General features: G+C 39.7%; 2 protein-coding genes across 2 annotated transcripts; both read left to right on the top strand.

Moving 5' to 3' along the window:
* The first annotated feature begins 35,255 nt into the window (after nt 1-35,255).
* Nucleotides 35,256-56,456, top strand: rspo3 (R-spondin 3). Its single transcript, XM_079836606.1, has 6 exons — nt 35,256-35,986; nt 44,449-44,643; nt 44,804-44,947; nt 46,473-46,616; nt 46,713-46,892; nt 55,571-56,456. The coding sequence occupies exons 1-6, from the start codon at nt 35,893-35,895 to the stop codon at nt 55,765-55,767; spliced, it is 954 nt and encodes a 317-aa protein (XP_079692732.1). The 5' UTR covers nt 35,256-35,892; the 3' UTR covers nt 55,768-56,456.
* A 7,129-nt stretch (nt 56,457-63,585) lies between these two features.
* mettl6 (methyltransferase 6, methylcytidine) lies at nt 63,586-71,545 on the top strand. Its single transcript, XM_079836559.1, has 5 exons — nt 63,586-64,188; nt 64,252-64,386; nt 66,200-66,370; nt 70,467-70,608; nt 70,701-71,545. Exons 1-5 carry the CDS (start codon nt 63,922-63,924, stop codon nt 70,844-70,846), a joined length of 861 nt encoding a protein of 286 aa, XP_079692685.1. The 5' UTR covers nt 63,586-63,921; the 3' UTR covers nt 70,847-71,545.
* The last annotated feature ends 544 nt before the right edge of the window (nt 71,546-72,089 follow it).

The raw sequence follows: 72,089 nt of genomic DNA, 5'->3' as shown, positions 1-72,089 counted from the left end.
TAAGAATAAGATTTTTCTTCATGTAAAATAAACAGGTTGTGATTTATCTCACCTGGAAAGCTCTCTGCATCAGATGATGAGGTCTAAACACACACGCCAGAAACAAACATAGATTTCTGAGTTCTTATCAATCACAGCACTTAACATTGAACATGTCTCTGAAGCTTTCTGTGTAAATCTTTGACAGATAAAAACTCTACTTCCCCTGTCAGAACAGATTTTACTGCCCAGATCAGATGAAAGATTTCCTTTCAACACACAGCAGAAAAAAACTGATCCAGAGAGATACACTGACACTGTAATGCAAGTTCTCGTTTCTGTTTTGCTTTTGTCCTTTAGAGGCCCTGTCAGATATCTAAACATTTGAGAGAGCACACATACTTCTCAGCCTGTATAGTTGTATAGTTGTAGCTGTTCTTATCAAACAGCTCTCTAGAAAGTTGATTCTGATTGGTCAAACGTGGAATATGGTTGTCAATATATATATCGTTTTTGTTTTGTTTTTTACAAAGACTGCTAAACTGTATAATTGACAGAGTAAGCAAAGTTTGTGACATTGACTTTGTTCATGCTCAAGTGCTGCTATGATTAAAGCAAAGGTTGAACAAATGTAAAAAAACAATTGTTTAACTATCAACTCAAATGATTGTTTCAATCATTTCTAATACAAAAAAAAAATCTAATTTGAAGCATTTTCACTAATGGTCAAATTTATGTTGATAACTGGTTGACTTTTGATTGCAATAATTCAGTTTAGTGTGGTCAAATCAAATGAGTATCCACATGTAATGTCATAATATGTCACAATATAAGAACAAAGGTAAATTATTTAATTACTGATACCAGATTTGTTGGGTCTGTAGCTTTGATTTTGCTTTCAGGGATTGTGTGAGACAGATCGTATGAGATGGAAAGATAAGAGTAGTAGTGTGAAAACCACGGCCTAGGGCTATCAGCTCAGCCAATCAGAGCCCTCTATTTGGCCCAGTGAAAGTATGGGAAATGAGGGAATATGGGTAGATGGTAGAAGTCCTTATCTGTGACCACAGCAATGCACTGATTCAGGCCAACTACGTTAACTACAACCAATTACATCTGGTCTGTTGAGGACATACAACAGTGGAAGGAATACTTCCTCGATCCATATACGTTTTCATCAGTGGTGATTTATTTAAAATGTATTGTATATAGTAATCAGTGGTGATTATTGATTAATAATGTTTGTTTTCGATTCTGGAAATATCCAGACTCAAACAACATTAGTTTGGTTAACTAGGGGCACAAAAATTTTTTTGGGATCTGTTGCAACTTTGCTGAAGATGTTTAGAGAGGAAAGGCAAAAGAGCGTGGTGGGGTAAAGAAGGTGTAAAGTTTGATGGGGGCGTCATAATCTGCTTTGTACTCATGCGGGTGAAGAAATGGCCCCACAGCAAACACAGACTCACATCAAACCCATATACACAAAGAAATGCCTGCACCACCTCTTGCCTGATAAAGTTCTCTGGGTCAGAGCATTTCAGAGCAAATATGACTAATGCTATCTATCAAAATAGCTTCCATATATATATATATATATATATATACATATATATATATATATATATATATAAAACATAAAAAAGTAACTGTGAAATATTATTAAAATTTAAAATAACTGTGATGGTAAAGCTGAATTTTCAGCATCCTTACTCCAGTCTTCAGTGTCACACAAATACAAACTTCAGTTATGAAACTCTAGATGGCTCAGGCTGATCGGTCCTTAACTCAATCTGCTTGCAATCACATTTTTCTCTATAGTCTATTCACTAGGCCTGTACGATTAATCGCAATCTTAATAAAATCACGATGTGAGAATACGTGATTTCTAAACCGCAGAAAGCACGATTTTTCTATCATTCACCCCACCCTCCTGTCGCGTCTAAAATGCGTAGAAAAAGCCGGCCGTGCCGCTTTCTTCTCCTTTCAAAAAGCAACCGGGAGTGTTCGTTCCTGTCCCGTGGTGTCTGCCGTTGCTAAGCAATCATGAGCCGTTCTCCATGAAGACAAGGAAGTTTCAGCAACGGATAAATGGATTCCCAGCCTGTGCATGCACTCTGCTTCTAGATACAGTGCATCTGGAAAGTATTCACAGCGCTTCACTTTTTCCACATTTTGTTATGTTACCGCCTTATTTGAAAATGGATTCAATTGATTGTTGTCCTCAAAATTCTACAAAAAATACCACATAATGACAACGTGAAAGAAGTTTGAACGAAAAAATCACATGTACATGTATTCACAGCCTTTGCCATGACACTCAAAATTAAGCTCAAGTGCATTCTCTGTTTCCACTGATCATCCTTGAGATGTTTCTACAACTTGATTGGAGTTCGTCTGTGGTAAATTCAGTTGATTGGACATGATTTGGAAAGGCACACACCTGTCTATATAAGGTCCCACAGTTAAGTTCAGAGCACAAACCAAGCCGTGAAGTCCAAGGAATTGTCTGTAGACCTCAGAGACCGGCACAGATCTGAGGAAGGGTACAAAAACATTTCTGCAGCATTGGAGGTCCCAATAAACAGAGTCCTCCATCATTGGTAAATGGAAGAAGTTTGGAACCACCAGGACTCTTCCTAGAGCTGGCCGCCCGGCCAAACTGAGCGATCGAGGGAGAAGAGCCGTAGTCAGGGAGGTGACCAAGAACCCGATGGTCACTCTGATGGAGCTCCAGTGGTTCTCTGTGGAGAGGGGCGAACCTTCCAGAAGAACAACCATCTCTGCAGCACTCCACCAATGAGGCCTTAATGGTAGAGTGGCCAGACGGAAGCCTCTCAGCAAAAGGCACATGACAGCCCGCCTGGAGTTTGCCAAAAGCCACCTGAAGGACTCTCAGACCATGAGAAACAAAATTCTCTGGTCTGATGAAACAAAGATTGAACTCTTTGGCCTGAATGGCAAGCGTCATGCCTTGAGGAAACCAGGAACCGCTCATCACCTGGCCAATACCATCCCTACAGTGAAGCGTGGTGGTGGCAGCATCATGCTGTGGGGATGTTTTTCAGCGGCAGGAACTGACAGACTAGTCAGGATCGAGGGAAAGATGAATGCAGCAATGTACAGAGACATCTTTGATGAAAACCTTCTCCAGAGCGCTCTGGACCTCAGACTGAGGCGAAGGTTCATCTTCCAACAGGACAACGACCCTAAGCACGCAGCCAGGATAACAAAGGAGTGGCTACGGCACAACTCGGTGAATGTCCTTGAGTGGCCCAGCCAGAGCCCAGACTTGAACCCGATCTCTGGAGAGATCTGAAAATGGCAGCCTCCGACGTGCCTTGATAAAAAGCGTGTGCGTCTACATTTAAAATAACGAACTTGAGCGTGCAAAAGACGCAACATGTGAAGTGTAGTGTGCAATCTGAATGCAGCACGGCTTAATCTAGCGCAAGAGCAGAACAGAGTCTGTTTAACATTAACATGGAAGAAAGCACAGAAACAGGGAAAGTAAATTCAGGGCAGGATAAGGACCAAACAAACTAGAGATGATGTATCAGGGCCAGTTCATTTGTGAGACCTCTCAAACTTTCACTGCGGCAAAACAGAGTATTAAGGGCCATTCAAACAGAATTAATTTTTGCGGTTAAAACACGAGGCGCTGGTACAAAAATGTACAGGCATTTGCAAACTGCACAACATACGGGTGGAGTTCAAAAAGGCCTAAAGAAACAATCAACGTCACCATATAATTTATGCAAAGATATTGTTCCCGCAAATATTGGCAATAAAGCCAGCTTCCAGAAAATGTATACACAAGTAGCTTATATGTATGTAAGGAAATTTTGTTTCAAAATCGTGATCGAAATCGCAATATTGTTCGCAAAATCGTGATAGATGTTTTTTGTTCATATCGCACAGCCCTACTCTTCACCTTTCCCAGCTCGACTTGAATAGATTTGCCACTGGTAATTCATTTATGCTATGTTGTACAGCAGCAGCTTGTCTTACTTGCTCACAGCAGTGTGTCGTGTATATTGGCAGTAGCAAGTCCTATACTTGCTCTGCAGCAGCAACTACAAAAATCAACAGCAGCGGCAGTCTGCCAAAATCAAACATATCAACATTGTTATATCCATTACCATGTCAAACACTCCAAGAGTTGTCATGACAAATGTCTTTACTGTCACTTTTGATCAATTTAATTCATCATAAAAGTATTACTTTGTTGTAAAAAAAAATCTCTTTGACCCCAAACTTTTGAATGGTATAGTCTATGTATTTTTGCATGGTAAAATTTTTGCAAATTTTACATTTTAGTTTTACCCTTACTATTTTTGTCCTTTAAAAAAAAACACATTAAAATCACATACTGTGTTGCTCTTGGTTTTCATGGTTGTTAGGTTTTCATCTACAATATTTACTCTCACAGAAGTATTTATTATTGAATAAATAATATGGCTTTATATGAACATGATATCTTTGTTTTGGCAGATAAAAAGTTTCTCCATTTAGCAAAGGGACAAAGGAAGAGTCTTTTCCCCTCTTACCAACATCTCTCTCTCTCTCTCTCTCTCTCTCTCTCTCTCTCTCTCTCTCTCTCTCTCTCTCTCTCTCTCTCTCTCTCTCTCTCTCTCTCTATCTGTATGTAGTTTGACTGACACTTCTCCATTGCCCGAGGAGGTTCTCTATCTGATGTGCCAGTTGGCATGTAATTGCTGTTCATTCAAGGTAAAAGTTTGGAAGTCTCTCCGGAAATTGGTTAAAAGCGGGGTGCTGGTGGCGTCTACGTTCTCATACAGCCCTGTGCTCTTGTCTGAAGTTACCTTGCCACAAGCAAAGGCACATTTGACCTTCAAAAGCATCATCAAATTTCATACATGTATAATTGCATAGTTTATAAGAGTCTGTGCTATACTACAAGTCTTCTGAAGCCATTTGATAGCTTGTTTGAGAAGCGCATGGAAATCTAAGTTGTTATTTAATGATAATCCTGTAGATGACATTTATGATTATTCTATGGTGCTGCTTTTGCATCTGAAGCTTGAAACCTATAGTTCCCATTGTATTGTCATAGAGCAATGACCAGTCCAGTACATTATTCAGAATTTCTCCTTTTGTGTTCTATGTGGAAGAATTTGTCTTATGGGTTTGGAATGATGTTAAGGAGATTAAATATTGTTTTAGTTTTTTCTCTCTTTTTTTCCCCAGTTTTTCATTTATGCAGCTTGTGAAAATTCAAACACTTTTAAACATGTAAGATTTTAATACTAATACAAATAAGAAGACCCCAAACCTCTGAACTGTATATTTATTATTGAAATGATCTCATCAGTTGTAAATGGAGTTGCATTTCCTTAGACTCCCCCTATATGCTATTTTAAAGGCTTCTAATTTTGTTTTGGAGGTTAACATGCATACAAGGTCAAAAAACACTTTAATTTTCTCATAGTATACATTGCACATCACCTCATTTCTCACTGAAAACGGCTTGTTTGAAGATTCAGTCTCTCTAAACCACTGCTTTCCGCAAACCTTCTCTGCTCTGATTGGTCAGATAGCCCAGTCTGTTGTGATTTGGTCTACTGCTTACAGTGCGTGTGCCGTGTGGGGAAGCTAAACGCCTATTACTATAGCCTCGTTTCCACCGAAATTACCCGGAACAATTTGTACCAGGAACTTTTTTTACAGGAACTTTTTTTCCCCCAGACCTGCTACTGTCTGCGTTTCCACTGCAGTCTAAAGTACCGTGAAGATTAGGCAAATTAGTCCAGAGACGTGGGACTGCGCGCGGTTGCTCCTCCCAGTCAGCGACGGACAATAATCATTTTTGTGTGATACTGTCTGCAACAATAACAAGTATAGAGGAGATGCGAGCAGCGCTGCTTTTGCTAGTTATGTATTGGTTTACTAAATATGTAATTAACAAAACGGCAGAAAAGAGACGAGCACTGATACTAAAGCGTATTCTGAAAGCTCGTAAAGCTAGATTTAAAATAAGACAACGTATGTTATTATCAGCTATTACGGACATTGACCTGTGCGACAACGCGCGCCATCGGACCGAAAGAGCAAGACTGATATTTACTGAACGCAGAACGAACCTCGCAAGACTTTTAAAAATGCCGGTTGAAAATGCTGCGTGAACTCAACCAATCAGCATGTTCAGCGCCCAAGTCCCACCCCCGAAAGTTCCGGAACTTTGAAAAAGTACTGCCTCGCGAGCAGGGCTGTTTGGAGGGGGAAATATTTACCCGGAACTTCATTTAGACCCTGGTTCCTGCGGTCGAAACACACCGAGTACCACCCCAAAGCTCCTAGTTCCTGGTGAAAGTTCCTGCGGTGGAAACGCGGCTTTTGTCTAAAGTTCAGCTCCAGAGGCTTTCTCAATAACGCTTGATACACAGTTATACGAATGATGGCGTTGATTTTACCATATCAATTTCAGCACAAGTCTTTTGAGGTGCATGCAAAGTAGATTAGCAGCGCTGAAAACAGCATCCTCTTGAGTCTCGACATGTCGACAACATGAACTGAACACTTCCAGTCCACAGCTACAACTACAGTGTTTGAAGGTCAAAATAAACATTGTTCGTGGGCAGCCAATGAAGACCAGAGGCTGACATTATGCAAATTTGTTGCATTGTTACGTAGGTTTGTAACAGCAAGTAAGGAATTGGTGATGACTCGTTTTGGCAGTTTAGAATAATGTTTTTTTCTTTTATGAGACAATAATTTTAGTTGTCGTGCACTTTGATCTTTAAAACTTTGCAGAGCTTTTACATTCACAAACAGCTACACACTGGATGAAAGGTATATAAAACACTAAGGAACCAGAATCATTCAATTCTTTACTATTCCCGGCAAAAGCTATTAACTATAATGTATTTTTTTTTCTTCTGATACCTCAAAATTCGACTTAAGTTTTTTTCTGTGCCCAAAACAGGCCTTAATGGCTGATGTTGATGAATGCCTGTAAGGGATACGCTGCAGGTAGGATATGGTTACAGGTTGCACTAGTGGAGGGGAGGGCAGGGAAGGGAGCAGATAAAAAGCCACATGGGCCGGGCAGGATGTTTGTGTTCCAATGAGGCATGTCCCTGGGATACTGGGCCAGGGCCTGGCCTTTGAACACAGGTGAGCAGGGAAAAGCAGCTGATCCCTATTTGTCCCCTTTTGATTTCTCCTTGATTATCTGTTTTATCCACTTCTCTCGTTCCCTTGCTTTTCACCCTCACTCTGCATCTTTCACTTTCTCAACCCCTCTCTCTCTCTCTCTCTCTCTCTCTCTCTCTCTCTCTCTCTCTCTCTATCATCTTTCCCTGGGGAACAGTGCGTTTTCTCTCTGCGCAGAGCAAATGTCATCACCAGAGCTTCCGACTGATGACAGTTCTCAATGGGAGCTCTGAGACAGCATTGTGTGGGGTGTTGGTGAGCGGTAGCAAAGAGAATGTGTGTGTTTGTGGTTGTTCAGTAGGGCTGTGGAGTTTGTTGATTTGTTTTCACTCTAAAGTTCTTCAAACAGTGTGTGAAATACAAGCTGCCACAAGGGCAAACTGCAGCTTGCCACAGACACAACTTATAAGTAACCTTTGCATACTGCCACCCAAAGCAAGCATCTTCCCTCAGAATATCATGCATGTTCTCAGTATGTCATGTTCTACTACCATTAGGGATGCAACGGTACGGTGACAAAACTGACGGATCGGTACGTACCTCAGTTTTGAAGTCCCGTTCAGTTCCGTACAGCAGGGGGGAGAAAACTAAACATAAAATTGTGTTGTTGTTAATTAAACATTGGTTTACTGAACAAACTGTGTCTCTGCCTGTAAATTAATTCAATTATAATTAAAGGTTTCTTAAGGATAAAAAAAAAAGATATCTCTGCTAATGCTGTAAACTATACACCCTTAAAAATAAAGATGCCAGGAAGAACCAAAAAGGGTTTTTCACAGCGATTTCATAGAAGAACCATTTTTTTTGGCTCCCTGAACAACCGTTTTGTAAAAAGTCCTTTAAAGAACCATTTTTACTAACTCTTTTATAGCCTAAAGAACCTTTTCTGCGCCTTTTGTGTAATGGAAAGGTTCTTTGGATATTGAAGGTTCTTCATGGACCATACACCCCGCCAAAAAACCTTTCTTTTTAAGAGTGTAGGGAGCCCTTACTTGAACATCACTATAGTATTAAAGGTTAACAACCCAAACTATTAGCCTAAATATTAGCCAAAATTCAGTTGCTAGATATAATTAACACTCAAATAACAAATTTTATGTAAACACATTTATGTTTTTGCATTAACTTCTAAATCGAATTATAAAATTGTTTTTACTCCATTTTGTTGTTGAAATATAATAATTTACACGGTGGCTGTCACTTTTATGACAGATTTATTTAAACTTACATTAAATAATCAAGTCATCACTAACAGGTTAAGTAGCATATTATGAATATATAGGCTAATATAGTACATATATTTAGCGAAAGAGTTCATTTCTCTTGTTAGATTAGATTAGATTAGATTCAACTTTATTGTCATTACACAAGTACAAGTACAAGGCAACGAAATGCAGTTTAGGTCTAACCAGAAGTGCAATAGCAGCAAGTGCAGGATATATACAATGGTTGCATAAGTGCAGGACATAAAAATGTTCTGAATATATATAAATATGTATAAGTAGAGAGATGGTTATTACTATAAGTAGAACTGAATTTACAGATGAATATATACAGTGAATAAATATACAGATGGCTATTACTATAAACAGAATTTACAGGTGAATATGTACTATGAATAAATATACAGATGGCTATTACTATAAACAGAATTTACAGGTGACTATGTACTATGAATAAATATACAGACGGTTATTACTTGAACAGAATTTTACAGTTAGAGGTATACAATAATATGTTAGGCTAATATGAGGAATATAGCAGTGGATTAAGTTAGTACAATAAATTATGGACAGAGCTATCCGAAAGAAAGTGTAAAAGTGCAGTGGAAAGTGGTTGCATATTCCAGTTAGAAGTACGGTGCAAAATGCAAATGTAAACATTGTTACTGTAAATACAGTCGGCAGTGCAGATGAGCATAATCCAGTTACGGTATGGTGGTGCAGAATGCATAAGTAAACAGTTGTTACTGTAATAAACAGTCGGTAGTGCAAATAACAAAGTGAAGGCAGATGTGAGGTAGGAGAGTTATCAGTTTATGAGGGAAGTGGATCAACGGGGGTTTGAGTTCAATAAAGAGACAGCTCTGGGGAAAAAACTGTTCTTAAGTCTGCTGGTCCTGGTCCGGTGGATCCTGAAACGCCTGCCGGAGGGCAGGAGAGAAAACAGTCTGTGAGCTGGGTGAGAGGAGTCCTTGAGGATGCTGCGAGCTCGATGCAGGCAGCGTTTCCTCTGGATGTGTTCGATGGCAGGCAGTGGAGTCCCTGTGATGCGCTGGGCAGTTTTCACCACCCGCTGCAGTGCCTTGCGCTCCGCAACAGAGCAGCTCCCATACCACACTGCCACACAGTTGGTCAGGATGCTTTCTATTGCGCAGCGATAGAAGTTCACCAGGATAGCCGAGGAGAGCTGATTCTTCCTCAGTGTCCTCAGGAAGAAGAGGCGCTGGTGAGCCTTCTTGACCAGGCTGGAGGTGTTGGTCGTCCACGACATGTCCGCCGAGATGTGGGTCCCCAGGAACTTGAAACTGGAGACACGCTCAACAGCCATTCCATTGATGTGGATGGTGTCGTGTGTGCCTCTTGACTCCTTCCTGAAGTCCACAATGAGCTCCTTCGTTTTGGTGGTGTTGAGGAGCAGGTTATTATCAGCGCACCATGTGGCCAGGTGCTGGATCTCTTCCCTGTAGGCAGTCTCATCGTTGTTGCTGATGAGACCAATCACCGTAGTGTCGTCCGCAAACTTGACGATGGAATTAGTTCCATACACAGGCTTGCAGTCGGAGGTGAAGAGGGAGTAGAGAAACGGACTTAGCACACAGCCCTGTGGTACACCAGTGTTAAGAGTGATGGATGTGGAGCAGGTGGATCCTGATCGAACATTCTGGGGTCTGTCAGTTAGGAAGTCCAAAATCCAGTTACACATTGAAGTGTTGATGCCCAGGTCTCCAAGTTTGGCAATTAACTTGGATGGGATGACAGTGTTGAATGCTGAGCTGAAGTCAACAAACAGCATGCGTGCATAAGTGTTTTTACTGTCCAGATGGGTGAGCACAGAGTGCAGTGCCATGGAAACGGCATCCTCTGTGCTCCTATTGCTGCGGTAGGCAAACTGGTGTGAGTCCAATGTGGATGGTATAGAGTCTTTTAGGTGTTCCAGGACCAGCCGCTCAAAGCACTTCATGACGATGGGTGTGAGTGCTACAGGGCGGTAGTCATTAGGGCACCTCGGGCTGGAGTGTTTCGGCACTGGCACAATGGAAGTGCGTTTAAAGCATGATGGTACAGCTGCTTGGGCGAGAGACAGGTTGAAAATGTCTGTAAAAACCCCAGCGAGCTGCTCCGCACATGCCCTGAGCACACGTCCAGGGATGTTGTCTGGTCCAGCAGCCTTGTGCGCGCTGATCCGGCTCAGTGCCTTGCAGACATCTGTGGTGGAGAGTGTGATTGGTGGGTGGTCAGCTGAGGGTTTGAGCTTGGTGGCAGTTTCTCTGTTGTCTCTTTCAAAACGAGCATAAAAGTAATTTAGCTCATTCAGGAAGTTGACATCAGTGGCTGCGGGGGTGGAGTGGGGGGGTTTGTAGTCACTGATGGCCTGGATGCCCTGCCACATGCGTCGAGGGTCAGAGTTGGAAAAGTGACCCTCAATCTTAAGCTTGTAGCAGTGCTTGGCCTTTTTGATGCCCCTCTTCAGGTTTGCCCTGGATGCGCTGTAGGCTTGTGCATCTCCTGATCTGAAGGCAGTATTGCGTGACTTCAGCAGGAGTCGTACTTCCCTGTTCATCCAAGGCTTCTGATTTGGGTATGTGGTGATCTGTTTCTGGGTTGTAACACTGTCAATGGTGGTATTGATATGATCCAATACTGAGGAGGTGTAGGAGTCAATGTCCGTGTGAGCGCCACTGGTGGCTTGAGAAGCAAACATACTCCAGTCTGTGTTTAGAAACCTTTCCTGGAGTGTGGAGTCTGCCCCCGCAGGCCACACCTTGATGGTTTTCATTGATGGCTTCACGCGGTTGATGAGGGGTGAATATTTGGGTCTGAGAAACAAAGAGAGGTGGTCTGACTGTCCCAAGTGGGGGAGGGGTGTCGCAACGTAAGCTCCGGCCATGTTTGTGTAAACATGGTCTAAGGTTTTGTTTCCTCTGGTGTGGCAGGAAACATGCTGGTGAAACTTGGGTAGCACTGACTTTAAGTTTGAGTGATTAAAGTCACCTGCAACAATAAACGCAGCTTCCGGGTGATCAGTCTGTTGTTTACTGATGGCTGCGTGAAGTTCTTTCATAGCAAGCTTGGCATCAGCATCGGGTGGAATATAGGCTGCTGTGATAATAGTGGAGGTGAACTCCCGCGGTAGATAAAACGGTCTACATTTAACCATGAGAAACTCCAGGTTAGCTGAACAATGACTCCCAACAATAGCAGAGTTTGTGCACCAAGCTTTGTTAATATAAATGCACAATCCACCCCCTCTGCTCTTCCCAGAGCCATCTAATGTTCTATCCGCCCGGAGTGTGTGGCGTCCCGCTAGCTCGATAGCGGTGTCCGGTATTCCGCTGTTTAACCAGGTTTCCGTGAATATTAGGACGTTACAGTTCAAAAGTTTCTTACTGTGTGTGATGCTGAGTCGAATCTCCTCCATTTTGTTCACTAGCGACCGTACATTGGCAAGGAAAATGCTGGGTAAAGAGAGCCGATGAGGAGTAAGCGTTAGCTTAGCACGCGTTCCTCCACGTCTCCCTCGCCTTTGTTTACGATCACGCCGCCGTCTGCGTGCACTTCCGCCCGGCCGGGTAGAGTGCAGAGTCACCGGTGTCTTAGCGATCTCAGGAAGGAGTTGTAGATTGTCCATAAAACTGTCGGAAATTCGCAAACCAATATCCAAAAGCTCAGCGCGGGTGTACGATGTAAAGGCACAACTGTTCTGTGCGAACAGACCCGAGAAGAACAGGAAAAATACCGCAAAATTGCAGAATCTGGAGAGACGCTGAGCCTCGCGATCTACTCGCGCCGCCATCTTGGTCTAGAACTAAGCTGTGGACACTGAATGACTTGCCTGAGGTAAATGCTGACATAAGCTGTTTTATTGGTGTCTTTGCGCCATTGAAATACAGACTGAGTGATTACACGAGATAAGAGATGTGTCAGTAAGTTGTACTGTATCTTTCAACATACCCTCCGATGTTTATGTTCTGTAAGCATTAAAGAGGAATAGATGAACACGTTCAATTGCGTGCCTCAAACCTCAAACTGAGACACCTACAGTATACAATGATCTGTCACACCACATGACAGTTTGTTTCTTATCGAAAGTAACAACATGCAGAGCTTTTTGCAATTATTGGTGGTGGTGGTTAGGCTACAACGCTGTATTCATCGTGACACGTACCAAAAATGTACGGGATGAATACATGTACCGTTCTATCCCTAATTACTATTTAATCAAATGTCAAGGAATATTTTAGTTTTGTGACATGAGGTGAAGTGAGGTAAACCTCAACACTGGGGCGGGGGCCGTTCTGTACGCCATGAGAGTACTGCGGTATGTGTCGAGGGTGGTGTATCACATTTTTTCAGTTCGGTTTGAAAACCGTTACACTCCTACCATAGCAGAATACATTGCCATAGTGTGCCACACTTGAGCTCACAAACAACTCTACACAACTTTGATTGTCTGTATTAAGGGTCAGCAAATGTAAGGGAATTCAACATTTATAAAATAACTAACTTTAATCTTGTCATTAAAAAATATATTAATCTCTCTTGCAAGCTTTTATTGCTTGTGTAACAATGATGCAGAAAACAGTAGAAAACAAATAGTACAGGGGTGATGTGCAGCAGTGATGAACAAAAAAGCGTCTTCATATCAAGGGAGTTTTGTGTGCATGTTTTTGCGTTCTGAAACGCAGGGCAGCATGTGGAGAGATGGTGTATCAGTATTGTATTCCATTGCTGCATGTAAAAGCTCCCGTGTTGTTAGTTGTAACCGTTGACAGTATATTTATAGCCCTACCTTTTACAACTCAAAACGCGCGACCATGACAGGAAGAGGACATCTGGGAAGAGCGAATCATGGATGGATAGACTAATATTCCAGTTGGGGCTTTGGGTGCACAGTAAAATTGAAGAGAGAGAGGACTTTAGTCAAGGGTTTGGACGCTCGGCGTGCCAGGTCGCTGTTAAGGCTGTGTTTTTCCGTTCTCACGAAACACCTCGCAGCACTCATAAATCTCTTTCTCCTAGCAGTCGGCATTAAAATCTAGTAGATTAAATAGTTGGAGGATGATTACTTTATTGGTGCTGAAAAGTATAAATAAGTCTTTATGGCCGGTCAGGCTTTTATCTGCAGTGACCTGAGTTCCAAGCAATTGTCAGGATAAGGGATGGAAAAAGAGATTGTCTAACCAAATAAGGAACAGCTTTCATATTAAGGCTATAGGTGATGTATGAACTGTATTGTTGGTAAAGTTGAAATGAGTAAACCAGAAACACAAGAAGTCTGGAAAGAATTGTTAATTTGTGTCTTTGTCCAAAATAACACAGTAAGAAACTGCATGTTTTTGTTTTCCTAGCTCTTATTTGTCTCTTTTGTCAACCGATATGACACTGGTCTGGACTTTATATGTGTATATATACACTTACACTTATATAGCTGCTGGTATTGGTGCGCTACTTCACTATGAAAAGTAATTTAATGCTTTGGCGTATAGGAGAATATTACAAAAGGGCTTGCTTCCCAGTTCCCACAAATGAAACTTTATCTAAAGAGGGATGATCTGATGTCATTTTTCAACTAGACAATGCTCCTGTCCAAAGACAACCAAGAAGTGGCTTGAGAACAAGTCCATCAGTCTCATGTTTTGGCCTGGTCAGAGTCCAGGTGACAATGGGAGACTGGGAGACATTTTCAAACTCATGAACTGTTTGAAGCCATTAACATTGAGTGAAACAACACTGACTTTTCTTGTAGGATGATCTTTCTTATCTCAGTGTAATTTGGAGGATAGGTCTTCCCCACAGAGAGATGTATTTCTCTCTCCCTTTTCCTCTCATTCTCTCTTTGCCACCTGTTGGCTATTACACAATTCCAGTAAGTTTAAATATAAGACAAACATGAGTCATCTATAATGGAAATTGCTCATCTCCGGGGTCGTGCTTAATGTGTGCCCCCTTCTTCCAGCTTATGCTGTTAGATCATCAGAGCTGTTTCCTCTCCAGCAGAATCTGCAGAGAAAATGAAAATGACTTTAGGCATACCTTAATATGTTCTGCTGTGTTTTACAGAAGAAATCCATACAGATTTGGAACGCATTTATGCTGAGTAAGTGATGACAGATTTTTCATTTTGAGGTGAACTATCCTATTAAGATATTCAAATCCACCCTTTAGGAATAGATACTGTAAAAAAAGGGTGTACCTTTCTGTTTACTGCTCCAGTGACAGGCTAAAATGTTTTTTTAAATTTTTCATCAGACATAACCTTATGACAGGTGAAGTGAATAACACTGATTATCTCTTCATCACGGCACCTGTTAGTGGGTGGGATATATTAGGCAGCAAGTAAACATTTTGTCTCAAAGTTGATGTGTTAGAAGCAGAACAAAATGGGCAAGCGTAAGGATTTGAGCGAGTTTGACAAGGTCCAAATTGTGAAGGCTAGACGACTTGGTCAGAGCATCTCCAAAACTGCAGCTCTTGTGGGTTGTTCCCAGTCTGCAGTGGTCAGTATCTATCAAAAGTGGTCCAAGGAAGGAACAGTGGTGAACCGACGACAGGGTCATAGACGGCCATGGTTCATTGATGCACGTGGGGAGCCAAGGCTGGCCCGTGTGGTCCGATCAAACAGACGAGCTACTGTAGCTCAAATTGCTCAAGAAGTTAATGCTGGTTCTGATGGAAAGGTGTCAGAATACACAGTGCATCACAGTTTTTTTTTTTGCTTATGGAGCTGCATAGCCGAAGACCAGTCTGGGTGCCCATGCTGACCCCTGTCCACTGCCGAAAGCGCCAACAGTAGTGGGCACATGAGCATCAGAACTGGACCAAGATGGCCTGGTCTGATGAATCATGTTTTTTTTTTTTATATCATGTGGCTGGCCGGGTGTTTTGGCAGCAAAAGGGGGACCAACACAATATTAAGAAGATGGTCATAATGTTATACCTGATCGTTGTATATAGGCCTATAAATAATTTCTTTCATATCAAGTCTCAATATGCTGATATAAAACAACATGTGCCACATAAAATGAACGTGTTTGGATAATGTATTTGTATGTTTTTATTCTTTGCTACAATTCGTAATATGTCCAATAGGATCCATATCTACTGGATTTACATAGTGTATTTAGAGCTTCTGCTGAAGTGCTGTTGAGCGACCACCAGCATAATTAGCACAGGGTTTGTTTTATAGAGGGGCTATTATCACTCGCCATAAACAGCCAAAAGTCGCCATTCTCCACCCCAGCAGTCAGGCAGGGGCTTTTTTTACGGGCCTCTTGTACCCGACACACGGCACGCATGTGTTTCCTTTTGCCATCACAATCGATCAGCATCCCGTCACATCAGTCAGTCCTAGCGAGGCCAGTCTTGTGGCCATTAGTTTCCACCAATTTTGGTCTTAATTATTCGGTAGGTTTTGATAATAAAAACGCATTCCTTGAATCACACTGTTTTATAGGTCTTTGGTATAGTTTTATATGATGGGCTTTTAAGAATGTAATTAGCGCCCCTGAGTTTTAACAAGTTTGAACACTTTTATTTTTCTTTCAAATTATGAAATACAAAGATCTTGTTACTTAATGGCCAAATGTCCTGACTTAATTTAAAACAGGCATCTTTAGGGTCCAGTAATTGTTTGAGGATAACTATTGCTTTGTTTTATTTAGTTTAAAAATGCTAATGATGGTTATATAATCACATTTGAACAACTAAACAAGTTGTATTAAGTGGTAAAAATAATAAGCAGTTATTCGGTATTTAATAGACATAGTATAACATTTATTGTGTTTGTTCAATGTTCAATTGATTTTATGTCTACAGCTATTCAGTTAAACTTCTTATATGTAATTCCTTTTATTTATCTTTATGGTCTTTCTAACAAGGTGCTTCAGGCAACAATTAGTTGCATGGTTTTGTGAAATACCTTGACTAATGTGGGTTTATAATGTGGCGATGAAGGGTTTAAGATGTTACTGACCCAAAACTGACCCAGTCAAAAGCATAGCAGCGCAACTTACCCTAATTAGCATGCTTTCACATGGCATCCAGGGCTGATGCTGAAGGAGTGAGTAACTGGGAGAGAAAGCGAAAGGAAAAATAGAAAAAATCCCAATGGCTGAACATACGCAAGTGTGACCAATGCACCTTCCTCTGTAATGGGCAGGGGGCTCATTTTATGGACATTTTTGGACAAATTTTCCATTCCACTCAATCATGTATTATTAAAGGCTGCCAGCCCACAGCACATTCAAAGAGGTCAAATTAGTCTGTTTTTCATTTCACAAGTTTCCATTGCAAACACCAATTGGAAATGGAAGTTTTGTTTTTTCTGAATAAAGTTAATGTTCCATTGTTTTTCAGGCTGATAATGTCTTTAACATTTCAAGGCTGTTCACTGGCTTCTTTAAATGAATATTTCACTCCAAAAACACAAATTACATATAAAATACAAATTCTGCCATAATTTAATCAATCTCATATCATTCCAAACCTGTATCTTTACTGTGGAATAGAAAAAAGTAAACTTTTGAAGAATATCTCTGCACATTCATGAGAGTACTTGAGGAGATGCAATGTTCAATTAATGAATCGTTCTTTTGAGTTGACTCTCAGTCAGTCAGTTGTTCCATTCACAAAACCGGTCTGAATGAGTCATATTCCAAATGTATCCTTTTGAGATTCACACATAAAATAGTCACATGCATCTGGAACAACATAAGGGTGATTTGATGATGACAGAGATTTAATTTCCGGGTGAACTATCCCTTTAATTTTCCAGATCGGAGCAGTCTCCTCAGGGGTAGGGTTTTTTTTGTGTGTGTGTGTGTGTCCTCCATGACCTTTTCTCAAGTTCTCTCCTCTGTAGAGTTCTGTGTTTAAGTATCCTGTCAGTTTTCTTGGTTCTAGAATGATTCCCAGTAAAATAAAGTAAGCTTAATAGCACCAAAGAGAGTCATTCCACAGTTTGAATTTCATGCTGAAAAAGTGGAAAATATAAAACTTATGGCTGAGGAACACCACAACTGTGCATACACACAACATAGGCTCTCTGTCTATGTGCATTTAAGCTGTTATTTTTTATACAGTGTAGCAACATATTCAACATATTCCATCTTAACCATTTTGTTACATAATTAAAATAAAACAGGATTTGCCTTTATTTAATTGCCTGATGCATCCAACAAAGATGTATGTACCATCAACCAGAAAAAAAAAAATTTAAGGAAACTCCCCCTCATGCCATTCCAAACTTGTATGACTTTCTTTGTTTTATGGAACACAAGTGAAAATACTTTGAAGAATGCTGTAGTCTCTGGACATTGAACCCCATTGACTTACATTACCAGTGTGGTTATTGTTATATACTAAAACTATTAACAATGGATTTCATTAATTAAAATTAAACTGAAAAAAATAAAAATTATATATATAGTGGGGAGAACAAGTATTTGATTCACTGTCGATTTTGCAGGTTACAACTTACCACTTACAAAGCATGTAGAGGTCTGTAATCCAGAAAATCACATTGTATGATTTGTATTCATTTGCATTTTATTGACATAAGCAGAACTTAATATTTGGTACAGAAACCTTTTTGTGCAATTACAGAGATCATACATTTCCTGTAGTTCTTGACCAGGTTTGCACACAATGCAGCAGGGATGTTGGCCCACTCCTCCATACAGACCTTCTCCAGATCCTTCAGGTTTCGGGGTTGTCGCTGGGCAATACGGACTTTCAGCTCCCTCCAAAGATTTTCTATTGGGTTCAGGTCTGGAGACTGGCTATGCCACTCCAGGACCATGAGATGCTTCTTACGGAGTCAATCCTTAGTTGCCCTGGCTGTGTGTTTCGGGTCGTTGTCATGCTGGAAGATCCAACCACGACCCATCTTCAATGCTCTTACTGAGGGAAGGAGGTTGTTGGCCAAGATCTCGCGATACATGGCCCCATCCATCCTCCCCTCAATACGGTGCAGTCGTCATGTCCCCTTTGCAGAAAAGCATTCCCAAAGAATGATGTTTCCACCTCCATGCTTCATGGCTGGGATGGTGTTCTTGGGGTTGTACTCCTCTTTCTTCTTCCTCAAAACACGGAGTGGAGTTTAGACCAAAAAGCTTTATTTTTGTCTCATCAGACCACATGACCTTCTCCCATTCCTCCTCTGGATCATCCAGATGGTCATTGGCAAACTTCAGACGGGGCCTGGACATGCGCTGGCTTGAGCAGGGGGACCTTGTGTGCGCTGCATGGATTTGAATCCATGACGGCGTAGTGTGTTACTAATGGTTTTCTTTGAGACTGTGGTCCCAGCTCTTTTCAAGTCATTGACCAGGTCCTGCGGTGTAGTTCTGGGCTGATCCCTCACCTTTCTAAAGATCATTGATGCCCCACAAGGTGAGATCTTGCATGGTGCCCCAGACCAAGGGAGATTGACCGTCATCTTGAACTTCTTCCATTTTCTAAAAATTGCACCAACAGTTGTTGCCTTCTCACCAAGTCGCTTGCCTATTGTCCTGTAGCCCATCCCAGCCTTGTGCAGGTCTACAATTTTATCCCCGATGTCCTTAAACAGCTCTCTGGTCTTGGCCATTGTGGAGAGGTTGGAGTCTGTTTGATTGAGTGTGTGGACAGGTATCTTTTATACAGGTAACGAGTTCAAATAATACTAATGAGTGGAGAACAGAAGGGCTTCTTAAAGGAAAACAAACAGGTCTGTGAGAGCCGGAATTCTTACTGGTTGGTAGGTGATCAAATACTTATGTCATGCAATAAAATGCAAATTAATTATTTAAAAATCATACAATGTGATTTTCTGGATTTTTGTTTTAGATTCCGTCACTCACAGTTGAAGTGTACCTATGATGACCTTTACATGCTTTGTAAGTGGACAAACCTGCAAAATCGGCAGTGTATCAAATACTTGTTCTTCCCACTGTATATATACAGTGAGGAAAATAAGTATTTGAACACCCTGCTATTTTGCAAGTTCTCCCACTTAGAAATCATGGAGAGGTCTGAAATTGTCATCGTAGGTGCATGTCCACTGTGAGAGACATAATCTAAAAAAAAAAAATCAGAAATCACAATGTATGATTTTTTTTACTATTTATTTGTATGATACAGCTGCAAATAAGTATTTGAACACCTATCAGCTAGAATTCTGACCCTCAAAGACCTGTTAGTCTTACTTTAAAATGTCCACCTCCACTCCCTTTATTATCCTAAATTAGATGCACCTGTTTGAGGTCGTTAGCTGCATAAAGACACCTGTCCACCCCATACAATCAGTAAAAATCCAACTACTAACATGGCCAAGACCAACGAGCTGTCCAAAGACACTAGAGACAAAATTGTACACCTCCACAAGGCTGGAAAGGGCTACGGGGAAATTACCAATCAGCTTGGTGAAAAAAGGTCCACTGTTGGAGCAATCATTAGAAAATGGAAGAAGCTAAACATGACTGTCAATCTCCCTCGGACTGGGGCTCCATGCAAGATCTCACCTCGTGGGGTCTCAATGATCCTAAGAAAGGTGAGAAATCAGCCCAGAACTACACGGGAGGAGCTGGTCAATGACCTGAAAAGAGCTGGGACCACCGTTTCCAAGGTTACTGTTGGTAATACACTAAGACGTCATGGTTTGAAATCATGCATGGCACGGAAGGTTCCCCTGCTTAAACCAGCATATGTCCAGGCCCGTCTTAAGTTTGCCAATGACCATTTGGATGATCCAGAGGAGTCATGGGAGAAAGTCATGTGGTCAGATGAGACCAAAATAGAACTTTTTGGTCATAATTCCACTAAACGTGTTTGGAGGAAGAAGAATGATGAGTACCATCCCAAGAACACCATCCCTACTGTGAAGCATGGGGGTGGTAGCATCATGCTTTGGGGGTGTTTTTCTGCACATGGGACAGGGCGACTGCACTGTATTAAGGAGAGGATGACCGGGGCCATGTATTGCGAGATTGTGGGGAACAACCTCCTTCCCTCAGTTAGAGCATTGAAGATGGGTCGAGGCTGGGTCTTTCAACATAACAATGACCCGAAGCACACAGCCAGGATAACCAAGGAGTGGCTCTGTAAGAAGCATATCAAGGTTCTGGCGTGGCCTAGCCAGTCTCCAGACCTAAACCCAATAGAGAATCTTTGGAGGGAGCTCAAACTCTGTGTTTCTCAGCGACAGGCCAGAAACCTGACTGATCTAGAGAAGATCTGTGTGGAGGAGTGGGCCAAAATCCCTCCTGCAGTGTGTGCAAACCTGGTGAAAAACTACAGGAAACGTTTGACCTCTGTAATTGCAAACAAAGGCTGCTGTACCAAATATTAACATTGATTTTCTCAGGTGTTCAAATACTTATTTGCAGCTGTATCATACAAATAAATTGTTAAAAAATCATACATTGTGATTTCTGATTTTTTTTTTGTTTAGATTATGTCTCTCACAGTGGACATGCACATAAGATGACAATTTCAGACCCCTCCATGATTTCTAAGTGGGAGAACTTGCAAAATATCAGGGTGTTCAAATACTTATTTTCCTCACTGTATATATAGTGTTGGCAACTAACTGAAATAAAATTTGAAGTACTAAATTACTAAAACTAAAACTTAAATGAAAATAAATGAAAGTTAGAAATATTTAAGAAAAAAAAAAAAACTTTTGAATATGTCAAAAGCATATAACTTATAAATTAATATTACTATATATAATTAATACAATAATAACACTGCATCATATTGTAAAAAAAACACTGAGACATTTTTTAAAATAACTTTTGTTTTTCACAGAAGAAAGAAAGTCAAGGTAAATGATGAGAGAATTTTCATTTTTGGGTAAACTAACCCTAAGTATATACAGTTGATACTCTTTTTTTTTTAAAGCTTCTGTAGTTTTGTCAGAAGTTAATTGTATCATAGCAAATGGATTTCAAATTTAGCTATTGAGGTTGAATTACTGACGAGCAAGAACGTCTGTGCTGAGCTGGTGGATAAGTTTTGACTTATTGTCTCCCTTCACTTGTCTGCTGTCTAATTCTTTAACTCCTTTTTAAACTCAGTGGATGTCAGCTGTGCCTCCAGGTGTCCCTGCTCTCTCTCACTTCGTCTCATTAAGGGCCTGTAAAAAAAAAAAAAAAAAGTTAGGGGGTGGCATCATAAAATCCACACTATAATGAGTGTTTAAGTGCAAACAAACAAACGCGAGAGAGCTCAAGGGCAGCTGAAACGCAACACCCGTAGTGGCCTGGCAGAAAAACTGCAGACGTTCACACTCCAGGGTGACTGTTCCCCAATCCTCCCTGACATGTCCAGGGCAGAGAGTGATTACTGCGGGACAATAGGGCAGCCTGGGTCAGACAGACCACCTGTCAGGAGGTGGGGAGGAACCTTAATCAAAATGAAAGAATCTAATGGCATCATGCTGATTAATATAAACCACCAGACCCTTTATAGACAGCCGATCCCCTCACTCGGAACGGCCCAGGTTGGCTCACGGGTTGCTCGGCAACAGCGAGACTGAATGAAGTGTTGGAACTGCCGTGATTAAAGCTCTAGAGCGCCGTTGGTTCGACTCCTCTGTACCGAGCAGCTGTCTCGCCACAGGAATTCAGCAGTCTGCAAATCCCGCTCAAGTCTGCGTATGTTGTAGGCTTTGCTCAGTCTGTTGTCTCAGATTAGATCGATTCCGAAGAGCTTTCACACTTTTATTAGGTACATATGTTTCATGTGGCAGGGGACAGGCTTAAAGAAGCAGTGCACCACACCGTTCTATAAGCAAGACTCTTTGTTTATTTAGATTTTAGCCAGTTCTGGCCCAGTTAAAGTGCCTAAAAGCCAAGGTTGTGCAAAATTCAGAATTGCAGAAATGGCTCCTTTTCAATTCGTAAGTGTGAAATTGTATTGGCCACACTTCAAAGAAAGTAAGAGAAAGAATTTTAATTGGCAATATAGATAAAGAAAAATAAAAAAATAGACAATTAAAAGTATAAAAGGGTGTTAAATATAACTTCCTTTGAGGTGTGGTCAATTAAATTTCACTTTATGAATTTAAATTCACTTCAATGGCCACTGGTGTATAAAATCAAGCACCTATGCATGCAGACGCTTCTACAAACATTTGTAGAAAGAATGGGTCGCTCTCAGGAGCTCAGTAAATTCAAACGTGGTACTGTGATAGGTTGCCACCTGTGCAATCCATTAATTCGTGAAATTTCCTCACTACTAAATATTCCACGGTTAACTGTTAGTGGTATTATAATAAAGTGGAAGCAATTGGGAACAACAGCAACTCAGCCACGGAGTGGTGGGCTACGTAAAATCACAGAGCGGGGTCAGTGCATGCTGAGGCGCACAGTGCGCAGAAGTCGCCAACTTTCTGCAGAGTCAATAGCTACAGACCTCCAAACTTTGTGTGGCCTTCAGATTAGCTCAAGAAAAGAGCGTAGAGAGCTTTATGGAATGGGTTTCCATGGCCGACCAGCTACATCCAAGCCTTACATCACCAAGTGCAATGCAAAGCGTTGGATACAGTGATGTAAAGCACGCCGCCACTGGACTCTAGAACAGTGGAGATGTGTTCTCTGGAGTGACGAATCACGCTTCTCTGTCTGGCAATCTGATGGACGAGTCTGGGTTTGGCGGTTACCAGAAGAACGGTACTTGCCTGACTGCATTGTGCCAAGTGTAAAGTTTGGTGGAGGGGAGATTATGGTGTGGGATTGTTTTTCAGGGGTTGGGCTTGGCCCCTTAGTTCCAGTGAAAGGAACTCTTAATGCTTCAGCATACCAAGACATTTTGGACAATTTCATGTTCCCAACTTTGTAGGAACAGTTTGGGGATGACCCCTTCCTGTTCCAACATGACTGCGCACCAGTGCACAAAGCAAGGTCCATAAAGACATGGATGAGCGAGTTTGGTGTGGAGGAGCTTGACTGACCTGCACAGAGTCCTGACCTCAACCCGATAGAACACCTTTGAGATGAATTAGAGCAGAGACTGCGAGCCTGGCCTTATCATCCAACATCAGTGCCTGACCTCAAAAATGCACTTCTAAGAATGGTCAAAAATTCCCATAAACACACTCCTAGATAATTAAATTATTAATATATATATATATATATATATATATATATATATATATATATATATATATATATATATATATATATATATATATATATATATATATATATATATATATATATATATATAATAATTTAATATATGCCTATATATTTTAGTATTATAGATATTGGGTTATTAAACATTGATTTATAATCTATCTAGGCCTTTGCTTTTTTAGTTAAACATTTATTTGAATTTCAATTTATTTCCATTTTGGTTCTTTACATTCGAATTCGATCATTCTTAACATTCAATTCTGCATCCTGTTTGTTACTTCAATTGAAATCAAATTCAGATTTGTAATTTAAAACGCATTCTTCTTAATTCTAAAATATGCACAACTCTGCTGTTTGGACCTTCTGTCAGAAGACCTTAATTCTGCTGAGGATTTCGGGGAGCAGGTGAAAGTGAGTTTGCAGACCACAGCACACGTGTACACGTGAGTTTGCACGTCACTCACCACTTCCCAGTGTTTATGTTTTGCTTGTGCAGCTGACAGACACAAACCCTTGTTTATCTGCCCTTAGCACATGGCAGAATCTTCATCCTCTCCTGTCTCCTTCCTGCTTCAGTACCACTAACTACCTTGTGCACTGCTGTTTTAATCCTCTCGACTCCAAATAAGAGTATTTCATGACGCAATCGCCTACTTATTAGGTCGGCTCTGCACAATACACTGTTAGACTTTACCGCAATTTTACAGTTACTTACCGCAAAAAAGCCCAGTAAAATACCATTTATATTATTTACGGTTAGCTACTGTAATATGCACTGCATTATGGGTATTTTTAATGAAATTTACAGTAACTTACTGTATATGGGAATTTGCAGTATTTTACTGTTTACGTAAAAGCAGTAGTGCTACTGTAAACGAAGAATACACACGCACACACACTGGATGTTTAAAAGTTAAATAAAAACATGTGGATGGAAGGATGTAAAATTAGTTCTTTGTGGGAGACAAAGAAGTAATTTTTATATTTAGTATTTTCTCCTACCCTTTTCACATTTTCGGGTTTCTCAGAGCGGAAGTCGTCATAGTTGGGTTAAATTTTATAGCGGTGAATGAGAGAATACAATAATTATATATTTTTGTGTGCCCATTTGCTCAAATAGCAAAAGAAAAACTCAACAATAGTGATTTCACAACTTTCAAGAGGAAAAAAATGAGTATAGAATAAATAGAGTAAAGTATTAGTGTTATAAATGTATTTCGAATTCGCCTCAATGTATTTCGAATTCGCCTCATAGGAGGAGCTTCTGCCAGCGGCTCGTCTCGTTGAGAAATGACTGACATGGGCTGTGTTTACACGTCTTTTTGTGTTAAAACTGTTAATGTGTGACAAAACGTAGTTTTAAGACTTTTTCAGTCGGTAATGTAGTTGTTTAAAGCTCAAATCTGTGGTTTATTTATAAGAAGAGTGCCTATTTTAAAATTTTATCAGGTGTTTTCGGAGTTGTGAGCTCCAGTGGGTCAGCGGCGGTCAGCGCTTGTTTACCGGCGAGAGTAGACTTTCCTCGGCCAGTCCTTCTGACGTCTGCCGCTGGCTCTGATGTCTCTGTGGCGTCTCCAGCTATAATTAGACTTGTGGAGATTTAACGGCCCATATTTGCTCTCATGGATCTATAATTTGTTCCCTGGCAAATCGTTTAGGCTGAGGGCAAAGTGAAGTTTCATTACTTGTTTATTTTTCGGCTATAACTGTACGTTGCAAAATAAAATGACGGATCATGAGATATAAAATGCTAACGGTAGGCTACACACACACACACACACACACACACACACACACACACACACACACACACCTACTGTTAGCATTTTATATCTCATGATCCGTGATTTTATTTTATTTATTATTATTTTAATGCCAGAGTAATACAAGTACAAGTGTGGTGATATAAATGTAATTTTTAAATGTTTAAAAAATATATTTATAAACTTTGCTTACACCTCACACAATTTAAATTGTTTACTCGCGTGCCAAGCCCGCGCAAATGAGGTTTGTGTCGAGTGCGCGCATAACGGACGTCCCTGCCTGTGGATCGGATCGCCAGACACCAGCTGCGAGCTTTCCTGAGGTAAGAAGTTTTTATTTGACAAATTTGTCACAAATGTCTTTGATACTTTTAAAACGTAAACCAATATCCATTAAATATAGCTACATATATGAAGAAAGTAAATTATAATATCGAATTGCTATTACTATATGACAGTCTCGGGGAACTGTTCGTTTTCCTCAAGAACCGCTTTCATAACCCATTAAATTTGCATACAATTGACTAACTGTTACCTGCATTGTACATTATGTACCAAATGTTGTATTTACGCGAACGGCCAGTTATAGTTACATATTTTCGTTGACAGTTAAATGTGTGTGACGCCATTTGAAGTAACGTTATAGCGCCTGAGCGGTGTCAAAGGCTGTCTCGCTCTCTCTCTCTCTCTCTCTCTCTCTCTCTCTCTCTCTCTCTCTCTCTCTCTCTCTCTCTCTCTCTCGAAAATAGAACATTTACGCCAGTGTATACACCAGAGGATTAATATATATTCAAGTAAAATAATAATTAGTTCAAGTATGTTCATTGTGGCTTCTTATTTATTATATTATTTCATATGAATTCATTTTTACATGCCACTGAAGGCTCTATTATTGTCTTCTCTATTTTTTCAGTGTTGATAGTCATTTGATTGTGTAAGTGGTCAATCTAGCAGTCATCCTATATCTGTGAATTATCATGTGCATAACATTTAGGCACCATTAGTCAATAAACATTAATGAAAATTTCTTCTTTTTCTCTCTTGTGTCAACAGGAGCTAACAACACCCCAGAAAGAGCGACAGCACTGAGCATCTTTGGCTTTGTAAGTATATATTTTGACTAACATTATGTGATTAACGTCTTTTAATGCATAACATTTTATTATTTCAAAAATACTTGTTGCCTACATTTCCTACTTGGCATCTATTTGTTATCTTGTTGTGACTGTTTAGTCTCATGTGGGATATGTCACTGCATAACATGACAAAGTAATTAAAAATGATTCATTGTATGCACTTAAAAATTTGTGTAACACTTTACAATACGGTTCATTAGTTAACTACATTAGTTAACATTAACTAATAATGAACTGCACTTATAAAGCATTTATTTATCTTTGTTAATGTTAATTTCAACATTTACTAATGCATTATTAAAATCTTGCTAACATTAGTTAATGCACTGTGAACTAATATGAACAGCTGGATTTTTATGAACTAACGTTAACAAAGATTAACTAATGCTGAACAGAGGTGTTGTTCATGGTTAGTTCATGTTAACTAATGCATTAAAGGGTTAGTTCACCCAAAAATGAAAATTCTGTCATTAATTACTCACCCTTATGTCGTTCGACACCCGTAAGACCTCCGTTCATATTCGGAACACAAATGAAGATATTTTAGTATAAAGCTGATGGCTGAGAAAGGCTTCAGATAGGCCTCCATTGGCATTCAGTACATTGACACTTCCAAGATCCATGAAAGGCACTTAAAACGTCGTTACAAAGTCCATCTCACCACAGTGACTCTACAATAATTTTACGATGCGACGACAATAGTTTTTGTGCGCAAAAAAAATCAAAATAACACCTTTATCCAACTTGTTCTCGACTTCCGTGTGTGCCTCCACGATGCATGCGCGAGAATATGACGTAGCGCCGGCGTTCGGGAATCCATGAAATACACACTTAAAGGGTAACTAAACCCTAAACCAACTTTTTTTAGTTAATGATCTGTAATACTGAGGCTTTATTAATGCTGTTCATTGATTCGAGTAAATGTTTTGACATTTGAGTATAAAGTGTTTTAATTCTATAAAATATGGTGTAAAACCGCCAAAGTGCTGCCCTCTTAAGGTTGAACGGTGGCTACTGCAGTTGAATTTTCCTATTGGACGTTGTGGTACATCGTGACGTAGGATGGTACCTCCAACGGCTCACTATCCGCGCCCCTAGCACGAGCTCACCACGCCCTCAGAAATGTTTCCCCCAATCACATGATGAGAACGGCTTTACTCCAGTATGAACTGTCATATTACATGAAGTGGAAACATTATGAATGAAACTCACTTGACACTTGCTTTAACATTGTATTGAAGAAAATACGGTTAAATAATGAAGTTGTCAGTACACGTCAGGCTTTTCTTGCGATTTTATTGCCGCCCGTCATGTGTACAGATAATTTTCATACATGAGACGCGCTTTCAAACCCTGACACGCAAGTGGTTGCCACGGACGCAGATAGATTAGGTCGGTTCTCTTGCGCGGCTGCTTCACTGGCATCGTCGGCATCGGGAGTTAACGCAGTTTGAGCAGCGGCTCGCATTGATAAGGCTCCGGGTTTATGTCTACAGACAATCCACCCTCCTCCACTTCAGGTGAAGGTAGGAGAAATGACCGCTCTGTTGCAAAGCTGGCGTCACTCCAGTCATTCTCCATCTTTGCGACTCGCGAGTCTGACAGCTGTCAATCAACCCGTCCCTGCGGGTCTCAGGTGCACGCCCTCCGCTCAGCCCCGCCCCCGGTTCATCCCCTCTGTGTCCGCCGGGCTCTGCCCACTTTTCCAGCATTTTTTGAAAATTGCCAGTGGGTGGAGTTAAGCTCTGAGCAGGGGTTTAGTTACCCTTTAAGCCCCATTTTGAGCACTACGCCGAGACCTAAAGCACGATCAATGTAGAATTCAACAGCTTAGATACACGCGTCTTCTTCTGCTCGTAAACAAATCGCTTCTGGGTCATATGTCCGAACGCCGGATCTACGTCTTATTCTCGCGCATGCGTCGTGGAGGCACACACGGAAGTCGAGAACAAGTTGGATAAAGATGTTATTTAGATTTTTTTTTGCGCACAAAAACTATTGTCGTCGCATCGTAAAATTATTGTAGAGCCACTGTGGTGAGATAGACTTTGTAACGACGTTTTAAGTGCCTTTCATGGATATTGGAAGTGTCAATGTACTGAATGCCAATGGAGGCCTATCTGAAGCCTTTCTCAGCCATCAGCTTTCAACTAAAATATCTTCATTTGTGTTCCGAATATGAACGGAGGTCTTACAGGTGTCCAACGACATGAGGGTGAGTAATTAATGACAGAATTTTCATTTTTGGGTGAACTAACCCTTTAACTAATGTTAACTAATACAACCTTATTGTAAAGTGTTACCAAAATATGTATACATTATTTTATATGCAGATCATATCCAACCAGTGACCAGAAAACAGAGAGACTGAGGAATAGACGGAGAAACGGACAAAGCTGGACTACAACTAAAACCTGAACTAAAAACTAATCATGCAAGTATGTACAGGTGCAAGTATTTAATTATTTGCAATTTCTGAGAGACTTTTATCTTTTAATTTTCAGCCAACCTCGTCTTATGCTGCCTTCATGTGCTAGAAATTTCCTACTTCCCACTTCTGAAGTTGTGATTACGAGCTCATCACATTCAGATTTTGACTTGAGAAGGCGAATGTCCAATTTTTTAACTAGGAAACTAGTTCAGTAATTCCTATAGCACGTGAAGGCAGCATAAGATGTCAGTTGAGCAGGAGGTGACGTTTGCCTACCACACCACAGGTGATATGAAGTATATCATATGAAATTGCTCTTATAGTCAGGGTGTCCGCGGGGTTGTAAAAGGTAGTAAATGAAATTAGCCAAAATTAAGGGCATTAAAAAGTAGTAAAAAGTACTAAACGTCATCTGACGAGGTATTACATTTTCGAGCCCAATTTTTTTTAGATAAATTTTCAATTTGTGTTAAGTACAGGCCTTTTTTTTCTAAAATTCGCGTGGATTTATTTATATGTTTAGAGTAGGACCTGCGCGATATCGTGTGAGGTGGTGTTCGTTCGCGCGCGCTGAAACAAACTGGGTCCGCGGCTGGCTTGCTGACAAACATGTACGCGAGCTCACTTCCATTCAGTAATTAAAGCATGGGGAAATGCAAGTTTTCGGACCTCTGGCTGGAGGACTCACGATTTAAAGACTGGCTTAGGCCAGTAGTTTGCAACAGCCGCCAGGCTTATTGCCACGTCTGCAAGAAGACAATTAATATAACCTGGGTGGGGGTGAATGGCGTCAAATCGCATATGTAATCAAATAGCCACCAAGCTAGGATGCGCGGACGTAGCGAGCAGCTTCCCATACCAATGTTCTGCGCTACAGATGCATTAACGACCTCAACCTCCACTGCTTTGCCCTCAACCCCCACTGCTCTCCCGATTCAAACCACTGCCAGTAGCCTAACGTTAGTCTAGCAGCATCATCAACAGGTGCGTGACAGACATCAGACAGCAGACGCTATGCCCCATCACCACCGCTACATTGCGAGCTGAGGTGCTGTGGTGTTTAGACCTTGCAACTAAACACCACTCTTTCAATTTGAATCTATGGCATTGAAGAGCTGTTTCGAAATATGCAAGTTGCTTAAAGCTTGGCATACACTGTGCGATTTCTGTGCGATTTCAGCAAGGTTATCTACTCACACTGTACGAGTAGATCGCATGCGATGTAAAGCCAAAGTTCACGGTTTATATGCTCACACCATGGCTCGGATCGTCGAGCGCAACTTGTCTGCTCACTTTATGAGTGAAGATTTAGCATTTACTATTTTTAGATTAGATTAGATTCAACTTTATTGTCATTACACAAGTACAAGTACAAGGCAACGAAATGCAGTTTAGGTCTAACCAGAAGTGCAATAGCAGCAAGTGCAGGATATATACAATGGTTGCGTAAGTGCTGGGCATAAAAATGTACTGAATATATATAAATATGTATAAGTAGAGAGATGGTTATTACTATAAACAGAACTGAATTTACAGATGAATATATACAGTGAATAAATATAAATATACAGATGGCTATTACTATAAACAGAATGTAAACAGAATGTACAGGTGAATATGTACTATGAATATAATATACCGATGGCTATTACTATAAACAGAATTTTACAGATAGAGGTATACAATAATATGTTAGGCTAATATGAGGAATATAGCAGTGGATTAAGGTAGTGCAATAAATTATGGACAGAGCTATCCGAAAGAAAGTGTAAAAGTGCAGTGGAAAGTGGTTGCATATTACAGTTAGAAGTACGGTGCAAAATGCAAATGTAAACATGGTTACTATAAATACAGTCGGCAGTGCAAATGAGCATATTCCAGTTAAGATATGGTGGTGCAAAATGCATAAGTAAACAGTTGTTACTGTAATAAACAGTCGGTAGTGCAAATAACAAAGTGAATGTAGGTGTGAGGTAGGAGAGTTTGCAGTTTATGAGGGAAGTGGATCAACGGGGGTTTGAGTTCAGTAAAGAGACAGCTCTGGGGAAAAAACTGTTCTTTAGTCTGCTGGTCCTGGTCCGGAGGATCCTGAAACGCCTGCCGGAGGGCAGGAGAGAAAACAGTCTGTGGGCTGGGTGAGAGGAGTCCTTGAGGATGCTGCGAGCTCGATGCAGACAGCGTTTCCTCTGGATGTGCTCGATGGCAGGCAGTGGAGTCCCTGTGATGCGCTGGGCAGTTTTCACCACCCGCTGCAGTGCCTTGCGCTCCGCAACAGAGCAGCTCCCATACCACACTGCGACACAGTTGGTCAGGATGCTTTCTATTGCGCAGCGGTAGAAGTTCACCAGGATAGCCGAGGAGAGCTGATTCTTCCTCAGTGTCCTCAGGAAGAAGAGGCGCTGGTGAGCCTTCTTGACCAGGCTGGAGGTGTTGGTCGTCCACGACATGTCCGCCGAGATGTGGATCCCCAGGAACTTGAAACTGGAGACACGTTCAACAGCCATTCCATTGATGTGGATGGTGTCGTGTGTGCCTCTTGACTCCTTCCTGAAGTCCACGATGAGCTCCTTCGTTTTGGTGGTGTTGAGGAGCAGGTTATTATCAGCGCACCATGTGGCCAGGTGCTGGATCTCCTCCCTATAGGCAGTCTCATCGTTGTTGCTGATGAGACCAATCACCGTAGTGTCGTCCGCAAACTTGACGATGGAATTAGTTCCATACACAGGCTTGCAGTCGGAGGTGAAGAGGGAGTAGAGAAACGGACTTAGCACACAGCCCTGTGGTACACCAGTGTTAAGAGTGATGGATGTGGAGCAGGTGAGTCCTTATCGAACATTCTGGGGTCTGTCAGTTAGGAAGTCCAAAATCCAGTTACACATTGAAGTGTTGATGCCCAGGTCTCCAAGTTTGGCAATTAACTTGGATGGGATGACAGTGTTGAATGCTGAGCTGAAGTCAACAAACAGCATGCGTGCATAGGTGTTTTTACTGTCCAGATGGGTGATTTATGTATATAAATGATTATTATTATTATTAGGGTAGGCCTACTTTTATTATTAAATTGACAATACATTTAATTTGCCCCCGTGATAATTTCATAATGCATCAATGCACAACCGACATGTTGCATAATAAAAGAATAGATAGATTAGCTTACTCCTCATTATTTAAATACATTTTGCACAATTAAACAAGGAATTATAGGCCTATAATTAAAATGATTATCAGTCTATAATATGTCAGAACACTACAATAATATCAGTATTATCAGAAAGTAAGAGCAGCTTTATTTAAAAAAAAACTTGTTTAACACGAAATGGGCCTATACTTCTCTTCTAATTTGTTTCACAATATGGGCCAAAAGAGAAATATTAAGAATATAAATTCAGACAGTTATAGGCTATACGTTATCAGCATATGTTAAAGCAGATTTATATAAATAAAGGGATATCTCTTGTCTCTGTGAGAATATGCGCCGAAAGCTTGTCAGATTTTACGTTCACTTTCAGTAGTAAATAATTGACCAGGTTTGAGACTTCACCGACTCTCGCACACATTGCGTTTTTGTGTGATATCCACTGACTCGCCTTCATGATTTAAAACGAAAAAGAAAAAAAATCTATATTGCGCCGTGAAAATTGCTCTTGTTTCCCTCTGTACACTGCACGAACTATGAAGAAGATGTCTCCTTCCACTTCTGTCTTTATTTCTATTCTCATCTCTGTGGGCAGTTGATGTTAAGTTAAAATGATCTCGTTACATTGTGATGCAATATGTTATTCCATTTGGAAAGATATTTAATTTACGCTACTATAGTTGCAGCTTGAAGTCGCGCTGGTATTAAAAAATATTTTGAAGGTATTAAAAAAGGTAGTAAAAGGTATTAAATTCAACTTAAGAAGTTCTGTATATACCCTGATAGTGTATGGAATGCTTTTTAAAGAAAATTTGCGGGGGGGAAAAGGAAAATGTTTAGATGAAGTAATGGAGATGGTGTGAACATGGCCTTTACATGTTCCAGCGTGAGCTGGAGGGAGGTGTCTTCCGTCAGCAGCTTGCTTTCTGATTGGGTATTGTTGCGTTTCACATGATAATCTCCAGAGCGCGCACGCTTGTCCTCGGGATAGAGATATATAATATAAGTATAACTATGAATAATAATAATATAACAAGTATAACTATGAATAACTGCTGTTGCACAAGTTGTTACCTCATCTGTCCATGAACAAATTTAGATGAGATAAACCATTTCTCACACATTTTCCCTCTGTTTTGTTTCAGATCAGCCATCAGTAGTTTACCAGTAGGGAGGCCAGCCAAGACCAACTGGGGTATTTTGTTCATACTTTTTGTTGCCATATCGTCATGATCTCTGCTTTGATTTGTTGTAATGAATTCAGTTCTCTATTTTTTTTTTTGTTTTTTGTAATTGATTGTGACGGTGAATAAAAAATATACTGATGTACATGGACTCAAGTCTCTTATTTGGAATTTATTAAATGTATTATTTATTTTCTTGCATTCATGTAAAATATTCAAAATAAAGTAATAACATATTAACATATGCATATTTTGTAAAATAAAAAGTAAAATAAATTACAGTAAAATTACTGTAAAAATTATTATACTGTAAAAAAAATTTGCGGTAAGGGCATCATACTGTAAAATGAAATTGCGGTAAGGGCATCGTACTGTAAAATTAAATTACGGTAAGGGCATCATACTGTAAAATGAAATTACAGTAAGGGCATCATACTGTAAAACACATTTACAGGTAAGCTACTGTAAAGGGGCAATTACAGTAACTTACTGGCAATAGTGCTGCCAGTAAGTTACCGCAAAAATACAATAAAATGTCTAACAGTGTAGCACATCACACCATTCCCTGCACTGGGATCTCTCGCCCGTGCGGTTTATGGGTGGAGAATGTGATGGGATCAGGATGGATGAGAGTGCATGGAGCCATGTGGTCCTCTGTAATGCCTCTTGGAGCAACAAGGTCCTGTAATAAAAATGTACTGTGTCTGGTCTTCTTAAATACTCCAGTGTCAGGATTAGACAAAAGTAGCGCAGTTAGCATCCATGCAGCCATTTACGCTGACTACTTCCATGTGTGATATTGCAGGCCTCACACATTTTCAGTTACCTTTGCTCCTTGTCGGCGTGGTGCACCTGCCCGGCTTCATTTCAGGCTGCTGACGGCTTCTCTCATCGGCCGTCACATAGAGTGACCAAATGACCTCACCTCCTCTTCCCCGCTCCCCGTTAGAGCTTGTCGCTGGGACTAATTTATCAGAGGAGTAGGGGGCACAAAGAGGGGCTTTATTCTGTCCCCCCTTCCCATATGAAGATCAACTCCCTTGGAATGTCCACCCCCCACATCGACAACCACAGACTAAACCATGTTTTATCCCTTACAGCTGAATTTACCAAAGACTACTCATTAATGAATAATCAAGAACAAAAAACGGCCGTTAAATCCCTCTAATCTGAAAAGTGACCTCCCTCTCCAGCGGTACTGGGCACTAGCAACTGCACTTTACTAGGAGTTCTCCAAAAGTTATGGCATTTTTTCCCCTCTGCACCCATTGTGATTGATGGAGCAGCCACAACAGGGGAAACATTGGTCCACCTCATATTCTTATAAACATCAACACGCTGGTTAAGAAAAGCAGGCCTCCCCGTCCCACTGCCAGACGTGTAAATAAGCTTCCCTGCGGGAGAAGAGGGAACCACGATGCTGTGCAGCGCTCTCACGTAGCCTACACCAGTAATCACCACCATTGTTTATGCTCCACGGCGCACACAAAAAAAGCAAGGATTTGTCTTTATGTGGCCATTGCATGCATATCAACTGAAAATGCTTCTCAGACGTGCTAAAACAAAAGACCCGCAGTTGATTTGCCTGTATGCAGTCTGTGCTCAGCAATGTGGCTCTTATAGCACTGACCCCCTCTAGAGGATCACAATGGAAGTTCCTCTATTATCGCAACCATATGTAGTCTATCTATAGCCTGTTAATATTACTGAGATGCATTTGAATTAAGAATTAATGTCTGAACAATATTAAACCTGAGAAAACGATATAGTATAATGTATTCCAAATACAAGTAAATAGACTCAATAAATACAAATTTGTTATTGATAATTTTTTTGGTCAATGTCTTCTTTGATAAATGTGTCTATCTATCTATCTATCTATCTATCTATCTATCTATCTATCTATCTATCTATCTATCTATCTATCTATCTATCTATCTATCAATCAATCATCTATCTAATCTGTCTGTTTGTCTGTCTGCTTTTTCCACTCAAGTTCTCGAGTTTTGGAAAACGTGATATAATGAAAAAAGCGAGTGTTGGTAGCCCGTGGGGTGTCTGACGTGGGGGGCTCGCCCTCTAAATAAACTTTGGAGTTCAGAGGGGGGAAAGAGACGGCAGAGAGCTGAAGTCATCAGTTACCAGACGAGCATACGAGCTGGGAGCAGGCGAGAGAAAGGGAGAGATAGTGAATTGCTCAACCGTGAAACTGTGAGCTATAGGGATTGAACAGAGAAGAGCGAAGTTTCGGCGACTATTTACAAATCAAGCGCCAAAGTTTCAGTTAAAGTTCCTCGGGATGCTGTGATGAGGATGACGCGAGGACCTCCTACATGCCAGGCTCAATAAATAAAGTAACCTTCACACCTGGACGTGTCGTGCTGGATCACAGAGGGGAATACATACAGTCATTAAGGAAGATCATCCAAATTGATCACCATGCCAATTTAATCTGATTCCCTTCTCCCCATTTTGCTTACAGTGCGCTGGATGGAGAACTAACACTTTCATTGTTTCCATGGAATGAGTGGCTCTCTCTTTGGATATCTCACAGTGGCACATATGTGGATTGCCTCCAATATGTTACTGCCGAATCGGCCCAGGTGCATTTGGGCCATTGAAAATCTTGCGCGTGAGCAGAGCTGGGGCTTCTGCCCGATTTAGGAATAACATATTGAGTTTTGCACAGAACAAAGTGCGATAAGGGACTTTGAAATTGACAAGACAAGCATCATTCCCCTGATTACTATGCAATTACAACTGATCTCCATTGTTTTGATCTTGCATTGTATGGAATACACAAACTGTCAGCATCAGGGCTCCAGGCACCGGCTACACAAACGTAAGTTCTGCGCGCTGCTCATCTGATGCTTTGCGCACACCTGCACCATGACATGTACTGGCTGTTTGTGTGAATCGTTTTTCTTTTCTTTTTTTTCTTCTTCTTTTTTTGATGGTCATGATGTTCTAAAACATGTCATACTTTTTCTCATTTTAAGAGACTTCAAAAGTAAAATGATTGGTTATGTCCCTATATAGGGAGAATATTGATATTGCAAAATTATCATGTGATGGCGAAGATAAAGTTTTACTATGAGAATGAAACATTCTATTTTATTTCTTGGCTAGGAAGACGCGCCAAAATTATTGAAAATAAATTAAAATAACATAAAACTCAAAAGCTAAAAAAAAAACTATCGGACTCTGCATCTGTGGTTCGGCATAGCATTGGCAGCTGACAAGTAAGCTAAATCAGTTAAATACTTGCCGGCTGGAAGAACTCTGTGTGAATTTTTGTTATAGCGTTATTTGTTCTTATGACAACAGAATTATATCGCTGTTTTCTCAGTTCATATTTTGTGTCAAACAGCCTGTGTTGCCAAATGCGCTGTTTCCCGCAGAAATAGGCTACTGTGGCAGCGGGTTGATATTTTTTTCTTCTCTGTGGCGTGAGGGTTAAATGGAAATAGTTTTTTAACCAGCCAACAACAGGTTAAATCAATTCTATCTTTGAGGCAGACCATCTGTGCTTAGGAAACAATAGTGAAATGGTGTTTTAGAGTTAAGATATGTAGGCTAAAGGAAGGTCTTTCTCAGGGTTAGATGCCATAATTTATATTATGCTATGTTCAATAGTCTTATATGTCATGTCTAATTGTATGTATTTATTTTGGGAAAGGTATTTTTTCAGTGTTGCACCATTGTACGTATATCCCCCCAGCCTCGTTTTCATTCAGGAAAAATTCAGTAGGCTATGGTCTCTCAGTAGCCTAAAGTCCATATAAAGTAATGACAGAATGGTACTGTGTACATTATCCAAGCAACCTTCTTTCCAGTTAAAATTGTATAGCAAACTTCGAAAATAGTTGAATAAATCATGGTATTTTTCAGTGATTAGCTAGCCTAAACTTAATATTTTTAATAGACTAGCCTACTACTTTATACAATTTGAATAAGGATTGTAAAATGCGTGGAGTTCGGTATCGGTTTGTATTTAATTGGTGATTAGGCTTGTTTTAGGATCGTTTGTTACAAAGACCTGGCAACCCTGCAAACAGCGGCTACTGTTGCTTGAGATGAGCCCGGCTCTCAGTGAAACTGTGCCTGTCACTAAAGAGTGACTGTTCCTCGTGGTTTCATTTTGATGCCTTAATTTGAGGAATATTTCACATAGCCTATGTGTCCCCACAGTAAGTTTTGTAGAAAACAGACAACCTAAACTTCTGATGGGAAATGTTGCGCTGAGGTAAAAGTCGAGTTTGAAGACGAGCAAGTCACGACAGATGTTTTCTTTTTAGACACGTAATTCGGACATACAGCTGGTGTTATGTGATATAATGTACTAGGCAATGAATGTTGCAGTTCTTAAGTTAACCTACCTTCCATCGAAGAGTTGCCTAGATAGCGTTTTACTCGCTTTACTGTCTCGTGCTGTCATTTTAGTAATCAGAGCGAACATGAAAATTATTATTATTATTATACTTTCGTTGTGCACTGTTGTTCGTCTAGTATCTATGGTCAGTCCTATTTCTTGTTTGGATCGCTCTCTAGCGGCCACTGCATTACGTTGAAACCCATTTGTAGTGCGCTTGGTCCGTTTCACGCATTGGCTGTTAACTTACACCTCAGTAAGTTCTGTATTGACAGAAGATCAATGCGCCCGTTTAACTTTTTCTTCCAGTTTGCAACAATGTTGAATATATCCTTGAAAAATAAATGTTTAAATTTAGAGGTTACATTTTCTGACCATTGGGGTATCTTTATAGTTGAGCATATAAAAGACCTGCTGGTACATGTTTTAAATGTATCGCACAAAGTTTATAGTTTTATTTGAAGGTAACATAAGGAATTCCCCATTTCGTTTAAAAGGCCATTTTAATCAGAAACATTAAGTCAAGGTTGTAACCAAATACTCAGGATTGTGGGGGACCAAGTGTAATTTGGAGGTCATGTCCCCCTGACTGTCTATGGTGGTTATGGCTCTGGATGAAGTGTTTATATGAATATTTTTGGTTTACATGGGAGAAAGAAACACAATTTTGGGAAACTCGGCTCTGAAATAAGCAATGCATGCATGACAGGCTCCAGAATTGTGGAACTGAGTATGATTTTTATTTTAATAAGCAAAGTAATCTGCAAATATGACTTGAAAGGCTAGATTCAAATGAATGCATAAACATGTGGTCCAAATTAGTTGTGACAAAGCCAATTAGAGCAAGAGAATAGCTTTTGGTATCAGAGAGCCACAAAAATGCCATCATAGCTATGTGGCACTCACTGGGTTATTTCAAGTCTGATAGAACAAAATGATATTATGGAATTCAAAATACAAAACCCTAAGCCATATTTTCGGTTTAAAACTGAGACGGTGCCATAATTGTGGACTGCGTGTGGTCAGGACATTGTCTTCAGCATACTAAGCATGTTCTCTCATGAGGCATATGAGAAAAATATGTGGCTAATTTGACTTTGACAGCTATTTAGTTGAGCACACAACCATCATTTTGAATTTAAAGCTGAAACAATTTTGGGTTATCCTTAAAGAGCAGAATGATTTCAGCATGAAATCTCAGCATATCAAAATCTGCTCAGGGGTAATAAACAACAGTGATTTTCACAATTATTTACAACAGTATCTGCATTTTTCATGGGTTTAAATAAAATATTTTTGTTAAAAGACACAATAAAAACAACTGCATCAAAACCACTCCTTTCCTGAAAAAAAAAACCAACAACTTGATTTTCAAAAGTCAATGAATTTTCGACAGCTTAATCTAACACTCACGTCTCTGAGTTGCATTCAATTTATTTAAGCCACAAAATTTCATATAATGAACTACTCAAAAAGCATTTAGAACGTCTCCAGCACATTTTATAATTACCCAAAAATCAAACATAGTTTACCCCTTAGGCACGTTATCACATCCTTCAAAAACTTAGAGTGGCTGTGAGTTGAAATATTAGAACTAAAAACATCGACATAATAGACTAATGGGCATCAATCTCTTCACTGAATACTTGATGGCTAAGGAATAATTATTACCATGCGATCCATCTGTTTTCAAATCCACATCATTTGAATATTGCAGCATCGATATCTATCAAAAAAATAACATGCACAATACATACACGGTAGTATTTACAAGAATCAGACGTACAGGGAGTACAGGCATTTCCTGAAAAAAAAAACACTACTGAATGTTTTGAATGCATCATCGCTTCTTGAGAAGAGGGTGAAAATGGCGGTCTGAGCGGCTTCAGCATGCTGTCTGTCAGAGACGATGACGTACATATAACATAACGCACGTGAGTATTGTTCTTCACTCACTAAAATTGAATCGGAATGATCAGCAAATGAAATTCGTCATACCCGTAGAATAAAAAAATATGGATGTAGTGTTCGTGACGTCACCCATAGGTTTCTGAAGAGAGTTTTTGAAGCGTAAAGTCGGCCGTTGCCATCTTGGCAGCGCATCCCTCCTGGATAACTGAAAATGGGCAAAGAGGCAGGACGTGGCGGCAGTTGAGGTGACGTGATGACTAACAGACAGCAGACAAATGGCCATCCACCTGTCACTCAAGTGGCCACGCCCTTAATTGTGCAGAACTTTAAGGCTTTATATAGAGCAAACGAATGAGTTAAAAAACCTCTCCCCCCTCACAGTTGTTATGAAAGGCAAAATTAGCCGAATAGACCAAAACCACAATTTGTACCAAGCTGTAAACATGTTTTTGTCTGCTGTAAAGTTGGGCATTTTACATGGAGCTCAATGAGATTCTGCTCCCTTCTGGAGCCTGTCCCTAGTGGCCAGTCGATGAATTGCAGTTTAATTCACTTCCGTATTGGCTTCAGGAGAAACTGGGGGAGGTTGCCGCTTGGTCACACCTTATGCTAAAAACGCCAATCCAATTGAAAAACGTTGCCGGGTTAGTGAGCATCGTTCAACGTGTTGGCTTTGATGGACATGTTTTATTAATAAACTATGCATTCTGATTATGACATTCCTGATTTGAACATTTTTATTCTTGACATCTTTTTTTTCATAATTTTGGCCATAGAGACAGAGCGTATTTAGGCCACGCCCACACCGGGGGGGGAAACAATCCAACGCTCTCCATTGACTTTGCATTGCGGGAGGCTGCCTTATTGTCATTTCGGACTTATAACAAAGAACAGAACAATGTATAAAAGCTGATATGTGACAAGGTGTACAGCAAACAAGCTAAAAAACACAGAAATAAGTTTTTATAAGCTGTCGACCCAAAAAAACGAGCGTTTAAGAAGATAAAAGTGGATACAGGCAATACGAAGTGACGTTTCAGCAGGATGAATGGGTAAATTTTGGGATCCTGACACTCAGTATGTCTCAGTATGTGTATGTGTGCAGTAAACATTTTGTCACTGTTAAGTCAAATATCCAAATGTCCGTTTTATATATATTTCCTGTCGTTGATTACATTCCCCTCTAGTCGCCGTAGTTATCAGTGTAATATGACCTGTAGCGCTCTGTCTCAATGGCCTGAATCCACTTTTTTGTCCTTAAACGCTCGTTTTTTGGGTCAACAGCTTATAAAAACGTCTGTGTTTTTGCCTCTGGGTTTTGTTTAGCTTGTTTGCAGTTCACTTTGTCACATATCAGCTTTTATACATTGTTCAGTTTTTTGTAATAAGTCCGAAATGACAAGGAGGTAGCCTCCCGCAATGCAAAGTCAATGGAGACCGTTTGATTGTTTTCCCCCCCGGTGGACGTGGTCTGCAGATTATGACGCGTGTCGCTCTGAACTGTTAAATGAGTGAGTCCCTTTAGTCATCAATGTTGATACTCATGCTGATGTAATATTTATTATAAACTTGATAGATTATTTTTTTTAAATAAAATGTATTTTGATCACTATCTTAGTTGTTTAAAAGATTAAGGCAAGGATCAAAGTTAGATCAAATATGGTTTAATTTTTTAATATAAGATAATACATTTTAATAAGGTTTCTTACATTTAATTACCCCTTAGCAGATTTTTGACCTATATCAAAATATTCCAATGTGATGTTATTAATAGATACAGGTGTGCAGGATAATGAATCTTTGTATGCATGGTCAAATCTTTGCTGAATGAACACTTGAATGCACCAGACATCATCAGACGCTGCTAATTAAGAGACTTTGAAAAACCTGGGTGAATGACCATGGCTAATTTATCAGTTGACCAGTTTATCAGCGAGTGACCAAACGGTCGCCTGACCTCAAACACTTCCTGTGTTTTGCGTGTGCATTTCTGTGTCTCCGCGTTGACAAGTAGAAGCCAGAAGGCTTTGATTTGCATGAAAAATAGACACCTTTTTAATGCCAAGTATTTTTAACATCTGATACTTTTAACAGCAGAATGTGCATATTTCTGCTTTGCAAGAGTATTTTATTTTTAATGTAAGTGTGTTTGTGGGACAGGAATACACTTTTTTTTTCTAATATGAATGTACTACGTCACAGAGGACATGAAAGGTGGGATCACCATTTAAGTTTAAAAAGAAGCCTTACAAATAACATCCAACACAGCTTTGTCAATGGCAGTATGCGGTAACTAATTTCCTTGTGAATAAAGTCATGACTGAGAGTAAATTATCTCTGCTTGTGTGTGGCCTTCCCATGTTGTAAATATCCCAGGTAATTAATTGTGTCGGCTTGCCTCACCGACTCAGACCACAAGACTTTGGGCAATACGCAAATGCTTTTGTTTAATGTCGATGTCTGACATGTTGTTATTTAATTAGGTTTTAACTCTGCCGCTTTACCGATAGATTCTGGGAATGCTTGCTTTTGTGGTCGTTGAGTTTTAACCGTGGCGAAGCGATTTTGAACGTTCGGATTTCAGGAGTGCTCGTGTGGTTGTTATGCAAGCTGACCCAGGGGCTGTGGCAGTGCAAGGGCAGGCAGAATTCCTCTGTGTAAAGGGTTCTCTGAATTAGAGAGCTTTGGCAGGAACACATGTGGGCAAATGGACAGCAGTTGTAAAGATTGCTTAGATATGTCAAACAGAATATCCTTGATCTATGGCAATCTGGCGGCCAAGAATGAACTCTGAGAATCAGGGGAGGGAGACAGAAAAAAAAAACAACAACAATGATGTCCGAGCCCGATTTCTGTAGTATGGAATGTAAGAGCAGGTTGAAAATATCTATCTATCCTTCCGTCCGTCCGTCCGTCCGTCCATCCATCATCTGTCTGTCTATCTATCTATCAATAACCTATCTTTGCCATCACAGGAATACATTTCTGTGAAATTATATTTTCAATTAGAAAACAATTATTTTTACTGTATTTTTTAAAAATCAAATAAAAGCAGACTTGGTGAACATAAGATACTTTTAAAAAATCGTATCGACCTCAAATTTTTAAATGGTAGTATGTATGTTTGTGTGCGTGTTTAATGAGCTTGGTCAAATAAGTGTTCATTCAGATTTTTAACTATAAATGTATACGTGTTCATCGACATTGGTCCATATTGTATATTGAATTTTTTACAAGCAAAAAGAGTCTGTGTGTTACAGTGATGTTAGGGATCGTCATTTCCTGTACTTTAACTGCTGCCTTATTGTTTAGATTTACTGATGGTTATAGAAACTATGTAACATCCTTTCAAGCCATATCATTTCAAATTACATAAGTGGAAGTAGAAGCAGAAGCGATTTTTTTGCATCACTTAAGTTGTGCCAGACCAATCTTAGTTTTGCCCCTACCTCACCCTCATCCAGATGCTGAGACCGGGTCAGTCCCTTTAAAATGCAGAGCCTTTAACCATCTCAGACTGACCTTTGAGAGACACCTGGAACCGATTGACTTTAATCAGAGATGCTCTCTGAAGCACCTTCCATTTTTTTTTACCTTGCCGAATTCAGCGAGGTACTGTGCTGTACTTTACAGTATGATGCGATTAGATCAGTGAACGTCTGTTCTTCTCACAGTAACCGTGGACTCGATCACTTTTGACTTCTTCAGTTCCCGAGCCAAAACAACGAGGCCATAGTGCATAGACATTATTCACAATCCCTTGAGCAAAAAGCTGAAGTAAATGTTCTCTTAATCCCCTTGAACACAGTGAGGACTATTTCTCAGAAATATCATCTCTTTTCGTTTCACAGTCGTTCTGTCCAGAAAATTGCCGGGTCATGTAACAGGTCAGCGATCATCTCTATAATTTAAGAGTAGATCTAATCTAAAGGGATTTGTGTGTGAGAGTGTTTTTTAAATATGACACTAGCACATTGAGAAACCTCTTCGTCATGCATTTGCGGTGGGCTTCTTCAGCACGTATTCACAGCTGGAGGTCTCCAGTGGAGACGAGTTGATTCCGTCTGGGGGTTTTGTCACAGTGTGGCCGCTCTGTTTGCCCGCTTATGAACACAAAGGCTACTGTGGTGCCGTTTGCGTGCAAACCCCGGTATGCAACGTGTCTCTGTTGATTAGTTACTCTGCCGGGAGAATCCACAGATGACTGTGCTTCCTGTCGTGTTTATTATTACACTACATTATGGTCACTGTTGTAGCCTTAATTGATGGCTCTGTTCTTTCCTTGGAGAACCTGGAACCATTTAGTTGTACCCACCATTCCTGTTTGCTCTTATAAATGTTGAGAATGTCCAAGTAAATGCCAAGTATGTTTTGTTGTAACTTGGTGCTGGCAGAAGAAGCAAGGTTTTCTAGATTCCCAAAAAGAAATGGGATTCCTACACATTATATATTTTTTTAAATGTTTTTGCATCTTTGAGGAAATTATGAGAAGGGGTTTGGATTGCATTATAAATGTCTTTGCTGTCACTTTTGATCAATTTAACACATCCTTGTTAAATAAAAGTAAAATCTTATTGACCTCAAACTTTGAAATGATACGCCGTGGCATTAAATGTGAATTGAACGCTGCTAAGAGCTTTGAACAAAACTTGAAATAGCTTTCAAAGATATGATGCCACTAGTCTGCCAAACTTGCGACTTTGCAAAAATCGAATCAGTGACTTTATTTACAGGCAGATGGATAAAAAAAAAATCCTGTGTGCTCTTTACTCTTGGTAAGTTGCGCAAAAGTAAAACGGAGACTAGTGAGACTTTTAACACTAACATGAAAACGTTTGTGCAACTGTTGGTGGTGCAACCAAGTTCAATAAAGCCACTAGACCGACACCAGTGGTTTCAAACTCCAGAGAATACATAAATTATGCCTATCCATTACACTTCTAAGATCTTTACATTTTCATACATCATTTTGAGCACACATGTTATTTGATCCTAATGTAAAAATGCTGTTTCTACCACAGAGGGTTCAGGGGTGAGCACCCAGGGATGCCAGGGAGGATGTCAGACCTGCTCCGTTTACAATGGCTGTCTGACGTGCAAACCCAAGCTTTTTATTCACCTGGAGAGGGACGGGATGAGGCAGATCGGAGTGTGTCTGCCCTCCTGCCCCAATGGTTTCTACGGCACCCGTTCCCCCGACAGGAACGACTGCACAAGTAAGACACATGTTTCACCTCAGCTTCTCCTTGAAATATTTACACTACAGACAACTTTGTCTTAGTTACGGTAATGAAGCTATGGCCATTGATATGCATGCTACAGCATTCTCTTCTCAGTTCAGGCAATGTGGTAATGAGTGCATAACCTGTCTTCCAGAGTGTGGGTCAGAGTGCGACTCGTGCTTTAACAGGAACTTCTGCCTGCGCTGCAGAGCGGGATCCTACTTGCACAAGGGCAAGTGCATGGAGAGCTGTCCAGATGGGCTGGTGCCCAGCGATACCAAGAAAGAGTGTGTCCCTGGTGAGTGCTCAATAGCCACTGCTATGATGGACTCGTTTTTAGCTTCCTTTTTCTGTGGCAACCAGTGTTGTGGAAGCTATTTTGAAACTGTAGCTTTCAAAACTGCAAGCTCATCATTGAGTCATTGAAGTAGTAAAACTACAGTCAAGCTACTGTTTTGTTAGAATGTATTAAAGGATAGCCCTTTGAGATGTAACATCTCATTAAAAAACTACAAATGAAAGAGAGGACAGTCTGAAGGAACTATTTGTTAATCTGTTTATTTACAACCATTACATGGACTTTCAAAAGCTACATATTAGAGATAGAACCTCCTGAATGAATTGACTTACTAGAATTAATCTGATATTAAAATGTATTTGAGAGAGAGGGCCATCTGAATGAACCATTTTACTGGAATGAATCAGATTATATGAATACTGTACATATCATCGTTCTCCAAAAACGTTACTTTTCAGGAAATGGAAAAAACTCTGCATTTTTTAAAATAATAAAACACCACATTGTGGCTTTATTTATGGTCAGACACTTACATGTGTCATTATATTATTGACATGTTACCAACATTTCTGAGAATGTTTTTTTGTTTTGTTTTGTTCTTCATTAGAACAAGTGCATCTAAGGCAATGAGTGCATTGCATTATGTTTTCATAAATTTACTGGTTCTTAAGTTTTTATAGAAAGTTCTTTTCTTTCTATATATATATATTGAGAGAGAGAGAGAGAGAGAGAGAGAGAGAGAGAGAGAGAGAGAGAGAGAAATTAAGTGTATATATAGAGTTTATATAGTGTTTCTTGATTAAAGAAAATGCTATACTTATTCAAAAACCAGTTCTTTATTTACCCTTGAGGCAGAGATGGTCCAAAATGTGTAAGGCACTTCGTTCACAGTAGAGGCGGGGTGAAGTTATGAGGTTTTACCGACAGTTTGAGGATCCAATGGAGTTACGAGGTTTAGCCACAAGCACTTTTTAATACTTTTCATTGGTTAAATATTTGCACTGACAGACAGACACAAAGGGTGAACAATAGTGATAATGATCTGTAAACAAGAAAAATGATAAAATATGGAGATACAAGGTTTCTGCCTGACAGCGATGATATTAAAGAGAGGACCATCTGAATGAACCTATTCACTATAACGAATTGGACTTTCCGCTGGTACATATAAGACAGAAGGTCACCTAAAAAGGAGTTTGGATGCGCAACAACATTACATGTTGGAAAAAGTAGTTTGTTAAAAAGTACATCATGAAAATAGATGAACTATTACACTGAAAAAAAATGGTTTAGAGACATTTTCACTCAGAAATTTCTAGAAAAATTACATAAATAATGACAAAGAAATGTCAAGTTATGGAATTAAACGTGAAATATTTTTCTAGTAAAACATACAAACATTAATCTATAAATTCAGTTTTTATGGTGTGCTGAAAAATGTTGTCCAGTTACAGCATCACTAAATTTAGTTAGATACTCCCCAATAATTATATTAAATTTGACTGTGTGTGTGATGGTTTTACAGCATGTCCTGTGGACTGCGACTCCTGTCAGAGCACTGACACGTGTACGAGGTGTGTGCCGGGACATTACCTCCTGCATGGGCAATGTCATCACGTCTGCCCAGACGAGTTTGAGCCCAACGACTCAATGGAATGCGTCCCGACAGGTCAGTCTCTGACATACTGTACACCTGCTGCTGAGACCCCTGCAGTGCTGTTTGCATGTGTTATGTGGCTTTACTGACTTGTTAACTTTGTTTTAGTGCACTGTGAAGTGGGCGAATGGAGTGAGTGGAGCCCCTGCTCCCGCCCAGGAAAAAACTGCGGGTTCAAACGCGGTGAAGAAACAAGGACCAGGAAGGTCCTACAGAATCCCTCTCCAATGGGGAGCCCGTGCCCACAGATATCGGAAAAGAGGGATTGCTTTGTCAGAAAAAGAAGATGTAAGTGGCGAATATAATTAATGATAAATAGACCCAATCGTCCCTGAAAATTGTAAGTCTGATCACTTAGAAAAGTAAAACATAGCATCCTTTGATGTAACATTCATGTTTGTAGAACAGTATGGGATGAGGGTTACATCAAAATTCAATACTAAGAACAAACCTCTAACCCTATGTACAAGAAATAATAATAGTGACTAAATGCTTGACTTAGCGAATGGAATTACTAGCAGGCTGTTATCCAATTTCCACATCTTTAGTACAAAAACATTGACTCTGCTCATTTTATTATCATATAAATGCTTGTTTTGTATCATCTGGATTATAATTATAAGAGGCAGAAATATTTCCCAACCAATGCAAAACAAATACATGGAGCAGATTCAAGGCTCTGTGCAGTTGTAAGCTTAACCATATTTGGCCAGTTATGTTTTGAATGTTTATTTGTGTAGTGGTATTTGTGGGACATTGCTGCTTTATGACAGACAGCAGGCCAACTCGACGCTCCATCGCTCTCCACCTCATAAACACTCAGGGCCTCAGCGCAGATAGAGGGAAAGAGGAAAATAAAGGAGGTGGAGATTTACATGTGAACTTCTCTGACTCCATAGGACAATGATATGGCTTGATCACGCACAAAAATGCAACAAAAAAACATATCACACTGAAAGTGCAGTGTGTAGTATTTATGAGGATCTATTGACAGAAATGCAATATAATATACATAACTATGTTTTTAGTGGTGTATAAAGACCTTACACAATGAACCGTTATGTTTTTATTACCTTAGAATGAGCCATTTCTATCTACATACACCACAGGTCCCCTTACAGTGAAATTGCCATTTTGCACCACCATGTTTCTACAGTAGCCCTAAACGGACAAACTTCTCTACAGGGCGCTAGTCACTCTCTGCTCACTCCGAAGACTACATTTTTGTCCTGTGTCGGCCACCGTAGCTTCTCTACGTGCTTCGAAAGGGAGGGGTGAGCAGGGGGTGATTGCAATTCACAACCTCACCACTAAATGCCGCAAAAATTCACACAGTGCGCCTTTAAAGGGTAACTATAATGATAAATATCAGTTTTAAAAATCATTCTAAATATAAATGAATAGCAGAGTCCAAAAAGAAACAATATCGCAATCTCGATTCAAACACCCATGCGATGATGATTCGCCTATTACTGGGATAAAAGTTTATAGTTCGGATATAAACACTGATGTCTATGATAGCGATCAAAAAAGAGTCAATCACATTTTGAACGTAAAATGGCAAAACAAATAACAATTGTGTCGATTACATCATTACGCCACCAGGTAGTGACTGTTACAAAATGTATTTGTCATTGAATCATTCATTCAAGAGATTTGTGCCAAAAAACGCCGATTCATCCAGTAATAAAACAAGTGAAGTATTATTAAATATATTAATGAAACATTTAAAATAGACTGCAGTAATTAACTTTTCGTCACAACCTCTAGTAAATTACATGTTATTTTGTTTAGTTGCCTGTTCAGAATCGTGGGAGAATCGTGATCTCTATTTGAAACAAAAAAAAGTATATTTCTCAATTTATCCATAATTGTGCAGCTGTAATATATATACAAGAAATGTTGCTTGGGCAACAAATCAGTCCATATATATATTTATGGAATGATTTGTTGCAGATGAGCTTCCATCTCATCTTAGCTTTGTGCACATAAAGACTTTTTGTTCATTGTTAAATCAAAGCGAGTCAGTGCAGTTGATCCGCCGGGGGCCACAGCTGAGGGGTGCGTTTTATACACTGCAGGCTCGGTTATCGACCTCGCCCCCGCTTGTGATTACCCAGCTGCCCCAACTCCTGGAACATCAACTGCGCGCTAATTATCTGCCGGGGTTCTGTCCTGTCCGTGTTTATGTTCCACATACACCAGCAGGGTCAGTGGTCCGACCCCCGCCAACTCAAAGTAATCCCAAGCTGCCCTCTGACACTGATACATCCTCCTTGTCCGCCCCCCACTCCTGATACACACACACATGCAACTGCTTTTCTTGTTGTTGCCCCAGCCAAATCCATTCTTCTCCCGTTACTTGTCATTTGTTTTTCTTTCTTGTTCTCCCTCTGACTAATCCTGACCTTTTTCTTACACAGCTTGTCCAAACGCAGCCCTGCGTCTGGCCCCTGTCCTTTCTCTTTCAGTCATGATGACTCTAGACTCAACTCCTAGTGTCAACATGTGCTCATTGAGGTTTTTAATATCAGATAGATAGATAGATAGATAGATAGATAGATAGATAGATAGATAGATAGATAGATAGATAGATAGATAGATAGATAGATAGATAGATAGATAGATAGATAGATAGATAGATAGATAGATAGATAGATAGATAGATAGATAGATAGATAGATTTTCAGCAGTCTTTACTCAGTCTTCGTGTCACATTATCAAATCAGCATATTAGAATGATTTATGAAGGATCATGTGACACTGAAGACTGGAGTAATGATGATGAAAATTCAGCTTTGCCATCACAGGAATAAACTACATTGTGTGTGTTGTGTGTGTGCACGTGTTTCCATTCAAATGTCCCCACAAAAATATTGTTAGATCATAATGAAAACAATAGACTACGGAAAAGTCCCCACAAATATACAAAAACAATGCTTCTTTAATGTGTGCATGCTTGCTCATATAACATTGTGAGTTTTATTTTTAATGTAATCACAGAATCTGGAATCCCACCATTGTTGTTTTGTGTGTGTGTCTCAATCGTCCACTGAATTCTTAGCCTCTGTGTGTATCCCTGTGTGCCTCTGCCCTCCACACTAGCACCATCCTCCCTAAGGGAGAGCAGCTATACTGGGCCTTCAAAGCCCGGGCATTCCTCCTGTGGGACGATCCAGAGCCCTTAATCCCCGCCTGGCTCCTGCCAAAACCCCCCGGACGACAGCACGCCTCCCTCCACCCTATCCCTCCCCGCCCCCAGGGTTCATTAATGAAAATGTGCCCCACTGCACCCGACATCATATCCTATTTCAACCACCTCTACCTCTGTGTCCTTAACAGCAGCAGACTGGGATGATTTGGGTTGTCAGGGTTGATTTTAGAGCATTTCACATTTGACTGACTGTGCAACAGTTACCTTTCTCTCTCTCTCTCTCTCTCTCTCTCTCTCTCTCTCTCTCTCTCTCTTCCATCTGTCCTGACACACTTTTCACCCTCTCATCTCCCTCCTTTTTTAAGATCTCCTCCTTTTCTCCCCTCTCAATCACTCTTTCAAGAATAATTTATAATCAGAGCCAGATGACTCCTCATTTCACCTATGTTGAAACATCTAGATAGACTCAACTATGAGACAAACTTGTTCCAAATCATTCCTAACTTGCAACATTTCTCAGAGGAGGATGGAAGTGCAATCCATTGGTTCGTCCAGAAATGATGAATAGACCCATTATCAAGTGGCTATATTCAGCTGTAGATAGAGCACCTGTAAACGTATGCTCGGATTCAACTTTAAATGGAAGCCTTTTGCCTTTACAAAAAATTTCTCATAAAATTTCACTTGCACTTTATTCTACCTTTCTAAAGTTTGGGGTCAGTCAGCAGTAAGTTTTTTTTAAAGAAATTCATATTTTATTCAGCTAGGATGCATGAAATTGACAATAAAGACATTTATAATGTTACAAAAGAAATATTAGGCAGCACAACTGTTTTCAACATTGATAATAATAAGAAATGTTTGAGCTCCAAATCAGCATATTAGAATGATTTCTGAAGGATCACGTGACACTGAAGACTAGAGTAAATCTCACTTTTTAATTCTTATTTTGTACAAATTATTTTACATTTTAAATGTGCTTGCACTTTCTTTCTCATAGGAAACAAAATTCACAAAAGATATCTCTTTAATATCTCAATTGTTTCTCCTAGATAGCATTGGAATTAAATGGAGACTTTTCCATTGGGACTTTCCTGTTTTTCAGATGGGGAAAGAGACACTAGTAATCTCACATGGGTCTCCTCTAGAATTTCAGAAGAGAACAACATCTTAAAGCCACAATATGTAATTTTTCGCTGCTAGAGGTCGCTTATTCAAAACAAAGGCGTAGCTTTATGATGTCATTGATAGGAGACGCAAATTGAAATTGCTAATTTCTCTGGATTTAAACATTCTTGGAAACATTTGGGAGAATGTTTAACTTGTACACAAGTCAACAAAATATATAACATTGTTCTATTGGTTTTTGGATATTTTGAAAAAAATCCCAAAATCGTACATATTGTGCCTTTAACGGTGCATTCACACGGGGCGTTGGCATTAACGCTTCTCATTTACTTTGAGCTCAGTGGTTCATGTAGGTTGTCTACAAACCGGAAGGTTGGTGGTTCGATCCCCGGTTCCACCTGACCAAGTGCCGAAGTGTCCATGAGCAAGACACCTAACCCCAGCTGCTCCCGACGAGCAGGATGGCGCCTTGCATGGCTGACACCGCCGTCGGTGTGTGTGAATGGGTGAATGTGAGGCAATGTGTAAAGCGCTTTGGATGGCCATTGGTCTGTTAAAAGCGCTATATAAATGCAGTCCATTTACCATTTTACTTTGAATGGGTGACGACATGCGCTGAATTCCATTGCGTTGCATCGCGTCACTGGTTTTGCTTGTGGTAGAAGTTGAACTATTGAACATTCATCTTTTCTTGCGCCAACGCAGGTGTCAGCCAATCAGATTGCCTTTATGCAAATACCCCATGTGTTGCGGTCCAACCTGGAAGTAATGTGATTGGCTGTTGTCGTTATGATGGTTGAGTCAGCACCAAATTCAGACACGCCTTCCGTTTGAATGCAGTGTTATTCATTGTGATCAAAAGTCAAAACTTTCGATATATCATATATTTCTCATCAAATTCCATAAAGACCAAATGTTCTGAGTTATGCTATACCCACTTTAATTTAATGACACTGTATTTATACTGTGACATAAATTGTCTTATTCATGTCAAAATTGATACGTATATGTAACATGACCATGTACGAACTCCATTAGGTCTCTTGCATGAGCTTTGAAAGAGCAACCTCTGAACCATTTCATCTGGGATTGCATCTGCTGCTGCAGTGCTGACCAGATGCTCAAGAACATGCTCCATCCCTGAGGAAATCGCTTGTATTCAGATTGTCGCTTGACAGTTTTCTGAAAAACTTGACAGCCTTCCAGCTCTGAAAGGGTGGCAGTAAACATCTCCATAATAATCGCCACAGTTCTCTGGTCATGTTACGCCTTGTTTTATGGGAAATGCAGAGGATTACGCCTAATCCACTGACCTCCAAATCGTTACGACAAAGACAACAGTGTGCGTGGAGGGAACTTCCTGTGTTTAAAGAGATGGCGAGAGGGGAGGTGACGACAGCGAGTGAAATGTGTGTGTGCGCGCGTGTATGTTTGGATCGGTCAGACACCATACATGAGTCAGCCCGTTCAGAATGCACAGTACAATCACAACATCCTCAAGCCCATGAGAGGTTGAGCTGGGGGGGGTTCAAGTTTGAATGAACTAGTTTCAGTCACAAAACAAGAGTCGTCATCCTCATTGGTGAGTTTATTTCGACAGCCGGGGCTGCAGTGGCCTCCTATCGCCCTGGCTAGACCCCAGGAATGTGTGGGTCAGTGTAGGTTGCAGTGGGCAGGGAGTCCGGAGAGAGTCCGGCTGATTAATAGAGCCTACTTTGGGGAGCAGAAGCGGGGGAGAGGTGGCTGTGTCCACCTCAGCACTTTTCCAATCCTCATCTGTGCCCCACCGATAAGCCTCTGACAATAATGGAAATTGGCTAGCTGTGAGCGTTGAGCAACGGCGAGATGAAGTAATATTAACAGAATTTGTATTTTAAGTCTTTCTATTTTTGATTTGCTAATCAGTTGTTAGCTTATTCTGGTGTCAAACATTCAGCTGGGCGGCCTCACCTTGGTTGCTCATCTTGACAGTTTTATTCCAAAGAGACGTACTGTACGCTAATTGCAGAAATCGTGTTCCTGGAAAGATACCGGACTGGTTTCTCAAGAGCACAATGGTGATAAAATTGTCTGACTCTGAAATTGATGGGTCGCCGACTAGCTTTTTGCATTTCCAGTGACTAATACAGCCAAAAATGAAAATGCCTTCATAATTTACTCACCCTTATGTTGTTCTGAAACCATATGCTGTTATTTTTTGTTAAAGGTAGGGTAGGTAATGTTGGAGAGGCTAGCAGTAGCAAGCTAGCTTTGAAATCATAAGATCCCAAAAGATCTCCAAAATTCATGAACATGCACAGCCAGAGCAGAGCACATCCCAAAGATGTTCTATCGGGTTGAGGTCAGGAGTCTGTGCAGGCCAGTCAAGCTCCTCCACACCGAACTCGCTCATCCATGTCTTTATGGACCTTGCTTTGTGCACTGGTGCGCAGTCATGTTGGAAGAGGAAGGGGCCATCCCCAAACTGTTCCCACAAAAGTGGGAGCATGAAATTGTCCAAAATGTCTTGGTATGCTGAAGCATTAAGAGTTCCTTACACTGGAACTAAGGGGCCAAGCCCAACCCCTGAAAACCAACCCCAAACCCTCTACCAAACTTTACACTTGGCACAATGCAGTCAGTGCTTTACATCACTGCATCTAACGCTTTGCATTGCACTTGGTGATGTAAGGCTTGGATGCAGCTGCTCGGCCATGGAAACCCATTCCATGAAGCTCTCTACTCACTGTTCTTGAGCTAATCTGAAGGCCACACAAAGTTTGGAGGTCTGTAGCTATTGACTCTGCAGAAAGTTGGTGACTTCTGCGCACCTTGCGCCTCAGCATGCGCTGACCCCGCTCTGTGATTTTACGTAGCTTACTTACCACTTAGTGGCTGAGTTGCTGTTGTTCCCAATTGCTTCCACTTTGTTATAATACCACTAACAGTTGACCGTGAAATATTTAGTAGTGAGGACATTTCGTTTGAATTCACTGAGCTCCTGAGAGCAACACATTTTTTCACAAATGTTTGTAGAAGCAATCTGCATGCCTAGGTGCTTGATTTTATATACGCTTGGCCATAGAAGTAATTGGAACACCTGAATTCAATGATTTGGAGGTGTGTCTTGCATCTGCTACTATATGATTACTATCAGGATGTGAAGAGAGTTTCAACCAGGATAACAAAACATGTTTATGAAATGCATTACCTTTAAAAAGAATCTTTTGAAGAATCTTCCCTTCTCTGTACAACAATGTTCATAATAACCAAGCATTTTCCAAAAAGGGCAATAAACACAAAAAGAAGCTCCTTAAACATAGTCCATGCAACATTTGCACTATATTCTTTCTGAAGGAATAAGTGTGAAAAACTGAAATGTATGATCACATTCATATTCCTATAAACACTCGGAATTGCATTTCAGTATTATTTATATATCATTATAGTATTTATTAATATTTAAGTTTTTATTTTAGTTTAAGCTTTAATAATTGTTTTGTGCTTTTGTCATTTTTATAGTTTTTTTTAATACTTGCTTTAATTTCTTTTTATTTAAATTTTAGATTTAAAGTTCAGTAAAAACGTATACATGTTTGAAATTAAAAGGTGAGAAAATAATGATATAATTTTAAAAATTCACTAAACTATCCCTTAAAAACACTGATCAACCATTCTTTGACAGTGTTAAAGAAAGAAAAATGAAATGGAAAAAGTTGTTGTACAAGACTGTCATCTTGTGGTAGACCAGACACAACCAATCACACAACCCCACCAGATGGTTCTGCTGTTTCACAACTTTATAAATGGGTCTTCAACCTGGATTCCATCAAACTTTTAATAATCTATGAAAAATACTTTTAAATAGAAGTGATGATTGCTGAAGGGATGTCTCCCAACCAAAACAGCCCAAAATTAAGAACAATAGTCATCTTAGGTTGAATGAGTAATGCCATCTGGAGCGGCAGAGAAATGAGGGATGATGGGAAAATCACTAAAGCCTGATTAATAGAATGATAGAATGATACAACGTGCCTGTATGGGAAATAAATCAGCTCAGATGCCTGCCAAACTCTGACTGGTCATATTGTGTGTGCACTTTTTCTGGTTACAATACTTTCTCTTATCCCAGATTAATGTGCAAAGACATTGTAAGTAATTTTCCCGTAAAGTGTAAATATTGTGGTGCTTAAAAACTTGTGATTGTTACTTTTCAACACACCCCAGTGTTAATGTGTCACTTGTTTGTGTTGAGGACAATTAATAACTACAATATACAATTATACAATTAAAACTATAATATTTTCAATATTATTATAATTTATTAGAACTGTTTTCCATTTTAATATATTTTAAAATGTAATTTATTCCTGTGATGGCAAAGTTGAATTTTCAGCATCAATACTGTGGTGCTTGCTTAATTTTTTTGTGTAAACCATCATTATTTTTTTCAGGATTTTCTGATGAATATGGTTATAAATGTCTTTACTGCCAATTTTGATCAATTTGATGCATCCTGTCCTCAAACTTTTTAATTGTAGTGTAGCTCCATCAGATCATGTGGGTTTTTTTTAGGAGAGGTGTACTATTACTACTCTAAGTGATCAGATTTTCACCAGCCAGATGATACAATGGGCAAAACAACTCATTTATATTGTATTTAAATATTTAAAATGGCTCACACTGTCACCAATTGTCCTTGCAGGTAAGACAGCGAAAGGCCAACGGCAGGGAGGGAAGAAAAAACGTTTCAACCTGCAGGAGAAAGAGAACGCCGAGGCCCGTCGAGAAAGGAAGAGAGAACGAGAGAAGGAGACGGTCGACCGAGAGGACTCAGAAAGCCGGAACAAAACAGAGCACCGTCGCAGGAGGGATCAGAGCAGGGACGCTGGAACAGTATAGAGAGCTGCTGCTCCTCACTGCTCCTCTGCTGCTGCTCTTCTTTCCCCTATCAGTCCATGTCACCCCCTCACCCTCTTAACCCCTCGCCGAGGGGGTGTTGCTGCTACCTGTATAATTGAAACGTATACTGTATATGCACATGAGAGAGGGGGCGCTCGTCATCCACACAATTGCAGACAGTCAGGACGCCCCTCGAACTTCTCCTTCAGAGGGCACCCTTCACCCCCCTTGGGCCCGGTCTGGTGCTGGATTGAGGCTGAACTGTGTAGCGTGGGGCTGGGCATGTCCGATGATCTGTGGAATGTTTTTTTTAAAGGGGGTCCAGGTACAGCACTGTATCGTGGTTTGAATGTAGGTTTTTGAGACATTAAAGTAGAGTTGTTGTATAAACGTCTGTATTTTTTGGGGGGCTGAGTAAATTAAAAATGAGCATGCTTACTGCCACCGCGGACATTGCCTGCCGCCAGAGGCTGAGATTGCATGTTGATTGGTGTAAATGGCTAATGAACTGGCTTTCTTCATACTGGATGAGCAACAACACTCTCGCTGCAACGTTTTAACTTCAGTTTTCTCCGAACAAAGTGTTGATTTGCCTGTCTGTATATAAACAGGATATGAGCTTTCCATTGAAGCCATCTGACCAGAAATCAAAAGCACCTGTATGTCAAATAAACAATACTGAGTTTGTATTCGTTTTTAATTTATTTATTGTCTTAACAAGCATAAATATACATCAAACACAACAGTAGCATAGCCATAAATGTCTGGTGATGCATAACACCATTTAAAGAGACGAATGTGTGATTTCTTCATTTAATTATCCATTTAAATTTCTCTGTGAATAATATTATTATAGATAGATTTGATTGATAGATAGATAGACAATTCTGAAATGCTTAGATAGATATGTTTATGACAGATAGATAGATAGAAAAATTATGTATGTTTATGTTCACATAAATAATATACACTGCTTTGTTCTATTGTGCTACAAAATTACTTTAACAATAACAATTGGCCTTTAAGAATAATATTCAAGGATAAATGAGTGTGTAAGACTTCCAGTTGTATTAATAGGCCTACATAAATTTACAAAAAACACACACATACATGTAATTAGGGGAGAAATTATATATTTCTGTTCTTAGATAAAGTTTTCTAAAGTAGCCTATCACCCCTCGTTGTTTTATTTAGAAGGTTACAATTATGTTATTTATCATAAGACGTTTGAAATGTTTTGCCTCAACATACAGTAAACTAATTGTTGAAATCTGGCCCAGAATATCATTGTAGCCTATTTATTGTTGCTATTAACTACTGTGTTTTTGTTATTTTCGCAAAGATCTGGCTAAAAGGTTGACCAGTTCGTTGTGCACGTCTCATCCAATCCAGTATCTGTAGGTAGGTGGCCAGTAGGTGGCGGTGACGGTTAAGGTCAAGGTCCTTCACCAACACAGCAGCATGAGTGGAGTGGGGAGTGTGGAGTGTGTGTGGAGTATATGGTGGTTGGCGGGTTAGCAACAGCTGTGCTGTGACTGAGGAAGATGGATGCAGGAAGTTGGGACGGGGAAGATGAGTCTTCGTTAATAGATGGAGAGGAATGGTCCCAGGTTCAATCTACTCAGAAACGGAAAACCAGGGGATCAGAATCGGATGGTAACAATTCTGAAGGAAAAGGAAGGGACAATAAGACCAGGAAGATGGAAGCTGAATTTAAGGTTATGGTAACGCTTGCAGATACAATCGAAAACATCAGTAATCCGATTAGACTGACCAACCTAATTAAAAAGGCTGTTGGTAATATTAAAGCTGCAAGATATATGTCAAACAACCGTGTGCTAATGTATTGTGTGGATAAAAAACAACAAGAAAAAGCACTGAAAATGAAGGAATGGGGAGGAGTAACTATCGAAGTGCATATACCGGGAGAAATGGAGAATGTTAAGGGAGGGATTACAGGAGTAGGCCTACCGGCCTACCATCTACACTAGCAGATGATGAAATTAAATCACAATTGAAGGGAGAAATGGTGAGATGCAACGTCTATTTACAAATAGGAATGGAAGTAGAGAGGCTAGTACTACTGTGGCAGTAACATTTAAATGCAAGAGACTACCTGAGCGTATCAAAATAGGATATATATCCTATACAGTACGACCGTTTGTACGTCCACCTTTGAGGTGCTTAAATGTCAACGACTTGGGCATGTAGCAGCCGTGTGTAAAGGCGGCAGAAGATGTTTTAAATGTGGTGGAGACCATGAATATGGAAGATGTGGAGAAGGAGTGGAAGTGAAATGCTGCAAGTGTGGTGGACCTCATAGTGCTGCCTATCTAGGATGTGAAGTTCAAAAGCAAGCCATGGAAGCAGGGCCGGCTCTAGCTCTTTGGTTGCCCTAGGCGAGATTGAGTTTTGCCACCCCCCTTAATTGTTAAGCCCACCGGCAACTATAGTTGCCAGTGTATAGTTGTCATTTTCCTTCTGTAAGTATTTTTCTAGATATTATCCATGTTTTATATCTTAATGACACACAAGCAGACAACCAAATAAAGGATTTCAAGGGGGAAAAAAGTATTAACTTCCTTCCTGTCACATGAGACTGCCAACTTCCTACCCCTACTTCCAGGGAGCACAACGAAGGCAAACCCTCCCAAAGAAAGGTCATTTTTATGTTACTAATAAGTATTTTTTGTTGACATATATATATCAACATAATCATGAAGGTCACTAGAATCATCCAAACAAAACAAATCTTACAACAGATCTATAGTTTTTAGTATACTTAGTCAAACATAATAAATTTGAAAATGAATAAAGATTGATCTGTTGAAAGCAGTTATTTTGAGTTAGATGCTAAATGTTCTCCTCTTATACATATTTGACATTGAAGGGGTGGATACAACATATTTGCCCACCGGCAACTATGGTTGCCACAGATTCAAATACGATTTTCAAGAAAAAATAAAAAAACCTGGGGAAAATAAATGCAAAACAAGCCATTCAGAAAAAATTGGGCACAAATGGGTTAAGTATTTATAAAAACTATATTAAAAAAATGCTCCTATAGTTACTCCAAGACTTAAAAAGCTAATTATGACTTTATAGTCACTCCAACACTTCAAGAAAATCAAGAAAATTAAGACTTGAAGGATCAACTGCAATAAATTGGTCATACACAAATGCTAGAAAGAATGTTCAAGGATATTTACCAAATATTAACTCCATAAACTGTGCAACAACTCTCTTAAGCACCTATACCCTCTACAAACAAAAGTGCTGTTATGGATATACTGTACTTACCACTACAAAATTAAAATATATAAGTTCTTGTAGCTCTATCCCCATCTTAAATAATAAAAGATGAACAGTTGTTTCTGGCATTTCTATTCACCTTCAAAATTGACGCAGCATTAAAATTTGGCTCGCCTGGATTTCCTTATTGTCAGTGAAATGCGTAGTAATATGTCGATAACTAGCTAGCTAGTGATAGCTTAGTGACAGCAATAAAACGTCCAATGCCGTCCAATATTAGTTGATAATATCGATAATACGAAGTAAATTTATTTTGTTTGACACCTTTATGGCTGAGATGAGAAGACTTACCTCTATACTGGGCTTTCTTTTGATCGTCTGCCTTTCTCTTTTTCCGTCCCTGTGCACTCGAGGGTTTAACGTTAGACCGCTTCATTTTTGAAGAACGCGCCAATGCTGAGCACTTGCCTGACCTAACGCCTGAACGCCTGTGCTCGACAATACTCACCATCAATTCAATCTAATAATCAGGTTAAGTAATTAAACGTGTGGCTGAGGGGCGCCCAATGATGATCATGTTTAATCAACAGTATGTTTTATTTCGCTTGTTTTAATTCTATGCTTAATGGGAAGTAAGTTTAAGGGCGCCACTAGAGGGCGCCTGCGCGCGCCCCCAACACATTTGTCGCCCTAGGCAACCGCCTAGCTCGCCTATAGCAAACGCCCTGCATGGAAGCTATGAAATATAAGACTCTAAACAATGTTTCATATGCAGAGGCAGTTAAACAAGTTCAGACTGTTCGCAGAGATGTAAGGAGTAGTAACATTCTCCCTATGCAGGGAGATGTAGGAAAAGGAGAATGCAAGCATACCTGCCCTGTTAATGAAAATACACTTGTGGTTAATAAGGTCAAGTTTGTAGCATTCATTGCTGATGTTATTAACTGTACTGCTCAAACAAATAAAAGAACTGAAAAACTGAAGATTCACATAGAATGTGTAATTATTGAAGTGTGGATGGATATAGGTAAGGTTAAAATAGTAAATTTATATAATCCTTGTAATCAGTTAACAGTAGATAGTTTAAATTCAATAGGAGGTGATGGTAAAATAATATGGTGTGGGGATTTTAACGCTCACAATGTTCTTTGGGGAAGTTTAACTACTGATAGAAATGGGGCAGAATATATGGATGAACAGAATTTGGTATGTTTAAATAATGGAAAAGGTACTTGAGTTAATGTCAGAAATTCATCAGTGTCGTGCATAGATTTAACATTAGTTTCAGGAGCTATAGCATTAAAATGTCAGTGGGTTCTATTAGAAGATACCACAATAGGGAGTGATCACTTTCCAATTATGTGTAGTATGGGTTTGGAAATGACGAAGGAAACATTTTTTAAACTATCTAAGTGGAGATTTGAAAAGGCTGATTGGATAAAGTTTAATAAAATATGTAATGAAGAATTAAATAACTTCAACATTATGGAGGATATAGATGAATGTAATAACAAATTAACATTTATGATAGCTAAAGCAGCAGAAGAAGCAATTCCTAAAACAAAGAGTAGAGAAAGGGGAAAAATTGTACCATGGTGGAATCAGGATTGCTCTGATGCTATAAAACAAAGAAATGAAGCTTTTAGGTTGTTAAGAAGGACATTAATACCTGATTCTATCATTCATTATCAGAGGAAAAGAGCTCAGGCTAGGAGAATTGTTAAGGAAGCTAAAAGGAAATATTGGCAGACATTCTGTTCTTCACTAGTAAGAGATACACAACTAGGAGATGTGTGGAATAAGTTAAAAAAGATGAATGGTATTTATCGAGCCAGTAATATTCCGGTTTTAATAGGAGAAGGTAGAACAGCAGTTAAAAAGGAAGAAAAAGCAGAACTGTTTGTCGAAACCTTTAAAAAAATACATAGTAATGAAAATTTAGATGAAATTACAGGGAAAGAAGAATGGAAATTCTGGAACAGAATCAAGATGTATATAATCAGAAACCTAATGGACAGACTGCGTTAGATGCTACATTTGAAATGTTTGAACTTAAAAGAGTACTAACTCAGGTTAGACATACAGCACCAGGAAAAGATCAAGTGTGTTATATGATGTTTAAGTATGCTGATGAAGTAGTGCTAAGAGCAGTATTGGGGCTATTTAATAAGGTGTGGGTGGAAGGTAAATTGGCAAGGGAATGGAAACATGCTGTAATAATTCCCATAGCCAAGCCAGGGAAAGATCCATCAATAGCAGGTAACTACAGACCAATTGCTCTTACATCTAATCTATGTAAATTAATGGAGAGAATGATTGCAAATCGGTTGTACTATATATTGGAAAGTAAGGAATTAATAGCATCATACCAACATGGTTTTCGCCCTGGACATTCTACTATGGATGCACTAATAAGGTTAGAAACAGATGTTAAAAAGGCATTGGCAATGAAAGAGGTACTGATAGCTGTGTATTTTGACATTGAAAAGGCTTATGATATGATGTGGAAGGAAGGATTATTATTAAAGTTGGAGAAAATGGGAATTGGAGGAAGATTTTATAATTGGGTAATGAGTTTTATGTTTGGAAGAACTATACAAGTGAGGAGATATTTTATCAAGTATGAGTAATGTGGAAAACGGTACGCCCCAAGGAAGTGTTATTAGTCCTATTTTATTTAATATTATGATTAATGATATTTTTGAAGGAATTAATCAGGATATTAATAAAGCATTATACGCAGATGATGGAATATTGTGGAAGAGAGGAAGAAATATTACCTTTATTGTCCAAAAAATTCAAAAAGCAGTAGGGATTGTTGAGAGATGGTCATTAGAATGGGGTTTTAAATTTTCCATAACTAAATCTTGTTGTCAGTTTTTTACTCGGAAAAAGATAGGACCAGATGTTCAGTTGTATATGTATAAACAGCCATTGGAAAGAGTGGTGAAATTTAAATATTTAGGTTTATGGATGGATTGTAGACTTACTTGGAAAACACATATAGAATTTATAGAAAAGAAGTGTAATAGGGTACTTAACCTAATGAGATGTTTAGTAGGACAGGATTGGGGTGCAGATAAAATATCAATGATGGGAATATACTATTCTCTTCTTCGCTCCATAGTAGATTATGGATGCATTGTGTATGGGTCTGCATCTGCATCGTTGCTAAAGAAATTGGATGTTATTCAACATAGAGCATTAAGATGCATTCTAGGAGTTACTAGAACAACACCAGTAGCAGCAATGCAGGTGGAGCTATCAGAAAGGCCTTTATATTTGCGCCGTCAAAAACTATCTATGGCATACTGGATAAGTTTAAAGGGCCATAATAATAGTCATTTAGCTAAGGAAGTATTGGAGGAAAGTTGGGAGAATAGACATGGTACAGGATTTGCATGGAAGGTCCAGGAATGGGCAAAAGAAATGGGAATAGATTCAAAAATATTTGGACCAACTCTAACAACATCTCCAATACCACCTTGGTTGTTAAGTGAACCACAAATTGATTTGACAATACATGAAAGAATTCAGAAAGGAGAAGTTGGAGGTGAAGTCAAGTATAAAACACTAGAATACATTAATACTGTTCATTCGTCATTTATTCAGGTGTACACTGATGGTTCAAAAAACCCTGAGACAGGACGAACGGGTGCAGCATTTTATGTACCAGAATTTAAAAGTGGGAACAAAGCAAGGCTAACTGATGCAACGTCAGTGTATACAGCAGAATTAGTTGCCATTCAGATGGCACTCGAGTGGTTTGAGGAGGAAAGGCCAATCTCTAAAAGGAACGTTTTAATTTGTTCAGATTCATTGGCATCAATTTTAAGCTTGCAAACCTTTCAATCATGTAGGAAAGACATAATGACAGAAATTCTGATTATTTTATTTAGATTAAGTAAAATGGGAATTTTAGTGCAGTTTTTATGGGTACCAGCACATGTTGGGATACAAGGAAACGAAACGGCAGATAAAATGGCCAAGGAAGCACTCAAAGTGGATAGTATTAACAAAGCAGTCACTTTAAGCAGGGCAGAAGGGAAGTCATTGATTCAACAAGCTTGTGTGGGAGTAAATGGCAGAAATATTGGGACTCATGTAAGAAAGGAAGACATTTTTATAGAATACAAAATGATATAAAACAAAGTCAAATTAGTCATAATATAAAGAGAAAGGAATTTATTATTTTTACAAGATTAAGAATAGGTCACACCAATCTTAATGCTACATTACATATCATGGGCAAACACAACTCGGGCTTTTGTAATGTATGTCAGGAAATGGAAACTGTAGAACATGTTTTGATTAGATGTAAAAAATTTGAACAAGAAAGAATTGAGCTTATAAGAGATATGCAAGCTTTGGGTATTACAGATTTTACCATATATAATATTTTGAAGACAGGAATAGAGTCTGGTAGAAAAATTATAGCATTAATGACATTCTTGAGGAATAGTGGCCTGAAATATAGAATATAGGAAATATAAGAAGTGTATCATCTTCGTTCATACTCCAGCACAGTAGGTGGCGGTATGCACCTTTTCAGTTGGTTTGCGACCCACCAATAAATCCACAAGAAGAAGAAGAAGAACACAGCAGCATTTGGGCGAGTAAGACAGATGCCTAGATGGCAAAATGCGCCCTTTTCTATCTGTGAGCTTTCGTATTACGTAGATAAACATACCAATATGTTTTACTCTTAATCATTTAGCTAGCTTAATGTATCTGTAGTTAAAGTACATGTAAGTATCTGAAACTATCGTGGGCGTTTTTTATTCAGATGGCTGCGTGAAACATTTTTATTAACGTGCTGTGACTTTTAAGATATAACTTCACAGCATCCGATTATAAGTCGTCATTGCAGTTTTAATCATAAAGATCAGGAGCTTTAGCATCATGTCAGTGGCAGGTGAGTTAGATGCGCTCGAATCCAGCCCTGCTTTTCCCCATCAGTCCAGTGATCTGAGTGAAAGGACACTGACACCAGAAGAGATGGAGAAACTCAGAAATGACCGGGTCGTGGTCTCAGAGTTCAAGCAGCAGAAACTCGAAACGGATGCTCAGAAAAACTGGGACTTGTTTTATAAAAGAAACACGACGAACTTTTTCAAAGACAGACACTGGACCACCAGAGAGTTTGATGAACTGAAAAACTGGAGAGAGGTAAAAGATTTTGCACGCATTTTCTGTAACATGTTTGGATGAATCGTAACTCTATTCTTTCAGTCTCAAGGACAGAAGCTGGTGTTGTTGGAGGCTGGCTGTGGGGTTGGAAACTGTATTTTCCCCCTTCTGGGAGAGGATCTCGACATCTTCATCTATGCCTGTGACTTCTCTCCACGAGCTGTTGAGTTTGTGAAGGTAAAAGTGATGGAATTGCGTTTCCTTTCACTTTAAAGGGTTAGTTCACCCCAAAAAATGTCATTAATTACTCACCCTCATGTCGTTCCAAACCCGTAAAACCTTCGTTCATCTTCGACCCTTCCATAGACAGCTATTTAATTAACACCTTTAAGGTCCAGAAAGGTAGTAAAGACATCGTTAAAATAGTCCATATGACTCCAGTGGTTCAATCTCAATGTTATGAAGCGACGAGAATATATTTTGTTTTTTTGTGTACAAAAAGTAATGACTTCATTCAACAATTTCTTCACATCTGTGTCAGTCTCCAACGCTGCTGACGTAGAAAATACAGTCCAGCGCTTCAGAGTTCTGTCGGAGCTACACCAGAATGCCAGCTTTCCATTGGCCGATGCTGTTCACATGAGCACCACGACGCATGCATGTGATGCTGACGCAGGAGCTGGCCATAGTAAACTGCATAGGAGACTGACATAGACGTGAAGAAATTGTTGAATAAAGTTGTTATTTTTGTTTGTTTTTTGCACACAAAAAGTATTCTTGTCGCTTCATAAAATTAAGGCTGAACCACTGGAGTCACATGGACTATTTCAACGATATCCTTTACTTTCTGGGCCTTGAAAGTGTTAATTAAATACCTGTCTATGGAGGTCTCCGAAAGCTCTCGGATTTAATCAAAAACATCTTAATATGTGTTCCAAAGATGAAAAGTCTTACGGGTTTGGAATGACATGAGGGTTAAAGGTGGGGTAAGTGGTATTTCAAAACTGCTTTATAAAAGTGTCTTGGGCCGAGTACAAAAACAAACTTCCAAAAAAGCCAATCAGCTGTAAGGGGCGTGTCTACTAATGACGGGGAAGAGAGCGCTCGGTTATTCAAAAGACACGACAGAGGACGGACATTAGTCGAGCGACGACAGAAAGAGAGAGATGGCAGATGTCTGTGGAACAAAAGAAGGCTTACAATCATGCAAGAAGTAGGACCTGTGTAAATATCGGATGTCGAAATATCGTGTAAATGACTCAAGGAGCGCTAAAGCCTGCAATCGGACGCGGTGGTTGCTTTATTTCTTCTCGATAGGCGAGTAACATTGATTTTGTTTTGTTTTACATAACCAATATATGCTGGCTTTTGCCTGAATATGCTCATGTGTCATGATTGCTTGCTTGTCCATTTGCAATCGTATTGTCGTTCACGATAGCGACGATAAAGACATTCATTTCCACACCATGTAAGCCTGGAGTGTCTAAACCTCCTCGCTGTCTGTTTCAAGCGTCAGCTCCCAAAGTGTGTCCGAAAAGTATGATAATAAACACCTAATATATGTTTGTTTCCTTTGGGTCTTCTTTTCGTGATTGATATAACCCTCTAATCTTGTCATAATTGTAATATAGTCGCTAGTTGGACTGTCGACTCGTGCTTGTGCTATTGAGTTGTTCTGGAGAACTGTGTTTGTGTTTTTGGGATGTAAGGGATGATTTTTTTCACTGAACATTCGACCTGGATTACCATGGTAACACACATTGCTTTCACTTATTGATGACATCATACCCTCGGCTGGCTGGCACAGCAGATTCTGCCATAGTTGTTGCCTGGGTTACGTGTGTGTGGGGCGGAGCTGTCAAAATAGAGTCGTGTTTGTTTTGGTGATTTGAAATCAACATTGGTTACAAGAAAGCACTTACCCCTCCTTTAATGACAGAATTTTCATTTTTGGGGGAACTAACTAACCCTTTAAAACCCACATCAGCACATTCATACACTAATTGTTTTGTATGCACTCTGTCTTTATGATTATTCATTATTATTGCAGCAAAATGCCTTGTATTGCACCGAGCGATGCCTTGCGTTTCAGTGTGACCTCACTAAGGATGATCTTCAGGCCACCATACAAGTGGAAACAGTGGATGTAGCCACATTGATATTTGTTCTGTCTGCAATTCATCCTGAAAAGATGGCGAAAGTCCTGGAACAAATTTTTAAGGTACTGCTGTTGACATTTTGGAAGGCTGGACCTCTATCGCAGTGCATCAACTTTTTATTTAGAACAAGTAAACTTATGACTTCATTTCATTTATTTATTTATGTATATGGCACATTTAATGCAACAGCTGCGGCCCAAAGTGCTTCACAAACACTAAAAACACAGAAATAAAAGGAATACAAAGAAATATACAAAGAAAGCGGACGGATAACATACAGAGAAATTGCACAGAACATAGACAAGGTAATGATCAAACACCCATCATGAAGATGCCCAGGAGGTCTTTAAAAGATGTGCTTTTAACATGACCTTAAAGAAACACGCCGACTTTAGCTTATTCACCGTATCCCCCAGAGTTAGATAAGTCCATACATACCATTCTCATCTCCATGCGTGCTAGCCTAGCTTACCACAAAGATGAGGTTAACAGCTCCATCTAGTCTACTGCTCAACGATACCCCTTTTCCACCAAAATTAACCGGGTGCTAGTTCAGAGCCAGTGCTAGTGCCAGTTTGGAGTTGGTTCGACTGACGAACCTTCTAAGAAGGGTTTGCCTTTCCACATGCTTGTTCGAGCGCTGTGCAGACCGATCCGCTTATGATATCAAAACACTGCATGAGCGATTCAAAAGCATAAGGAGTTGTAGGCTCTCTCTGTACTTTGATGTCATACGGCAATCGGTCTGCACAGCACCGATGCATCTCGAACAAGCCTTCCATCAACAATGGTGTACTTTGCATTACTATTGATGCACATGGCTTTGCGATCCTACAACGACATCAAAACACAGCGAATCCAACGCATTCGTGCAGCTCACCGTGATTTGTGTAGACAGAGATTACAATCAAGCCACTATTAGCTCCATTAAGTTAGCTGCTATTTTAAAAATGGCGTCACAAGTTTGTGTTTGTCTTATTGGTCACGATAACCCCGCCCCCAGCCCCTGACGCAAGCGGTTCTTACTTCTAGAACAGCAATGTTTTGGTGCTACTTAAGAACCCTTTTTCCTGGTTCAGAGCTGGTGCTTTGGGTGTGGAAAGACAAATAACCGATTAGAAACTAGGCTCTGGCTCGAACCAGCACCAGCACTACCTTGGTGGAAAAGGGGTATAAGTGACTAAATACATTGTGTACTAAGCAGTGTTAATTTTGACAGCAGAATTATCACCCCTACTATATAAGCATCGTAAAGTAAACATTGTCATTATTCATCAGCATTAGTTCATAAACAATTGCCTGGCATAAATGTGTGCTATTCATTGATTGTGAGCCGCTCTGGAGCGCTGTATTGGGGATGCATGAGCCTGTAGAAGCGCAACAGCGCCGTGTTTTCCAGCGGTTAGATCAGCACATTCAAATCAAATGTGCGCATCTGTTACACAGGATATATCAGTTCTGACTGGATCTCTTCCCTAATCGTCCCTCCCTAACATTTTCGTATTTGTTGACGAAAATGACAGTTGATTTTCGTCATAGTTTTTGTCATCCAACAATAGTTTTTATTTAGTTATCGTCTCGTTTTCGTCAGTGAAAAAAGGTTGTTGACGAAAATTATGACAAATTATTTGTCAACGAAATTAACACTGGTACTAAGTCCGAAGGAAAATTAAAAGTTGCAATTTTCTACAACGATATGGCTAGGAACTATACTCTCATTCCTACGTAATAATCATGGAACTTTCTGCCGTACCATGGGTGTAGCAGGCACAATGATATTAAGCAGCGCCTGAAAATACTCCCCAGCACGCTCTCTCCTACCCATATCGGTCTAGAAAATCAAAACTTTATTTTCCGTCTGTCTTCGTACACAATGTAACTATAAACATCACAACATGTAAATAGGAAAATGTTGGCGTTATTTTCTCACTTATTGAGCAGTAGGCTAGCTGGAGCTGTTTACCTCCATTCTTTGTGCTAAGCTAGGCTAGCGGTGGGTGCGTCAGACAGAGTTATGGCACGCACGGAGATGAGAATGGGACTTATCTAACTCTCAGGGATATGGTGAATAAGCTAAAGTCCCAAAAAGTTGGTGTGTTCCTTTAAATTTTGGTAGTGACTTTACTGACCTTACAGAGAGAGGAAGATCATTCCAAAGTTTGGGACTGACATGAGAAAAAGCCAGATCGCCCTCATGTTTGTATTTTGTTCTGACAACACAGAGATTTTGATTTTCAGATCTCAAAGATCTAGATGGATTATAAAATGCCAGCATACTTGAAAGGTAAGGAGGGGCAAAACTATGTAACGCCTTAAAGACAACTAATAAAATCTTTTATCTTAATCTTAATTCATCTTAAATCTTAAAGGTCCCGTTTTTCGTGTTTTTTTGAAGCTTTGATTGTGTTTACAGTGTGCAATATAACGTGTTCATGTTTCATGTGTAAAAAAACAGTATTTTTCACACAATTTACTTATCTGTATACTGCTGTTTTCACTGTCCTCAAAACGGCCTGAGAATTTCCTCGTTCTATGAAGTCCCTCCTTCAGAAATACGTAACGAGTTCTGATTGTGCCAGCGATTCCCGTGTTGTGATTCGACAGCAGCTTAGCTCACGTTGCCCGGGAAGGTCACGCCTCTTACCATAACGGGGAGATGAACGCGCTCAAACTACAGCCCCTGAAGGCCAAACAAAGGTGATTTGACTCCGGGATGAAAATAACAGCGTCTAGACGACATGGCGACAAACGCAACCGAACCGAACGCAACACTTTCTCTTCTCCACGAGGGAGCAACAAGACCACGCCCCCTTTTTCGCATTTTCTTGTGGGCGGAGGTTAGTCGACAAACTGCTCTACTGACGTAATTAAAGCAGGATGTACATGGATGTAGTCCAAACCAGCCGTTCGCTGTAGGCTTTGAAAGGGAACTTCTGTCAAATAAAAAATCTCGCTTGGTATTGAACTTTGAGCTTTATAATTTTACAGGTATTATTTATGCTCTAACAGCAACATTACACACTAACTAAAGTTTGAAAAATGGGATCACGAAGAACAGGACCTTTAATTCTTTCCTGAACCGGAAACCGGATTTTTAAATCGGTGTACGGTAATTGACTCAAATTTCTGGGCTGACTTAAGCATTCTGGCAGCAGCATTCTGTATTTTTTTGAAGACGCGCCAATGCTTTTATCAATTCCAGAGTAAAGAGAGTTGCAATAGTCCATTCGTGTGAAAACAACCGCAGTGATTGCCTTCTCAAAGTCAACAGTCGATAAAAAAGGTTTTGTTTTGGCTAAAAGACGAAGGTAAAAGAAACTAGATCTGACAACCAAATCTATTCGTTTTGTCCATTTTTAAATCTCTGTCCAGAAGAAACCCACATTTTTTTTACACTAGTTGTAATTAAGCCTGACGGGGGGTAGATTTTAAACATTGAACCACTTCCTGATTTCTAGGGCCAAACACAATGACGTCAGTTTTATCATCGTTTAATTTCAAAAAGTTTGCAGCCATCCAGGCTTTGACATCCTGTAGACAGGCCAATAAGTTATCAATAATGTTCATGTTCAACTGTCGCACTGGAAGGTAGATCTGAGTGTTGTGCGCATTCTCAGAAAATGGATCCTAAAGGGAGAATAATATTGGTGCAAGAATGGGACCCTGAGGAACCCCCCAAGGAAGAGATGAACTTCTGGATGAACTTCCTTTCCCTGTGTAGACAGAGAAAGATCTACCAGAGGGATATGATTTGAACCACTCAAGCACTTTTCCCTTAAGACGATCAATCAATATATCTTGATCCACCATATCGAAGTACATGTTGAGATAGAGTAAAATGAGAATAGCATTATCACTGTCCAGTGCCAAAAATGTATTGTTCAATACTTCTACCAGCGCTGTCTCAGTGCTATGCAAAGACTTGAAGCCTGATTGAAAGATCTCAGTTACCGAATTAGAAGTCAAATGGGCCTGAAGTTGTTTAAAAAACACTTTTTCTAAAACCTTAACAATGAGGTGATGACTGCATGTTTAAACTCTGCTGGACAAGTGCCCTGGTCAAGGCATTTGTTTATTCAATTCAAACTGATGGTTATTTTTAATGTGTCTGCATAATTCATTCTCTTTGCCGCCTTTGCTTCCTAAACAAACTCACAGGTATTAAGACCAGGAGGTATTGTCCTCTTCAGGGACTATGGACTGTACGATCATGCCATGTTGAGGTTTAAGTCAGGCAATAAGCTGGGGGAGAATTTCTACGTAAGACAGGATGGGACCCGTTCTTTTTTCTTCTCGAGAGGTATGTGTAGACTGTTTGTTTTTGATCATCTTTATTACTGCATTGAAGTTAATGTGTTGTTTCTTTTTTCTTTCCATCTGTTCTTCTTATAGAGTACTTGGCTGGTTTGTTCCAACAGGCAGGATTTGAGGCTCTTGTGAACGAGTATGTGCTGAGAGAAACTGTGAATAAAAAAGAGGGTCTGTGTGTTCCTCGAGTGTTCCTGCAGAGTAAATTTCGCAGACCTGTTCCCTCATAATGACCAATATAAATAAGCCATATTTTTGTACATATTATTTTTCCAAAGTCTTGTGCATTAATTTATTGACTTTCGGAAGCAAACGTTTTTACGATCTCAAAATGAAATAAAATGTGCTGATTTTTCAGTTATTTGGAAATCTTAATTTCAGACTTGGGTATAGTTAAGTCAAGCCAACTTTATTTCTATAGCGCTTTATACAATAAAGTTTTTTTTTCTAAGCAGCTTCACAGTAATAAAATGGAAATATAATGATTCAATGATGCAAATTCTGCTGTAAAGCAGTTCTAAAAAGTGGTGTCATTGTTCTGATAAGCTGGTATGTTCAATGTTGATTCAGTTCTGTTCACTAACTGTAAAGATCATCATTTATGAAATGAGTTCAATTCAGCTATAAAGCAGCTGTAGAAAACAGTGATGTCATCGTCCAGCTCATTTCTCATCCAATAGCGTAAGTACAGTCAGATAAATCAATAATTTAGTCAATAATATTGCTGAATAGTATGTGTATGTTTGTATAATATGGAAATATAGTGTTTTCTTTGCAGAGTTTGAACACTTTTATATATAACCTGCGGAGTCCCTGGTGGTCTAGTGGTTAGGATTCGGCGCTCTCACCGCCGCGGCCCGGGTTCGATTCCCGGTCAGGGAACGTAAACCTTTTCACTTAAGAATATTGTTAATAAATAACAGTCATATGATTTCGACGACATCACCATTATTTTACCTTCGATTGCTATCGGACCAGAGGTGGGTAGAGTAGCCAAAATCTGTACTCAAGTAAAAGTACAAGTACTTACGGAAATATTTACTCAAGTAAAAGTAAAAGTAGCAATCGTAATATTTACTTGAGTAAGAGTAAAAAAGTATTCGATGAGAAAACTACTCAAGTAGTTAGTTACTAGTTACTTTCAATCTGATTGATAAGAAGCGAAAACCCTGAATTTCAGGCTACTTGGAGAGCTTTCACACACCTCTCTGTAACACTTTACAAGAAGGTTGTATTAGATAACATTAGTTAATGTATTATAAGATGAACTAACCATGAACAACACCTCTGTTCAGCATTAGTTAATATTTGTCAACGTTAGTTCATAAAAATCTAGCTGTTCATGGTTTATTCATGTTAGTTCACAGTGCATTGACTAATGTTAACAATATTTGAATAATGCATTAGTAAATGTTTAAATTAACATAAAGATAAGTAAGTGCTTTATAAGTGCAGTTCATTATTAGTTCATGT

This window comes from Gobio gobio, assembly GCF_949357685.1.
Source record: "Gobio gobio genome assembly, chromosome: 15".
NCBI classification, from domain to species: domain Eukaryota; kingdom Metazoa; phylum Chordata; class Actinopteri; order Cypriniformes; family Gobionidae; genus Gobio; species Gobio gobio.
This window is presented reverse-complemented; position numbering and strand designations above follow the sequence as displayed.

Coding starts and splice junctions, on each gene's coding strand:
- mettl6 (XM_079836559.1), top strand. CDS start 63,922: ATGTCAGTGGCAGGTGAGTTAGATGCGCTCGAATCCAGCCCTGCTTTT. Junction 64,189..64,251: donor AACTGAAAAACTGGAGAGAG/GTAAAAGATTTT, acceptor CTATTCTTTCAG/TCTCAAGGACAGAAGCTGGT. Junction 66,371..70,466: donor TCCTGGAACAAATTTTTAAG/GTACTGCTGTTG, acceptor ACAAACTCACAG/GTATTAAGACCAGGAGGTAT.
- rspo3 (XM_079836606.1), top strand. CDS start 35,893: ATGCAATTACAACTGATCTCCATTGTTTTGATCTTGCATTGTATGGAA. Junction 44,948..46,472: donor CAAGAAAGAGTGTGTCCCTG/GTGAGTGCTCAA, acceptor ATGGTTTTACAG/CATGTCCTGTGGACTGCGAC. Junction 46,893..55,570: donor CTTTGTCAGAAAAAGAAGAT/GTAAGTGGCGAA, acceptor TTGTCCTTGCAG/GTAAGACAGCGAAAGGCCAA.